Source organism: Lactuca sativa, chromosome 5, assembly GCF_002870075.4.
Source record: "Lactuca sativa cultivar Salinas chromosome 5, Lsat_Salinas_v11, whole genome shotgun sequence".
Taxonomy (NCBI): Eukaryota; Viridiplantae; Streptophyta; class Magnoliopsida; order Asterales; family Asteraceae; genus Lactuca; species Lactuca sativa.
The window spans coordinates 322851173-322923261 of record NC_056627.2 but is presented as its reverse complement, the minus strand read 5'-3'; the positions used below and the strand labels follow the sequence as shown (position 1 = coordinate 322923261).

At 35.5% G+C, this 72089-nt stretch overlaps 1 protein-coding gene across 1 annotated transcript; it reads right to left on the bottom strand.

The window, feature by feature from the left end:
* Window positions 1–43334: 43334 nt before the first annotated feature.
* On the bottom strand, window positions 43335–44806 carry LOC128126130 (uncharacterized). The gene is made up of 4 exons (XM_052763866.1): window positions 44704–44806; window positions 43975–44385; window positions 43840–43889; window positions 43335–43637 (listed from the first exon to the last, which is right to left on the bottom strand). The coding sequence occupies exons 1-4, from the start codon at window positions 44804–44806 to the stop codon at window positions 43335–43337; spliced, it is 867 nt and encodes a 288-aa protein (XP_052619826.1).
* Between the last annotated feature and the right edge of the window lie 27283 nt (window positions 44807–72089).

Here is a 72089-nt window from a genome sequence, read left to right as displayed (position 1 = left end):
TAGGAGGACCAAGGAATGGTTTCTAGTCCTCGGTGGGAGTGATGACTTAAAAGTGCGAGGGTATAGAGATGCCAGTTTTCAAAGTGACAGGGACAACTACCATTCGCAGTCGGGTTGGGTCTTTACCCTAAATGGAGGAGCAGTGACTTGGAAAAGTTCCAAGCAGGAGACCGTAGCTTATTCAACGTGCGATCAAAGTACATTACAGCAAGCGAAGTGTCAAAAGAGGCAATATGGTTAAAGAACTTCATTGGAGACCTTGGAGTTGTGCCGGCCATACAGGAGCCTATGGAAATTTTCTGTGATAATGAAGGAGTTGTTGCCTTGACCAAGGAACCATGGGATCATGGTAGATCTCGACATATCGATATAAAATCTCACTTTAATCGACATCGGGTGGAAGAAGGACTCCTCGTAGTGAAGAGTGTGTCGTCAGAAGATAACCCAGCAGATCCGCTTACAAAGGGACTGAGTAGGGTTAAGCACTTGTAGCACGCTAGGAGCATCGGGCTGAAGGACGATATTAGTTTAGATTAGATAGTTTAGAAACATGTAATAGATAAATTGTAATTAACATTTGATGATTAAATAAAAGAGTATTATTTATTAGTAATGTTACTGTCTTATGTTAATTGTTTACCTATTGTTTCATTTTGCATGTTTTGACTTCCTAAATAATAAGATTATTCAAACGGTCCACAGTCGTTCATATGTTGGAAGTAGGTATGAATGAAGACTGTCATGAATTTGTGTGTAGACTGTCTAAAGTGTGTTAGACATAGCAAAAGTTTGCTACAACGTTCATGAGTGCTTATGAACTTGATTTGAGCATTGGAATAAACCCACGCTTGCTGGAATCACTTCATGGAATTAGTCACGAGTGATCACAAGACGATAATATCATATGGTCTTAAAACCTAGATATATGGCTTATTATTTGCTAATTGGTTGTGCATTGATAGTCCGTAAACGCATCAGTAACTTGATGTTATAAAACACATTGTTGTGTATGATTTGGTTAGTAGATAGTAAATGCATATAAGTCGAAGTTTATCTGTTCCTTTTATCCTAGGAGGGTAAAAGCGATATCAGGGCCCCTCGATGATTTGATTTGACTTATGTGTCGGTCCCGGTCAGGACTATATTGATGTGTTCAATTAAGTTCTATGTCAAATTAATCTGAGATCAAGAAACAAACTGCTGGACAAATAAGTATGACTATGTTCCATGTAATTGTCGGCACGATATCCAGAACAGAGGATTATACGATCCATTATCTTAAGGACAGGTTATTGATAAGATCAAGAGTTTTGAGAACTACGATTGCTAATCGGATCCAGAAGTTACATTAGCATTTATAGTTATTAGACTTATCCAAGTGGGAGACTGTTAGATTAGTGTCTAAGTCCATAACTATATTTGGTATGTACTTGACCCGATTGTGCATGGTTCTTTTGGGTTACCTTCACCAAAGCAACTTGAATGGAGGAATAATATAGAAAGAGGTAATTATGATTTATTAATATGTTATAAGAATAATATATTAAAAGAGAAATCATATTTGTTTAATTAACATTGGTCAATAATTAATTAAGAATTAGCTTTGTGATCAGAATAAGTTAATTAAACTTGAGCGGTTGAACTATAATTATGTGATAGTTGCAAAGTTGGGCAAGGAAAACCCTAATAGATAGGGTGGACGAATTCTAAGGATAAGGCCTTAGGAATTCGTCCAATGTAAGGGTTCTAGAATTATCCTTGGGCTGCTTGGTGGCTAAGTTACAAGATAAGGATAATCACTGAAACCCTAATTTCCTTACCTATATAAAGACCCCTTAGGCTAGGGATTTCGGAAAATACTTGAACCCTAGAAGTTCTAGAGCCGAAATTCTCTTCTCCTCTCTCTCTCTCTCTTTTTTTTTTCCTACAATTGCTATTGGTGTTTGTGATTCATTAGAGGCACAACACTTGACGTGTTAAAGTTCTCAAGGCTTCAAGATCTTCAATCAACAACAAGGTAAACATCTAGATTTGTTTTGCTATGTTAATTTCGATAATATACACTATATCTAAGGTTTAAAAGTCTTGGATGAATGCATGTACAATTAGAGAAACCTAGATCCAAGCATTAGGGTTTGCATGAGCACATAGGATGTTCTTTTGGCTCAAACCCATCACATGAATGGATTAAGGATCATGGTGTGGGACCCAATTGCTAATTGGGTATGTTGATCGGTATTGATGGTTCATGAAGTGGACAAGGCAACAGCTAAGGATTTCTTCAGGGAGCTTCTGCATTTGAGGTGAGTTTTCTCACCATACCAATGGGTATAAGGCACCAAGGCTGGCCCATTTTATGATAGTTGGTGTAGTTGTTGTGTAGAGTTGGGTGGTACTGTTATGCATTGATATGTGGTAGAGATAGATTTTACAGCTAGTGGTAGAGATAGCCTTCAGGGCTAATGGTAGATATAGCCTTCATGGCAGCGGTAGATATAGCCTTCAGGGCTAATGGTAGAGATAGCCTTTATGGCTAAGGGTAGAGATAGCCTTTGTGGCTAATGGTAGAGATAGCTTTATAGCTAATTGATATGTATCATGTGGTAGAGGTAGCTTTATAGCTAATTGATATGCATTATGTGGTAGAGGTAGCTTTATAGCTAATTGATATGTGTTATATGGTAGAGGTAGCTTCCATAGCTAGCATGTTATGTGGCTTGTGTGTGGGGTATGCTCTGGGGAACTCACTAAGCTCCGTGCTTACAAGTTTGTTTATGGTTTTAGGTACTTCAGATCCTAAGGGCAAGGTCAAGGCGTGATGGCGTGGCGTGCACTCTCTCACAGGCATTTTATGGGACACTCTGATATTTGGAATAACAGTTGTATTTGACTTATGTTTTGAAAACGATCATAATTGGGATTCTTAATGTATGGAAATATGTTTGACTACTCTAAAAATGAAAATTTTACTTTGAAAATTGGTTCGTTACATCGACGTCAGTATTAGCAGTAGACATGATTATCGAGAAGCGGATTTTGATGATAATCAGAAAATAGGGTTAGGATTCTTGCGTAAATTTAGGGAATCTGAAAGACCAAATTGAACCACCGAGCTGTCTTTTATAACTGGCGTAAAATTTAGTTTTGAACCAAACCCCAATAAAGAAATGCCACGTGTAAAGTATGTAACTGAAACAACATCGTCTCTATCTTGACCGTATACACATAATCAGTATTCTTATCGATCCAAGATAAAGCAACAGTAATGTCACTTCCCAAGGGTCACCTCGATATCACCAATAAAACCAAAAGTCACCAAGCTTCGATAGTTTCCAAGGACCAAACTTCGATAGTTAAGGTTGGGCCTCATTCACTTACGGGAATAATAAATGAAATCATAAGCCAGACTTTGTGAAATCTTGGTATAGGTTGGTGATACCCAAAACTTCGGGGATTTCAGTACCATTGTGTTCCAAAAGAAAAGATAGAACCAAAATAAGAAACTTTTGGATAAAGTGTGATATAAAAAAAACTTTGATATAAAGGCAGGAAGATCTCGGGCATAGATTCTCTTCCTTCTATATCAACAAAGAAATTGAAGTGCTTTTGTGGTTTCCCATGAATTACAATCGAATACTTATAGACAAGTATCGAAGGGCCTCTTTTAACAAGCTTCGAAGGAAGGTTAATTTTCAAACAAGTTCGCAACTTAACGTAAGAGCGAAACATCATAAGAAAATACTTGTGTGATCAGTGTACTCAACATCAAGTAAGCTTTGGAAAAAAATTAATTGACTAAAGATTGAAGTAAATGTACAGAAGAAAATCTCATTTCAAAAGAATTAAAGAATTGGATCTATAAGGAAGAAATGACTTGGGATAAGTACATTTCATTAAGATCATGCATAAGAAATGAAAATGAGATTTTGAACATTTGAAAAGGTACATCGAAACATGAGGTTTCATTCGTCAATTCCTTGTAAAAATCTTGAACAATAAATCGTTCACCATCAACTTCTTTAGGTCTAAGGTTTGTTGGGTCTCACTCGCATCATAGGAAAATGATTTGAGATCACAAACACATATTTTTGGCACACCTACATTCTAGTTGTTTTTTACTTGATATGTATTGGGATATGTGTCATGTCTTGTGCAATGTGTTAAACATTTTGATTGAAAAAGATTAGATAAAAGAATTCATTTTACCTCTGCGAAAAATAGGACCATGTTGCTCATAAGCATGCACAAGATACTATAATAAATCAAAAAATAAGAAAATATTTTTGGATTTTTGAATTTTTTAATTAAAAGACAAAAATAAAGAAAATATTTTTGTATTTTTTTAGAAATAAAAGACAAAAATAAAGAAAATCTTTTGTGATTTTTGAATTGTAGAGATAAAAGACAAAAATAAAGAAAATCTTTTTGGAATTTTTTTTTTGAAATTTTCTATTACAACAAGGAAAATAATACCTTCACAAGTCCTTTGATTATGATAGCGAATAGTCCTTCGATACACCTTCGCTTGTTGGCAACAATGTTGAACGATTCAAAGAAAATTTCAAAAACAAACCATATTGAAGCTCTGAATATGAACAGTAAACTCTAAATGTAGCTGTATCACTAGCGAAGTTTAATACAAACCTTAGATTTTTAAAGAAAAGAAAATTTAGTTAGAGGTTGGAACATAACAAGCTTCCATCATTCCTAATCCATTTAAGATTCTCAGAAAAGATTTTTCGTCAAGTGGTTCAGTGAAAATAGCTGCCAATTGATATGTGGTTTTAACAAAATGAACTTCGATATTGCCATCCTCAACATGATCTTTGATGAAATGGTATCGAAGTGCAATATGTTTTGTTTAGAATGATGAACTGGATTATGACAAATACGAATTGCACTTTGAGAGTCACTTGCAAAGTACAAGCAACAGCAACAACAATATACGCAACTTTCGCTGTAGATATCAAGACACTTGACTGCTTCTTCAACCTCCAATTCACAAGCCACCCATCAAGAAATTGACATCCTCTTATGGTGTTTTTCCGATCTAGTTGACAACCCCCTAAATCCACATTTGAAAATAATTGAATGAAAATCTTGTATTTGCTGGATACCATAATCCTATAGTCGGAGTGTGATGTAAATATCGAAATATATTTTTGACAGCATGTGGTTCTCTTGGGTTTGCTTGGTACCTGGCACAATTACGAACTGAAAACATAATATTAGGTCAACTTGCAATTAAATACAATAATGAACTAATCATGTTTTGATATGTCTCCAAATCAACGGTTGGCTTATCCATCGAAGGAATTAAGTGAGTACCACATGCCATGGGAACCTCCGCATCTAAAAATTTTGTCATACCAAAGCGCTCAAGCAAGTTCCTTGTGTAATTTTCTTGATTTAAAAATATTCCTTCTTTGCTTTGGCTAATGTTCAGTCCCAAAAAAGTAATTAATGTTACCCATCATACTCATCTCAAATTGACTTTTCATTAATTCTTCAAATTCCTTTGACAATGAAGGGTCAGTAGAACCAAAAATTATAAAATCAACATAAATTTGAACAAGCATAAGCTGATCCCCAACTTTCTTTCAAAATAATGTGGGATCAACTTATCCTTGCTTAAATTTAGCAATCTTCAAAAAATTGGTTAAAGATGCATACCAAACATGTGGTGCTTGTTTTAACTCATAAAAAAACTTTGTCAAGGATATAACAATGATTACGAAACTTATCATTCACAAATCCAGGTGGTTGCTCAATATAGACAGTCTCTTTGAGTATACCATTGAGGAAAGCACACTTCACATCCATTTGGTACACATCGAAGTTCTTATGAGCTGCATAAGCAAGAAAAATGTGAACTACTTCAAATCTTGCGACAGGAGCAAAGGTTTCATTGTAATCAATTCCTTCTTGTTGAAAATAACCTTTCACAACTAATCTTGCCTTATTGTGAACCATGTTAGCTTCTATACCAACTTTATTTTTGAAAAACCATTTTAAACCAACCACAGAAACATTTTCTAGTTTAGAAATTAACCTCCAAACTTTGTTTCTTTCAAATTCAGCCACTTCATTTTGCATTGCAACATCCCAATCAAGATGTTCTAATGTAGTCTTGACTGTTTTCGGTTAAATTATAGAGATAAAAACATTGAACATGAAAAATTCTTGATGAACATTAAGTGCTTCATTTCTTGCTATAACATGTGCTCTTCTTAACACACCATAATTAGGGTTACCAATAATTTGTTCTTTGGGATGATCAGGAGTCCATTTCTCCATAGGATGAAATGATGGATCAAAATCCAAATGAGCATCCTCAAATATTTCTTTAGCCTCTAAAAATTCTTTTGCAACATATAAAGTATCATTAATGTCATCATTTTCATTACATGGACATCCATTATTATCTTCAATATGTGTTTGACTTGGCTCCCCCTAAACAAATGCATTCTTTATGTGATGCTCCACCCCAACACCAGTATTCGAAGCTAATACCTCTCCCTTGACTTGAGGTTGTGTTGTCAAGTGTTCCCCCTCAACTTAACCAGATGTCAAAGTTTGACTCTCTTCGACATTAGCTCTTGGTGTCGAAAATAGTTATATGTGTGTCCATTAGTAATAATTGAGTCATCAGAATGCTTCAATACTTCAAATACTAAATGTCCTTCGATATTAAACTCAACATCAATTGCTCTGTCAGAAATACCAAAAAGAAGATAAAAGTCATTATCAAAAGTACACATTTGTTCAGATTCCTCATTAGAATCAGAAAGTATCAGTTTCTGGGGAAATTCATGGTCAACTCTTTTAACATAGTAATCATCGAATGTTAAATTGAAAGTTTCTTCAACACGTCACATTCGTTTATTCATCACCCTATATGACACAAAGTTTTTATAATATCCAAAAAAAGATTCTTTCATCAGCCTTTGTCTGAAACTTCGAAAGATTATCTTTTATATTCATGATAAAGCACCTGCAACCAAAAACATAGAAAAACTTTACATTAGGTTTCCTTCTGTTAATGATTTCATAAGGTGTGATGTTAAATATTCGATTAATGAAAGAACGATTTTATGTGAAACGAATGGTAGAAATTGTTTCTGCCCAAAAATATTGAGGTAAATTTGCATAAGTGAGCATTGTTCTAGTAGCTTCATACAAAAATCGATTTCTCCTTCCGATAACATCATTTTGTTGTCGTATGTAAAGAGACGAAAATTTATGAGACGTTCCAAGATTCATCAAGAATGAATCGAGAACTTGTTTCTTGAATTTCGTTCCAGTATCGCTTTTGATGTGTCAAACATTCTTCTTCAAACTCATTTCAATAATTTTCATGAAATCAATCATCACTTGAGCAGTTTCATATTTCTGTCTAAGAAAATCAACCCAATTTGAAATGCGAAAAATCATCTATTATGACAAGTATGTACTTCTTCCCATTGATGGACTTAATAGTCAAAGGTCCATACAAGTCAATGTGTAGAAGTTCCAATGGTTCAAAGATATTCGATTCGATGACAATAGGATGACCTTGTCAATGTTGTGTGCCTTGCTTACAAGTTGCGCACAAAGAATCATTATCAATTTTAGAACAGGTAAACCTCGAACAAGATCATTTGTAACAAGTTTATTCAAATTATTGAAATTAAGAAGTAAGAAAGCCTTTGATGCAAAAGCCAACTGAGATCCGAAGTGGCCTTCGATAGTAAACAAACATAAGGTATGCCAACTATTGGTTTTATGTCAAGAATGAACATATCGCCTTTCCTCTTAAACTTTAATAAAACTTCCTTCATTTCTTTGTTTGAAATCACACTTCCTTCTTCAACAAGGAGAACTTGATTCCCAGTACCAACGATAAGTTGAGATATGCTTATAAGGTTGTGTTTCAAACCTTCGACATACATGACTCTATTCACAGTAAACTTCCCATTCGTCACCTTCCCATATCCTTTCACTTTGCACTTTTGATTATTACCAAACTTCACAACTCCAACATTTTCTAACTTCTTAAAATATCTTAGGTTCTCTTTCCTTCCAGTCATGTGATGCGAGCATCCACTTTCAACGTACCAGTTTTCATCATATTGCTCATCACATAGAACCTGCAATCATTCAGAGAGATTTAGGTCCCCAAGGCTTTTTGGGTCATTGGAGATTAGTGTGAAATTTTGTGTGTAGTGTCGAATTAAAAATCCAACTACGAACTTTTGTGTTGATTTTGTTAATTAAATCAACTTCATCAATTTTGGAATACAAATAAAATATTCAATATTGAAGCATCAACTTTGATTTTCTCGTTTTCAACCTTTCTTTCATAAAAATCAACTTTTTTTTATCTGTTTTAACTTCTTTCCATTGTGATGACTTCGACAATGATTCTTGTAATGAAGTACTTCCACCCATTGATTCATTCAAATACTTCTCATAAGCCTGATTGACTTGTGCTTGAGAATACTTATTTGATTGAAATTTCTTTCCTTTATTTTCAAACCAATGATTGAAAATTTTCATTTCGTTTTTGCCTTTGACAAATGAAACTTTTGATTTATACAAAGAAGATGGATTTGGAAATCATGGACCATCAGGTTTGAATGTTACATGAAACTTTCCTCAACATTTTGGTTTGAATAAAAACCCTTTATTTGTCACTTTCAAATTATCTTCTTTCAATTATTCATTAAATTTTGGATCAACTTTATCCTCATTTCCTTTTGTAACAAAAATTTATTTGGAAATTCTTTATTAAATTATAGATAAAGGACCGAGTTTTGTTCAAGAAAATGTTTTCCTTTTTCTTTCAAAATCTTTGTGTATTCCATTGAATCCTCAAATACTTGAGCTTCAACAACTCGTGGAATTTTTTTTTTCACTTGAATCATCATCATTGTCACTTTCATTATTTGTTATGTATTCGACAACAACAAACTCTTGAGAATCATCAATTTTGGTTGTCGAAGATGAATCACTGTTTAGATTCAATTTTGAATCATCATTTTCTTCGATTTTGGCTAACAAAGTGATTTTCATGGCCAACAATTTACGAAAGGGAGTAATTTTCGGTGATGTTCCTTACAAATATCTAACGAATGATAAAGACGAGTAAGTTTTCGATACAACCTTTTAGTTGTGTTACGATATATGTTTCTTTGTTTAACTAGAAAACTATTATCTATTCTCAAAGAGCCTCTATCTATCATGATATTTGTAAGTTTGAAGTCTAAGCTCTCTATCCTAGCCTTCTTCTCTTCCAAACTATTCCTAGCTTCATAAAGCAAAGCTTTATTTTTCTCTAGTTCGCTACTCATAGAAATCAACATATCATTCAAGTAAGAATATGTATCATCAAAATCAGAAAAAATAGCATTGTAATAATTTAACGGAACATTAAGAGAGAAAAGAAGATCATGTACCTTCTTAGTCATGGGAGATTTCGAAGTTGTTGACACAAAACATCTTACCTCAATCAACTCTTCTTAATCTTCACTTTCTTCTCCATTATCCTCCATAAATTCTTCCTAATCATTATCCTTCTCTGAATGATCACCAATATGCTTTATGAACATAACCCATGAGTTGGATAAAGCATATCCTCGTCGTCAAAACCAAAAGACCAAATCTGATAAGTTTCATCTTCATCATTTGAATTCTTCGCCACCAGGGAGAGATTCTTTGACATTGCACGAAGCTCCTCAATCTTCATTGCATAGTAGGCTTCACCTTTTACATTCTCCCTCTTCTCCTATTACTTTCTTAACATGCAATCCCTTGCAAGATGGTTTTTCCCATTACAGTAAGTGTAGTAATAATCGGAATCCCCTATTAATTTCTTCTCAACTTTCTTCTCTTCTTTCTTTTCTTCCACCTTTTCAACATTCTTATGACCAACACCAGAATTCGACAATGACTTCTTAACTGAGTTGTTATTAAAGTTTCCACAAATTGGCTTCTTATAGAATTTCTTGACCCTATTATTTGAATACTAGGCAACATCTTTGTCATCTGAATTCATCAAGAAACATTCTTCATTCTCATCAGCTTCACCTTCAGAATAAGCTTCCTTCCTAGTGGTTTTCGAGACAAGTGCCAAAGGACCTCCAAAGTTTATTTTTCTATTTTCCTCTGCAATCTCTTTCACCTCAGACTCGTGAGCTTTAAGAATGTTGTAAAGATTCGACTGTGAGTAAGTTTCAAAGTTCTCTTGAGTCTTTACCATCAGATAGATATTTTTCCATCCCTTCTACAATCCAAGTATGAAAGTAATGTTGAACTCGAGAGTGGTATAGACGACATTGTACCTGGTGAACTTGTAAATGAGCTCCTTGAATCGATCGTAATAATCTTCTTTAGATTCATTCTCTTTTTTAAGCCAACTACCTCTGATAAGCATGGAGTCATTGAGCTTTTCTTAGTCTTCTCATTTCCTTGGAATTTTTCCTTGAGTGTGTTCCATATTTCTTGTTCAATCTTGCAGCCACAAATATGGTTGTACACGACCGGTGGCAGAGCTCCACATAAATCATGAATGCATCTCTTGTCACTAGCCTTTTGTTTTTTCCCCTTGAGCAATCATATCTTCAGTAGCACCAGCCATTCCTACATCTTGAAGACGATCAACACGATAAGGACCAACACTAATCGATTTCGAGAGATCCCCATCGATTACATTGAGGTAATCTTCCATACGATCTGCCCACTGAACGTAGTATTCAAGTAGCAACATTGTAACATCCATAAAATTTTGAAAATTTTAAAACTTTTACATAACTCCAAACCATCATTTATTACATATTGTTTTCAAATTTGATTTCACATCAGAGTTTTTCCCAGAAATCATAACATGAAATACGAGGAGGTGCACGATCAAGCCTTCGCCTTTCCGCAATCGTCTGAAGTACCTGAAACACAACAAAAAACTATAAATCCAGAGCTTAGTGAGCGTTCCCCAAATACCACCACATACACATAACCAACAACAACATGCACATATGAGCCTTTAGCCTGACTGGACTGCCTCGCGGGGCCTTCAGCCTATCTGGACCACTCACGAACCTTCGGCATGACTGGACCGCCTCACAGGGCCTATAGCCTATCCGGACCGCTCACCGGGCCTTCGGCCTGACTGGACCGCATTGCAGGCCTACAGTCTATTCGGGCCGCCCTAGGTTTGTTAGCCTTCAGCACAAAGCATGATCGCCTCAACCAAACCACACACACACATGTCGACATATACATAACTCATAAACACATAATCAATCAACAGGCAAGCACAGATCATACAGATGAATAAGCATAACATCCTAAGATAACCTGGATAACAATCCAAAAGGGTCGGAATTGGTGCCTTCGACCCATAAGTACAATGAGGAAAACTCACCTCACAAGTAACACTGACTGATAAGATCCAACTCTCAAATCTCAGCTCCTGACTCGAATGCCTACAACCAACAAGTAGCCATCCCTATCAAAACCCCGAAATACCCAAATGCCCTCAAGGCCAAACTTGGTCAAAGACAAAGTCAACGGTCAAGGTCAAAAGTTCATGTTAACCCAACTCGTCGAGTGCACCTAACCACTCATCGAGTTCCTTCAGTACTCGATAAATCGGGAAAACCCTAGCCAACTCGTCGAGTTGGCTGGACAACTCGACGAGTTTTCCCCCTGTTAAACACATTCGGATGATTCTCGATTTCAGGGACGCTAAGGCTCAGATCTGAACTCCAAATGTGTCTTAAAGGATAAAATTTCCAACTTTATCCTTTGGGACTGCCCCAAATGCTTAAAATCTCTTATCCAAGGCTTGAAAACTCATGCTTAACCATTAAGCCCAAAACCCTAGAGATTTGGAACCCATCCTTTCTAGAAGAGGTTCCAACCTCAAAAACGTCCCAAAGATTGATGCTTTATAGACATGCATGTCCAATGCATGTCTTGAAGCCAAAATGGGCCAAAAAGGGGAAAATATGCCCTAAAATCCATGCATGGCATCAAAGCTTGACAAAAAGTCAGATCTAACCCACTATGAGGTCATCTTGCCCTAGAGATTCATAAAGTTGCAAACTTTATGAAGTCCATGCATGCAACAACCAAGAACAAGGAGGAGAAAGGGCAAAACTTAAGATCTAGCTACATATATGGATAAAAATCGGATCTTGAATACTCAAAACAATCCACAAGAGTGCCAAGCTGGAGACTAAAGGCTTTGCTTGCTAGATCCTTGATTCCTTCACACACTCCTCTCCTTCTTTGCTTCAAAATGCCACAGTAACTAACAATATGAGAGGAAATGAAGATTAGGGCTCACAAGGTCGATATTAGGGTTTGGAGGCTAATAAGAGATCAACCTTAAAGACTTAAGGAGATTATATAGGGTGCGAACCCTAAAATTTAGGGTTTCTCATCCATCCGCCAACTCATCGAGTTCTTCCTTACCAACTCGTTGAGTTGGTCTAAAAAGGTCTACGGCCCAAAAGCTTTCAACACGGCGAGTTGAGGCCATCAACTCGGCGAGTTCCAAGGGGATTTAGCCTTGCATGAAATAAATCATATATCTGGAAGTCGGGATGTTACAAACATCGGAATCGTTGTGGAAGATCCAAGCAGATTAGCAAAGTTCATCATTGTTTACACATTCAAATTCGCCATTGAATCAAGTTGAAAAGAGGATAAACTTCAAAAGAAAGAAATTGGATACAAACGATTAATTAACGATCACTAAATCGTTAAATCATAGGGATTAATTGAAGAATTATGTTTTCACTTGCTGAAAGATTGAATTGGAACAAGTGATTCTATTAAATGAAAAGACGAACGAGATTCTTCAATCGATGTGTCAATTCATGCTCTAATACCAATTGCAAAGTCGTATTTAATCAATCTTAAAAGAAATCACAATACAAATGAACACACGATGTAAATAAGATATTGTTTGATCAGCTCGATTTATCTGGATTGGTCCAAGTACAAATATAGAGAGAGAAAGTACAGTGCGCACAATGGAAAAAGCTACAAAAGACTTATGTACGTACTCTATTTATAGAGTACTTGACGGATACAAAAAAACATTTTAGGACTTCGACATTAATAGTGAATATATAAATATGCATGATACAACACATACATTATCGAAGTCATGTTGACCTTGTTGACCTTTGATAGTGATATAACATTCGCTAGTAAAACAACTACCTAAGCTTCCATATATCAGAACAAATATGAATTTACAAACTTTGAATTTTTTATATATTATATAAATGACTATTTATAATGCTGAAAAAATATTAATTTTGATATATATATATATATATATATATATATATATATATATATATATATATATATATATATATATAGAGAGAGAGAGAGAGAGAGAGAGAGAGAGAGAGAGAGAGAGAGAGAGAGAGAGAGAGAGAGAGAGAGAGAGAGAGAGAGAGAGAGAGAGGAATAAGAATTTTCAGAGTGATGTATTACTTTTAAAAAGTGCTGCCAAACACTTGTTCAGTAAGTTTGTTTCATCTGTTGTCTGGCTTTCCCTCATTTAAAAATATGTATTTGTCTAACAACGAAAATCTCATAATTAAAATAACATAACTTTATATCCAACATAAACTTATGCCAAATCTCATATACACAAACATACAAAAACAAGAGTTAATTTTTAACTTTTGCATTATTTAATTACCCATGTTTTACTTTTGTAATATAACTAAAAATAATATGGTACACTTATATAATTGTAAAGAAACCTTTACTGTAATAAAGTGGTAACAAAACGAATAAAGTGATCATGTTTCGACTGCAACACACAACAAAGTTTTGTTTCTCATAAAAAAAAATATTGTTTATATTATTTTTTGTTAATTAAATAAGATGAGACACCCGTATAATACACGAATTTATTAAAAATAAAAGTTTAGTATAAATTTGTAAGCATTCATATTTTTTAAAATAATGTTTTTATATAAATACAAAAGATATAATGAATAAAATAAGTAATTCCATATATACACTAATAACAAAACCAATGTCATATTTTATTTTAAAGAATGATCTACTTTCAATATATAATATTTTACATATATAAACCATCCGAAAATAACGGATGCAATTCTAAAATTTAATAGAATTGTCTACTTTATATATATATATATATATATATATATATATATATATATATATATATATATATATTAAGAATGATCTACTTACATATATAATACTATACATATATAAAGCCTCGGAAAATAACAGATAGATAACATTTATTCTAAAATTTAATAGAATTGTCTACTTTATATATATATATATATATATATATATATATATATATATATATATATATATATATATATATATATATAGAGAGAGAGAGAGAGAGAGAGAGTCAGGTTCATGTAAGACAATTATATTTTGTGAGATGGGAGATGCAATCCTAGCGATTCATTTTGTAGATAAAAAAACATTTTTAAAATACAAAAATTTTGAAAATATTTTTTTAAAATATTATTTTCATCATTTTTTATCCAAAATAAATAAATAAAATTATATTTTTTTTGAAACATCTGTGAAATATTCTATAGAATATTAGAATATTTTACATATCTAATAAATTTAGTAGAATACTAGAATATTTTACAGTGAAATATCCTATTAGAATATTTCACGTATTTTTCAAAAAAATGGTATTTTATTTTATTTTATTAAGGTAAATAAAATGACGAAAATAATAATTAAAAAAAGATTTTTTGGATTTTTCATTTTATTTTGCATTTCAAATTTATTTTTAGATTGCGTCTTACGGTTTCACAAAATTAAGATTGTCTCAAACGAACTTAAACCTATATATATAAACTTTTAGGAAAATGTGGATTTTAAATTAAAAAAAAAAGATAGAAAACACAAAAAAATACCAAGTAGAAAAAGAAAAAAAAATGTAAATATCAAAAAATGATAGGTGTCAAAATCAATAAAACATGACATTTAACAAAAATAATTTTGATTTATTATATTAGATATGATAATATATTTTCTTGATAAAGTTATAATATTATTTTAAACAGTTTATTGTTTTTTACTGTAAATGAAATATTAGGTCCATGATTCGGAAACACTACATGCAAATGGTGAATCTAGAAAAAATGTCATGGATACCACACACGGTTTTAAAAAATTTGCACTACGCCAAAAATATAGGTACTCCACGAGACTACATGTTATCAATTCCTTAGCAGTTAGCACTATTTTTCTTTTCGATTGGAAGGAGTGAAATTTGATCCACTTATCCCCCTGGAGCACGACGTAAGCTTTGTGGATTCAATCCCTTTAAAATGTATTATATTGTGTTAATGATGATGAAAGTTTAATATTGTGTTAATGATGATGAAAGTTTAATGGTTGGGATACAAAATTCTAAATAAAAGTGAGTTCCAAATATATTTCTTGTGTTTACTAATTTATTTTTTACGTGATGTACACTTTATTATTTGTATAAATACATTATATATTAAATTTTCTAGACAAAAAAAAAAAATAACACTTGCTTTTTATTAATGGATTGGCTAAAAAACATCTCATTTTACCATATAGACATCCTAATTAAGTTTTGAAATATTTTTACCCGTTAAAATTGTATTGTTTTCCAAAAAAATAATTATAAATAATTAATTATAAGTTAACTTTTTATAAAAATGTCTAAGGGATGTTTTATTAATTATTTTGCAATTTTACATATTTGTCCACTAAGATGGCGGTTCCCAATTTAAAATAAATAAATAAAAGTTTCACTTAAAAATATGATGTGTTCAACAATAATTTTTTAAAATATTTTAGAAGCTTTTAAAAAAAACTAGAATTTAAAGAAATTTTTTTGTTTTGAATTACAAGTTGAAAACTTTTATTTTAAATAAAAACTAATAATTTAAAAGCTATTTGAGTAGCTAAGGGATAAGAGATTTTACTTTTTAGTTTTTATATAAGTTTATATACTTAGAAGTTTCAGTTTCCTAGTTTGCTCAACACTTTTAAAAAATAAAATAAACAACTACAATATTAAGTTTGCAACTACCAAAATTAGAATTTTATGTTATTCTAAACAAGTTTTATGATAATTTAAAGTTCATTCAATATAACTATTGTTATTTTTTTAACAATATTTATATTATTTTAAGTTATCTATTCTTGAACATCAATCTAATACCTCATAATCTACACCTTAAATCTTAATACCAAGTAAAACTTAAAATCTCAACCTTTTGAGATAATGCATATATCATTCTACTAAACCAAAAACATTTTGGTATTATTTTTAATTTATACAATTGATTTTATAAACATAATATAAATATCATGCATGATCAAAACACAAGGTTCTAAATAACGTCAGGTGTAATTTAGCGACAATATCAAAACTCAAGTTTTTACGAAAAGATGTTTGTAACGCGTAACTTAAGACGACATATATATATATATATATATATATATATATATATATATATATATATATATATATATATATATATATATATATATATATATATATTCATTTTTATATAATATTGTATGTGACTTAAGACGATATTTTATTAAAATATGACGTCAACGACAAACCTTGGAACCATAACAAAGTTATGATGAACTTTCTAGAACCTTGTCAAAAAAATATAATGTTGTAATCGAATATTGGTTACCTCGTTAACATGAATTTTTTATTTATATAAAAAATTTGTAATTTTTTACCGGCTTTTATAATAATATTTTTTTTTTCTTCTCTTTTACCAATTTCTATACAAATTTACCAGTTTACATATTTTATTCTTAAAAATACAATTATATATTTCGTTAAAAATCCGCGTATAAAAATATGACCAAAGATCGTTATATAAACAAACCCTATAAGTATAATATGAAATGCTATATTTCTAATGGTTGGAGCACTTCAAAAGTGTAGTGATAAAATCCAATTGAGGGGAAAATTACTTTATTCTTTTACATAGAAATGATTTGCTTTGTAAGAGAATAATTTATATTGAGATATGAAGATTCGGCTTTTTCATCCCTTTATTGGAAGAATTTATTCGGTGTAATAATGCATCAACCATATTCATGGGACTAGTCAAAGATTAAAAGAAAAAAACATTTCACAAATTACCATATATGAAGATTAAACTAACTCGATACATCGAAATTAATTTCAAACAAGAAATAAACAAACTCTTAAGAGACTGAGGTAGCAAAATCGACAAGTCAAAAGGGTTGAATACATATCAAAATAGATAAAAACAACATTCTTATTGTCTCACGTTGTTAGAAGTCCGTTGAAATGTGTACAAATCGATTACAAAACATACAATTTTGTTTGTGCTTATAAAAAAATGCATGTCTTCGGGTATAACGTTGATAGAAAAATAATGGGGATAAAACTTTTGAGAATTAACTATTATTCAACAAGTCTCACTTAGGATCGTTTGATAGTCATTGACTGAGTAAAAACTTCTGATTGAATCCATATCTAACTGAAACTATATTGTTTGATTATTTTTTTGATTGACTGCGGTAAATGATAAAAAATTTATCATATTATCCTTATGTTGTCTCTTATGCTCGACAAAATTATTATAAAAAATACAAACTGCCACATAAACTCTAAATTAACAATAAATCATTTAAAATTAAAATACAAATTGTCATACAAAATACAAATACAAATTGTCATGCATACAAATTTAATGTTAAACATCTTGCTCAACTATTTAAAAAATTATTAATATTATTAAACTTTTAAAACAAAATAATCGCGTGTTTTCAAAATAAAAAAAATACATTTGCCTCCACTCGCCATTCTTCCTTTGTCATATGAAACATGTTTGTTTTAGGATAATAAATATTCTTAGTTTTGTTTTTGAATTTTCAATTAAACTGCATACTTGCTTTTTAAATAGTGATAACCATATTTCATTTGTTTTTGTCAACTCAAAGTCATGTTCATTTTTTAGTTTTTCGGTTACAACATTCCATGAGGTTTCTTTCAGACCACTATCCTTCCGACCGTTACTTGTTAGTTCTTGTATACATGCTTCAAGAAAAATCTTTTGTTCGCAGTATTCGAAGACCAACTAGCTCTACCTCTTTTTTTTTTGTCATGTCTAAGGAATATAAGAATGATAAAAATGTTTTGTTGCATAGCAAGATCAAGAAACAAGCATACACATAAAGGGTTGGTTTGGAATAGACACAAATATACACATATATACACAAATATACATAAATTATGTACTCATTTTTTCCCGCTTAACACAATTTAACAAACCATATACTTATTTTTCACACAAATATACACGATAAACACAAAACAAATTTTTAGCACGATTTAACACATGCATACACACAACATATTAGAATTTCATTTAACCAAAAATTCATTAACACAAACACACATACAGAAAACAGATTTCAACCAAAAGTTCATTAACACAAACTCACATAAACACAAGAGATTTATCATTGAATTAACACAAACACACATATACATAAACATAAAACATGAATAACTAAAATACACACATATTTTATGAGTTCATGGATCATTAGGGCAGAATGGAGGAAGCGTAGTCGGACGAATTGTAACAACCGAAAAGTACAACCAATTTTTAACTTTTTCAAAAACATCTTGATTCTATTAAATCTTTACAAAAAGATTTTCAATACAAAACATTTAACGTGTTCCCAGAATCACAATACTACAAAATCACGAGGAGCGGTACGATCACGCCTTCGCCTTGCCACAGTCTCCTGAAGAACCTGAAAAACATGAAACCACAACTGTAAGCTCGAAAGCTTAGTGAGATATCCCCAAAATACCAACCACAAATACCATACACGCATAACATGCCATAACATATCCGATCACAGAACAGCCATGCACTTCGGGTCTACTGTGTGACTGGTCCGCCGCACCGGCCTACAGTCCACCTGGTCCACCCTCCGAGTCTATCCACATACATCGAGTATGCAGTGTGATTGGTCCGCCCGTTCCCGGGCCTTCAATCCACCTGGTCCACTCTCTGAGTCTACAGTATGACTGGTCCGCCCGCACCGGGCCTTCAGTCTCTCTGGTCCACTCTCCGAGCCTTCGGCACGTCTGGTCCGCCCTTTCGGGGCCTACAGCCTATCCGGGCCGCTCGCTAGGCCTTCGGGACAACCGGTCCGCCCTGGGTATCTTGGCCTACCGCACACAGCAGGACCCGCCTCAACCCAACTCCAGTCCAAACAACCATGTGCACATATACATACAATCATATAGCAATTCACAATCAACAAGCAGATCAAACAGATCACATAGCATATCATCCCCCTAACCAGGATACCGACCTAACAGGTCACTAGCATAGCATCACCCTATCTCTCAGGATACCGATCTCAAAAAGGTCTCTATATACCATCCTAGCTTTCAGGATGCAAACATAACATAGCAACAACATAACAACAACTACCCGGATCTCAATCCGATAAGGGCCGGCCTTGGTGCCTTAGACCCTGTTGATATAGTGAGGATAACTCACCTCGAAACTGCCGACTGAACAGATAACCCGAACTGCTCCGATCACTGATACGATCTCTACCACTGGACAACCGCCAATGCACTGAACTCAAAACAACAATCAACAATTACCAAAATGCCCCTGGAAACCACTGGTCAACCCTTGGTCAAAGACAAGGTCAAGGTCAACCCATGACTGACCCTACTCGCCGAGTCAACCCTATGACTCGCCGAGTTCCCATAATCAAAACTTCACTCAATCCGCGACCTAACTCGCCGAGTCACCCCGAGACTCGTCGAGTTCAACAACTCTGAGTCTACTCGCACACAACTCACCGAGTCATCCCTTGACTCACCGATTCTCGACTCGACCAGAAAATATTGGGACTCTTCGACAAGACTCGCCGAGCCCAAGAACAGACTCGCCGAGTCTAAGGCTATCTTCAACCTACTCGCCGAGTTGTTCGTACAACTCGCCGAGTTCCAGGCCATCTTCAAGCAACTCGTCGAGTCCACCCATGTGACTCGCCGAGTACCACCGGTCTGAATCCATAGAAAAGCACTCCAGGCCATGCAATTGCTCCAAAACATAGATCTAGCCTCCTACAACTCATCCATCACGTAAAGTGGCAAACTTTACGTGAATCCAAAGAGATCTATGCATTTTGCACATTAGGGCTAAGGTTTGGGACAAGATAACTTCATCCAACACTCAACACAGGGACTTTCATGCATTCTAACTCTTCTCCATCCCAGATCTGAGGTAGCAACCTCAGATCTAGCCTCTAAACTCCAATACATCCAAAGGATATGATCTCAACACCCCAAAAATGAAGAATCTAGACAATAGCAGCTCAAACAATGGAAAGATACCTCAAAAGGAAGCTCCAGGAGAAGATTATCCCGAATCCTTGCAAAGCCCTTTGATCCAAGCCTCTTCTCCTTTGGAATTTCTTCAACAACCACCTCTTCAAGCTCCAAATTGCTCAACAATGGTGCTTCTCCATGATTTTAGGGTTTCTGGAACTCAAGGGGGAACAAAGAGGCTGGGAGGAAAACATAATGATCTTTATATAGGGCTCAACCCCGAGAATTAGGGTTTTCTCCACTCAGCGCCTACTCGCCGAGTCCATCTTACTGACTCGCCCAGTCGGCTACTTAACACGCGACCCAATCGCGACTCTACTCGCCGATTCCACCCATGGACTCGCCGAGTCACTCTTTCCCAATTTACTCTTTTAGCCCTTCTACTCTACTCTTGATATTTCGGGATGTTACACGAATAATAGAGAAACACAAACAGATTACGTGAAGACGAAGCTGAGTCGGTGGTCGCGTAGCCGGAGGAAGACGTCAAAGGAAGGATGGTCGGAGGCTATAGAGGAAATATCATGGATGCACACTTTTTTTTCTCCGTTTCTGTTTACTATGAAGTAAGTGATTATATTGTGGTAGTATTGGAATTGCTTGTAATGTTTCCGGTCCTTCAGTTTGGAAGATGGGACCGAATCTCTAGTTTTTATGGACCGAATCCTTCATTAGGACCAAGTCCAACATTTTCTAACCCAAATCGAACATGTCAATTTAGATTTTTTAGACCTAGTCCATCTTTGGACCCAATTAGAAGCCATTTCAAACACACCCTTAGATGTTTTTTGAATGTATAAAAATCATTTTTTGTTGATTTGCTAGAGGAAAAACTCTCATTTATTTATTTGCATCTATCTATTATTTTCAGTTTGGGTTATGAGGTCTTTAGTTTATGGAGGTATGTTGTTTTCAAAAAGTAAATCTCTTATTAATTAGTGTAACTTTAAGTAAGAAAAAAGTGTAATTCAACGATCATCAATAAAATCTCTTTTTAGGTCCTACATGTTAATTATAATTGTTAGGATTTCATGGTTATGAATTGTCATACTATAAGCTTTGAGTATACGCTTGCATTTGACAAACCATACATAATTGTATTAAATTTGAGAACTATTAAAGAAATGATGCTTACGAGAAGTGGTTATTGTTCTCAACATGATGAGACAAGATTCAATCCAGATGCCTTATAATGGAAGTAGGTCACCCTATACTCACAATAAGGCAATTCATGTAACGTCCTAATTTTTAGAATAATTTTTTTCATTTTAAAAATAGGATAAACATCCATTTTCATAAATATATATCCATGACAAAACCATAATTTGTTATCAAAGCTATACAGAAAAACAACACGTAATCTTGAATCATGAAACTGTTGATGTGTGTGTATAGTCCCTCAATCGCCTTCTCAAGATCTAATAAAAGTACTTGAAAAACATTAATCAACAACTCTAAGCACAAAACTTAGTGAGTTTCCTAAAATTTCACATATAGCACCTCACAACCAAACATATATAACAAATATGAGTTATCAACAACCCAATGGTCTATCAACAACCTTGAATTATCAACAACTCTAGCAGCTATGGGTTATCAGCAACCCTATGGACGATTAGTAGCCCTAAGTTATCAACAACTCTAACAATTATAGGTTATCAACAAACCTATGGGTTATCAGCAACCTTATGGGCTATCAACAACTTTAACAGTTATAATACAAGAAATACAGTGAGAATACTCACGTGAGGTAAACAACAACCTCAAAAACATAACAACTAACATAAGGTACCTAATGTCAAACTGAGACCAGTCCTTAGTCAAATATTGAATTCTACCAAAGTTTGACCAACAGTCAAACTGGCCAAAAAGTCAACAATCAACGGTCAAAGTTGACAGTTAAACATCATTGACCACAACTCAACAGCCAAATCCCTTGACCGTATCATGGTCACTAAAGGACAAAACATTTGGGAATAAGTTCCAAACAAACGTACATCAAAATCCAGAAACCACATCATGCTCCCTAAACAACCACACGGTTGCTCTGTTGCAGCAGGTCCAAGAAGACTTAATCCATTAAGTCCAATCTTCCAACTTTCATATATGAATTCGTATAATGTCAAATGAATAAAGTGTCCAACTTTATCCATTAGGAGGCTCCAAACAAGCAAGATCTAAAGCCCTAAATCATAAGATGTCTAAAATTCACTTTTCTTCATACATGAAGTAAAGAGAGCTCTTGCATGCACTCTCTACTTCACCAAATGACCATATATAAACCCAAACATCAATTAAAATCTCAAGAGTACTCCAAAATCTATGGAACACGCCTCAAAGGGACCAAAACTCACTAAAATGGACCATAACATTAAATAATCATAGATCTAATGAAGAAACACAATAAAGTTTGGAACTTTTTTACTCACGAGGTTCTAGAAGTAGTATGAGAGTTGAATACTTCGTTTTCAAGACTTCAAACATCAAAATTTCTTGATACCATCACTCTAAAACACCAGATGGGCATCAAAATGGATGAGATGAGAGAGGATAATGTTAATCTATGAAAAAAGAGGCTATGGTTTGCTCCCAAAGATCCCTTGATGTGATTGAGGGTGTAAATGACCTAAAACATGGAGTTGAAGTCTTTAAATATGGGGGAAAACCATAATTTTGTAGGCTTGGGCTACACAGCTCACCATGTCGTGGTATCAATCTTGCCACGTCGTGGTTACGGGCTTTCCAATATTTCGTTCCAACTTTAAATAATCACAACTTCTTCATTCCAAAATTTTTTTAGTTATATTTATATGCACGTAAAGGTATTAATAAACCCTACAATCTTTTCCAATTGTCTCTACCTTAAAACATACCAAACTAAATTCATTAATTCATGTAAAGTGTAACGCCCTATTCCGAATCGTTTCCTAATGCGGGGTGGTGATCGAAGATCGGGTATCATCAGGCTTAGGGCCTTTGAGGAAAAGATATTTAGACCTATTTGGGTGTGATTAATGTAACTGAGATGATCCAGGATTTCAGTTTGTGTTTTGAGGCCAATGGGTATATCGGTAAAGTGTCAGTTCGGGCTTTTATAGAAATTGGATTTTTGTTCAGAAATTTTTAAGGCAAGTATGATTTGATAGAATTGTAGATCTTCTCGTTACCTTTTCGTGGATATAAGGATCATCAAAACGGACTTATAACAAAGAAGTTATGGCCTTCATAAGTTTAGTGATTTTAGGGTTTAATCGGGTACGCAGGGCGTACCCAAGTGTATGCATGGCATACTAGTGAGAAGTCCAGTACATGGGGTGTACATAGGTGTATGATGGGTGTACTAAGCTTATGCCTCACGGGTATTCTTTGGAGTACGATGGGCGTACCAAAATTACACATGGCGTAGTCTAGTCAGACCCACACCCTAGTTTAAGGTTGTGGACCCTATTTAAGCTCCTGAACTCACCACCAAACCTTATTATCTTCAACCTTCATCTCTATAAACTTTATAAACGAAACCCTAGCCCCCATGTGAGTGGTTTTTGAGCTTTTGGTGGTATTTCATGCATTTTGGTGATCTTTAAAGAAGAAGGAGCTTCTTGGGAAAGTGTGGGATTGCTTGGAGCTTTTGGATCCAACCTTTGTGCACCTTGATCTATCTTTTGGAGGTATAAAGTTTCTATCATAATGAATTTAGGTGTTAGATCTAGTTTAAGGAGTATTTTGGGTTCATTTTGGTCCTTAGAGTCATCCTTGTGAGTATGGGCTACTCCAAGAGTTTTGTATGCTGGATCTTGACATTTGGGAGGCCCCTTATTCATAAAAATGTCATCTTGATGAGTTGTATTGGACCATTCATGAGTTTGGGTGCTTATTGTGGGTTATATTAAGGTTTTGGTCCCATTAAGCCATGAAAAGGGAGTAAAGTTGCCATCTTTACGTGTAAGAGATCTCATTAGGGTCATATCTGAGTTTGGAAGTCATTGTTTTAACCATTAAGAGCTTAATGTTGATTTTTGAGTCTCTGTCGAGTACGTTGGGTGTATGTGGAGGTAGGTTCAACATAATGTTGAATTCTGCATCGATCTCTTGTACACTATGCTTCGAGGGTGAGTACGCGCGGCGTACTCCCCAGTGTGTCTTTTTGGGCCTTTTATGGTTTGGGCCTTGTTGGGCCATTGGATTTCTGACTTTGGGCCACGGATAGACTAAGAGTTTTCATGGAAGTAGGTTCATGATGGTTTTGGGGCCCAATCAGGTTATTGGGCCATAATGGGCTTTTGTTGCTATTTATTTGGGCTTTGGTTTTGGGCCAAGTAAGAAAAGGGTAAAATTGTCATTTACCCTTTAGGAAGTTGGATGTTGGAGTGGGACTTGGATTTTGGGTTATCAGGTTGATTATTGATTAATACTTGTATTATTGTTAGTTAGCGTGAGGTTATCCGATTCAGCGACCCGAGCAGTCATTTGATTATCAACGGATTCAGGTGAGTTTGCTTACTGTGTTTAACGGGTCGAATGCACCAATTGTGGCCCATGGTTTATTATGTTAGGATGCTAGATGTCTGCGTGATTCTTGCATGTGTAGCATTGGTATGTATGCCGAGCGGGGCTCAATATCGGGTGAGGCATGATGATTGTATTGTATGTTGTTATCTTTGTGATTATCGCATTTGTTAGTACGATTATGTGTTCATATGCTTATATGTGTATCGGGCGGGTTTCGATGTCAGGCAGAGCCTGATGATTGACAGATCTGTAAACCGAGTAGGGCTCGATGTCGGGCGGGGCCCAAGGTTGGGAGGGACTCGATGTTGGGCGAGGGACCAATATGTGAGTATTATGTATGGTATGTGGTATTTTGGGGAACTCACTAAACTTTTTGCTTATGGTTTTTATGGTTATGGTTTCAGGTGGTTCTGGTTCGGAAGAGAAGGTTCCGACTTGATCGCAGTGCATCCACCCATGTTTCCGCATTATGATGATTTTGGGATTGTACTCTGATACCTGTTTTCTTATAAAGTTCTTTTGAATATTTAGAAAAAGAATATTGAATGTTGACTTAAAGATAATTAATATTTTGGTCGAATTTTAAATGAAGTTTTTACCTCATAATTTTGAGACGTTACAAGTTGGTATCAGAGCCTTGGTTTGAGGGATTCAGGCACACTCTCGGGTATGTCTGAACTCAAGTTGAGGAATTGATAATATTTTGAAAGAAAATGAGTTTTTAAAAAAGATTTTGAAAAAGAGAATAAATTTCTAAAAGGATTTTATAAAAACAAAGGGGTGTGATGCGTGCAATCGACTGAGCTCAAGTAAGTGATTCCCAGAATACCCATACATGATGATATGTTATATGATATGGATGTTTGCATGCTAGGATAAGGCTAGGGATAATTTCAGATATTTAATGATAGATTGACCTGATATGTGATGCTTTGTAGCCTAGGAAGCATTGGATGTTATGCTAGATTGGGAATATCTTTTGGTTTTTAGTAATTGTTGGGTGTACGAGGAGTATGTTGGTTGTACAAGGGTTGGTTTTGAAACCCTAATTTTCGTATTTGTACCCTGTAAAAGCTTTATGTTAGCCCTTTTCCCTCATTTATAAGTCAACCTCCACACTCTAAAAACCCTAAATCAACCTTGTAGCCTCTTGGAGGTGTTCTTGAGCTATTAGGAGGCTTTGATGCTCATTTTTGCCCTTGTGAGGGAAAGAAGAGAAGATTGAAGTTGTTTTGCTTGGTTGGAAAGATTTGGATCCAAAATCATCACCTTGTGGAGAAGCTTTTTGAGGTATCAAGTTTGCATCTTGGTTTGTGTATGATTAAATCTCTTCATGGCTAGTTTATTATGATTTTGGTCTTCTTTTTGAGATTATGGATGAGTTAGGTTGTTTAAGGGTTCATACTTTCAGATCTAAGTTTGTTTTTGGTATCCTTGAGCATAAAAGTGCAAGCTTTATGTGTATTATGGAGTCATGCATGCATTAAGTCGACCATTAAGTCCCTTTTAAGCTTAAGAGCTTCTTTTAGCCATGTATGAACGTAAAGTTGGCAACTTTACATGGTATTCAGCTCAAGGAGATCATATCTATGTTTTGGAAGCTTTGTATTAATGGATTAACTGAAAATCGAGTTTGGGCTGAATAAGGGTGAGTATGATGGGCGTACAAGCAGGTACGCACAGCATACAAGCCTCTAAGTGAGTATGTTGTGCCTACATGCATGTACGCCCCACATACTCGGTATGAATGAGCTTTGTGTGTTTGGGCTTCGGTTTGGGCTATCTTTTGGGCTTTAATTACTTAGGGCTTTGTTGGGGCATTTATAAAAACGTGTTTGGACTGGGGAAATATTAATGGGTCATTTGAACTCGATTTAGTTCATTTTGTGAAAAACTGAGATATGATTCCGAAAAGAATCATTAAAAATCAAAAAAGAAAGAAGAATAAGATTCTATCCAATATTAGACCTTGAAACAGAACCTTGTAGGGTAAGGCCCAAGTAAGGGTATGGGCCCAATTTGGAAAATTGGGCCATAAGTGGGCTTTAGATAATTATTGGTTTGTGGGCTTTGATGATGGAGAGTTTGGGCCTTAGTCTTGGACCAAAATAGGTGAGGGGTAAAATGGTCTTTTTACCCCATATATGGATTATTTGGATTTGATTTGGAACCCAATTGTTAATTGGGTGTTATTTGTTTGATAGCATGGGGATTCTAGCGGATCAGCAGTTAGAGATTTTATTCGTGGGTTCAGCTGTCGAGGTGATTCTCCTCACTGTTCTATGGGTCGAAGGCACCGATGCTGGTCCATTTGGTTTGTGTATTGTAGAAAGACCAGGGGTGGCCCTTGGAAATCTGTATGAAAGACCAATAGGCGGCTCCTGGCAATCTGTATGCAAGACCAGAGTCTGAACTCTGGCAGTTAATTAGTTAAGTAGTTGGAGATTGTATGTTAGTTGTCTTTGTGATGCTTGCATGGAAGACCGGGATATGGCTCATGGAACTTGTCTATAAGACCCAGGGTTGTGGCCCCTGGCTTGGCAAGGAAATACCATGATATGGCTCGTGGCATAATGGTAAGACTATGGTTGGCACGTAACACCTCCTATTGTATGCATGATATGGCTAGCTTGTATGTTATGTATGGTATGTGGTATTTGGGGAACTCACTAATATTTGTTCTTAAAGTTTGTGGTTTGTGGTTTTAGGTGCTTCTGGTTCGAAAGGGAAGGGTTCGGCTTGATCGCAACGCATACACCCGTTTTTTCCGCAATTTATGATTTTGGGATTATACTCTGATGAATATTCTATTTTGAAATACTTTTAAATGTTTGACTAAAGGATAAATGAATGTTTATATATATTAAAAATGAAAATTTTACCCTATGATTTTTGGGTCGTTACATTTTACTTAAGGGGTCATATATATTCCTTATTTTTAGGGTACTTACAGTTGCTCTCTTAGCAACCTGTCTACTTATCGCTTTTATTATTATTTTCTATTTGGGATTTTTAGATTTACTTTTGGCAACATACTTTTGGATGCTTTCCTTGCAAATCACTGATTATAACATGTTGTCGTTGCTTCCCTAGCAACTTACCGTTGCTTTCCTAGAAACTTACTAATCATAGCATGTTGTCGTTGCTTTACTAGCAACTTACTAATCATAGCATGTTGCGTTGCTTTCTTAGCAACTTACTGTTGATTTCCTAGAAACTTACTAGTCATCCCAAGGAAGTTCCTTCTTCATTGTCATAAATTTTGACTCCTAAAGGCTTTTATTATTTTAGGGAATCTAGAGGGTCAAAATTGTCAAAAAGGAGAAGTCTTGCTTATGCGCATGAGGCTCATGATTCGCACGTCGCGCATAGACAACAGATCAACATTAAAGTCGATTTTGGCTTCATTTGAACATTCCTTCTATCTTTATCTTCTTTGTCGCTATTAGGGTCCACACGCAGGACACATACTTGGCCCTCCTGCTTCCTTTCGTTGATTTCTTCATTTTCGTTCGATCCCTCTACTACCAGCTAACCCCTATGCTTAATCCTAACCTAAATTATGGGCTGAATTTCGAGTTCTTACAGGATTTTATCATTTTACAAATTTTAGTTATATTTTGTGAAATTGATGAGTAATATAACATCATATACTACCAATTTTACTTCCTATATGCTCAATTTTGGGTATAATTCATCTATTAATTCTCATTTTTAGTTTTTACAATTTTGAATATTTAGAACTAAAATCAGAATTTAATGTTGTTTTGGATGAAATGAGAAACCTATACGTGTTCTAGAGGACTAGCCAAACATCCCTAAATGGTTTTTAGGTTGGAAATTGGACAAAACAACGGGTTGCCATGCCAGCTGTTCTTCGTGTTCTTGGGGCGTGCCACACAGATATGTGTGTGCGCGGCATGCTCCTACATGCAGCGTGCATCTACCTTATCTTAATCCCCCTTTTAAGTTATCTTAACTTATTACTAATTTTCTCTTTTCATTTTTTTTGCATATATGTCGAGAGGAGGTCGACAGGCTGTGGGTCAGTTACCTCCTAAATGTCCAACACATCCTTTCCTACAGTTCCCTGATGACCTTCCTGATCGAAGCACTTTAATTTCTCGCCTTATCGACCTTATGTCCAAGAAGGTCAGCATTCCTCAGACTCTTTCTGGGAATGTGGCGGATAGTACTGGTTTGGCGGCTCGTCTGGCACCATTTCTCATCTGGACACTGCGGGATGATAACGGTCTCGAGCTTTTCATCTGCCACGGATGGCTGCGGGTCATTGGGATTCAGGAGGCGATCTACCAGGAGCTCTGTTGGGAGTTCTTTTCGACAGTCATCATCAACAATGAGTCGAGGCTCTAGGCTGATCGATCGGTGTTTTCTTTTCGCCTGGGAGGCGTATCCTGCTCTTGTAACCTTATAGAGTCGGGGAGACTTCTAGGGATTTACACTGCTGAGGAGACTCTGAGTCCTCATTTTATGCATTCTTAGATAGTTGTATCACTTCTCCTCCGTAAGAGTATGACTACATGTAGGTTTGGGCCCATGCTCGGCGGATTTATGTCTCACGGTTGGCCAAGGAGAGCGCCTTCCTTTCTCCTATTTATCAGTTGCCTTACCGATTGGGCGCATCAACCATTTTTCACATATAAGAGTGTGACAAGGTTCCTTTTGGCGACCTTTTCTACATGTGATGCCTCACTCAGACGGAGGTTTGTCTTCATTTCCCTTTCGCCCATGCTCTCTACTTATCTGGCATGGCTCTAAGTACTACGTCCTCGAGCAGAATTTGCGAGGGTCACTGGGTTACTAGGTTGGCCATATACTATGGGGTTGACACTAGTGGGATGGTTACTATATCTATCCGAGAGTTGAGTACTACTGCTCTAGAAAAGATGCAGGTTTTGTATAGGGAGGCGGGACAGCCTTGGAGGATACCAGAGGATGGCATCGTTGAGCCGATTTAGCAAGTAGAGCCGGAGGTCATTCCTGGGCCTGCCTTTGGGAGGCGTCGGAGACCTAGGCACACGGAACCTAATTGTCCAGAGCCTACTCTTGATGACATGATGCGGGGTCTTGCCGCTGCATAGGAGGAGCGTTGTAGGATGATGGGTTTGCTTGTCGCGGTGATGTGGCATCTGGGGATGAACCATATGCCCTTCCCTAGAGTGGATCCTATTGTACCACCGCCTTCTCAGCCATGCAACACTGGTCACGATGGTGTCGGTACTTCAAGAACACGTCCCGAAGATACTGATGATGGTGATGACAACGATGCCGATGACAAGGAGACCGAGACGGAGTCGGAGAGTAGTGAGGAGTAGGTTTGTGGGTTTAATTTGTATTTTCATGATATATTCTGACATATTTTACTTGGTTTGGGGATTTTATTTATATATTTATGGTTTTTATGTTTTATTTGTCTATCACAATTCAGTTGTTGTATTGGTTCAGTCAAGACTAAGCATAGTTGATCAGGCTACGGTTAGGAGTGACTCAACTTCTTCACACTGAATTTTTCCTGGATATTTATCTTTATGTGTTGCATTTCTGTATATTTGGGATTGGCGGTTTATTATTATTTTGTACTTCTAGACTATGTATGGTTCGACTAGGTAGGAAAATTCGATGGGCACGACCATTTTGGCATATAGTTGTTCTGAAATCTAGCAACCCAATATGACAGTTCCAATCTAGTCACCTTTCCAATACATAATCTATCGGTAGAAAGTTTTATAGTATAATTTTTTTATAGGTTTGAGGACAAAGCCAATCGGAGTATATGACCTAGGCCATAGTCGTAATTCCTAAATAAATACTAAGTCGTTGTTCCTAAGGAAATACTAATTCGCTATAGCAAAAACATATGCTCTAATACCATCTATGTCACACCCCTTGCCCGACCTTTACCGGAAACACCGAGCAGTGTGACGGTATAACGAGAGCCAATATTACTAACATGAGAATACATGCATTTTGAAATTCCACATAATGTTGGTAAGTGCACGAGGTTTTATTTTTGAATTTTTATAAGAATCCTTTTCTTTGAGAAAACATTTCTTAATTATTAACCTAGCTTTCTATCTTTTTAGGATATCTAACGATCCTAACGTATTTTAATTAGGATATCTTTTATTAATCCTAATTTACTATCTTTTTATCTAATGATCCTAACGTATATATTTTAAATATGATATCTTTTATTAATCATAATTTACTATCTTTTTGGGATATCTAACGATCCGAACGTATTTTAATTAGGATATCTTTTATTAATCTTAATTTACTATCTTTCTATCTAACGATCCTAACGTATTTAAAATAAGATATCTTTTATTAATAATAATCTACTATCTTTTTAGGATATCTAACGATCCTAACGTATTTTAATTAAGATATATTTTATTAATCCTAATTTACTATATTTTTAGGATATCCAACGCTCCTAACGTATTATAATTAGGATACTTTTTATTAATCCTAAATTACTATATTTTTAGCATATCTAATGATCCTAACATATTTCAAATACCGTTCCAGGCATCCCTAATCGTAATTTAACTCTAAGGCAATTTTTAATGTATTATTGTGAGCCCCTATAATCGATGTTATGACCGTAAATGTACCCTAAACCACGACACTTCACCGGACATCGAATAGTAACTTTTACAAGAGGTATCCTGTCAAGATTGTAGCTAGCAATCATAGGTGGGGTTGTCATGGCCCCGTATAGATCTATACATAACATCCTAGCTCTCGCAAGACTAACGATTATAAGCATTGGGGATATTCCGAATTTAATCAAGGCGGTAGCTCGGCGGTCGATTGGCGATAAGCGATTAATCAGACTCGACGATGATTAATCGGGGACCCAAAATTATTAATAAAGTTATTTAAAAAATCAATATTTCCTAAAAAATTAAGTATTTGGATATTATAAACTCTAGACATAGATCATAGATATTATTGGGCATTATAACCTCTAGACATAAGATCGTAGCTTAAAACTAGGAATAGTATCTACAATTATACTACCCTAAGGCATCTAGCTTATTATAAAATGATTTGACATTTATAAAACAAATATTTTTATAAAACCATTTGATAAGCATGTATTCCTCCCCCTGAAAACGTTTTAAATAGTAAAATAAGGGTCGTGAACTCACTCTAGTAGCGTATCGAGAAGCACCCGAACTGTTGCACCCAGAGTCTCTTGCCATCGAGAGGCTATCAAAGTATCAAGAGAGAGAGAGAGAGAGAGAGAGAGAGAGAGAGAGTTTAGACATTTGTTTGAGATGAAAAACCAGTAATCAATCACCTCTATTTATAGTATTTCAAGACCTTTAATATATTTATGTTGTAATGTAAGTTTCAATATGAATGATGACATCCTCGAATTTTAATATAACTAAATAACTTTTGTTATCTCAATATGTTTTATATAATTGAGAATTTTCGGATCTCCATTATTAAAGCGTAAATAAAAGTTTTGATCGATTTTGAAAAATGGAGGACGTGACACTAAATTTTCCAACTTTACCCCTTAAGACACTCCAATCAAGCAAAATCTAAATTTAAAATTTCAAAAAGTTCAAGAATGCATCTTTTTCGACTTAATCTATTTAATCTAAGCCTTCTACTTTCATATTTGAATCAACATGATGTTTAAATGGATAAAATTTCCAACATTATCCATTATAAAGCTACAAACATCCAAGATCTAAAACCTTAAGTTGAGAAATGACCAAAAAACTATCTTTCTTTATGCATGGAGTAAAGAGAAATCTTGCCTTTACTCTTTACTCCACCAAATAAGCATATAACATCCCAAACTTCAATCAAAATTCCAAGAGTTCTTCCAAAAAATGGAATAAGCAACAAAGGGACCAAAACTTACTAATATAAACCAAAAACCCAAAAATTCTTACATCTATGGAGGAAACATAATAAATCTTGAAACCTTACAGTTTACCAAGCTCCAAAGGTGTTAAGAAGGCTGAAATATTCAAGGTCCATGCTTCCTTGCCCAAGCTTTCATGCGTCATCACCCAAGAACATTATAGGAGCAAAAAGGAGCACCAAAATGAATTTAGGAGAGAGGATGAGCTCCAAACACTTTAATGGAGGCTAGGGTTTCATTAGAGGTGTTCAACAAGAGGTAGAGTCTGAATATGATGAACTATAGGGTTAACGGCCTTTAAATACTACAAAAAAAATCCTTAAAACATGCAACCCATTTGGAAGGAGGCTCCTCGCGTTCATTAAAGGGTGCTCCGTGCTTCTTAGATACATTGCATATTTTACAGTTTCAAACTTCAGCTTCAAACAATCGTAACTTCTTCGTTCTGAACCTGATTTTAGTGATCTTTAAATGAACGCGAAGTTCTTGACAATCTTCACAATTCTGTCTAATTACTTTTGACTTAAAGCTTATCGAACTTAATTTATTAATACATGAAAAAAGTCATAAATATCACTTTTTCTCATTTTACCCCTTTATAGCTCCAATACATAATACATTGGCTTCAATCACTTCAACCAATATTATTAACATATAATAAGGTCCAAAATTTACCTTCCCGAAACCGGATGTTACAAATTATTGTCGTGAGGATTTAAGGTGGACAAGATAACATAGCCCGAGAAAACTTAGTCTAGATTTTTGGAATGGTTCTTGTCTGATTTGTTTCTTTTGGTTGGAACAAATTTTCAAATATTTATCTTATTTTCTAGGTATGTGGAATCACATTATCATCCAGTGTTGTGTCGGTAGCAGTCTAGACCGCGGTGGGGTTTGCGTGTTATTGAGTTGTATGGCTCGTGTTATGGTTGGAAAGTGCTGGGGGGGATTTTGAATAGGTTCCTGTAGGTTAGTAAGATTGTGGTTGTGTGCCTATAGGCCCAGTATGGTTCTGTTCATGAGTCTTAATGCCCGTGGTTGGATGATGGCAAGAATGGTGTGGAACCGTTAGGTTATGTTCCCCATGATTATATCGTGTCATGACGTATTGTGAACCATTAACGTTACAAATTAAGTGGATGAGACATTTGGGTCTTGGTTCGTTAGTCTTTTAGCATAACTATGAGCTAGATCAGTAGGGTGTTGCTATCGGTGGCTCAGTGATCGACATGTTTGTATCGGGTATTTGTAGGGTATAAACTTAACTGAAAAGTCATGGTTGCTCTTGAACTGTTCCTTGTGATCTTATTCCTAGTGGATCATTTTTCGTTTTTTTAGAATGGTTTCATGTGAGTTAAGTTACCAGTGATTAATTTTGTTATAGGTCTCTAGGATGATTTGTCAAATGGTTGTACACCTAAGCTGTTATGGGAGTTTGGATGCCATGTGATATTTTTTGATTGACCGTTGCTATGCTCGTAGGAGTGGTGGGTTAGTGATGATTTGTCAAGAAGTCAAGTGTGTTTTTGAGGTCTTTTGGGTAAAATTTATGGATTTGGATTGGATAAAGTTCACAATTAGGATGTTTTGAGTGTTTGTTCTGCATGGTTTAGTGGTTTTCCTAGTCAGGGACTAGGGGTAGGTATGTCGAATGGATGACCATAAGTATTAGGTATCATTTATGGGGCTTAAATTGATGGGTTCTCGGTTTTGTGAGTATATTGATGGAAACAATTTGTAGTTCCAGTTTTGAGAGTTTCCCAGTTTAAATGTTTTTCGCAATGAGTTGGGCCTTACAGATGCGTAGAGAGATGTAGTAGTTGTAGTTGAGTGTTTTCAAATGGTTGGGTTGTTGGTTGGCATCAGTTGGGTTCTAGGTGGTCTCTCGAATTTTCGTTATGGATCTTTTAATTTTTAGAAGTGGTTGGAGGAAGCATATGGATTGTATTGGTCTTGTTTGCAGAAATTCTAACCGATTTGGATTTCGAGGACAGAATCAAGTTTAAGTGGGAGAGTTATAACACCTAGTTTCGTGATGTTTCTAATTTTGGGATAGAGGACCGTAATATGATCGAGTAAGGTCTTGGGCTTCAACAGATTAAAGTTTAGACCTTAATGGATGTTAATAATGTTGGTTAAGTGATTTAAGCCTTGAATTGTGCTTTGGAGCCAAAAAGGGTAAAATGGGGAAAAGTGATATTTTGGGCTCTTTACGTGTATTAATGAATTAAGTTCGGTATTCATTAAGTAAAAAGTAACAATATATAATTGTGGGGCTTCTTAATACCTTTGCATGCATATAAAGATCACTAAAAATGGATTTGGAACAAAGAAATTAATTTTTTTTTTGAAGTTGGAATGGAATTTGGGAAAGCCCTTAACCACGACGCGGTAAACCTGTTACCACGGAGTGGTGAGTTGTGTAACCCAAACCCATAAAATTTAGGCTTTTCTCTGTATTTAAGGGAATGGTTTCATGTTATGGGGTCATTTTGTAGCCTCCATCATATCAAGAACTCCATGGGAGCAAACCATAGCCTCCCTTTTCATAGATTCAGTTCCTTCTCTCTCATCTGATCCTTTTTATGGTGTTTTTTGGGCTTTTGAGTGTGTTATCCTTCAAATACTTGGTTTTGAAGCTTTTTAACTGAAGGCGGACTCTATGCTGAAGGCCAAAAGAGACAGTCCATCTTTATATTGAAGGCCCAAAGGGAGGTCCAACCATGTGGTGTAGGCCTTGTGTGAATGCATTGTATGTGTATTGTTGTGTGACGTATTTTATTAAACTCACTGAACGAAGACGTGACTCTACACATCCATCACCATTTTAATGATTTTAGATTTCTCGATACATTTCTATATAACTCTGATTTTGAACTAACATTTACAAACAAACAGTTCTGCCTTGAATATATCTTATGAAAATGTGTGATTATTCTAGTTTAAAAACGAAAAATTTATTCCAATAAAATTGGGACGTTACAATATCAAAAGTTTATGTTGTACTAATATAAATTAACTATACTTGTATTATGAAACCAAAATTGAAACATGTTTTTACCTTTAATTCAAAACCACATAATTATATTTTAAAATTAAATAGCAACATACTATTATTTTTACAATTGCATATTTATTTTATAACAATAAATAATACTTTTTTGATAAAAATAAATATATTAGTTTAAGAAAAATAAACATAAATTTTGAATATTGCATCACGTAAAAATAAAAAAGCAAGGTTTTAAAAACCGTTCGACGGTAGCTCGACGATCGACTGGTGTTAAGAGATTAATTGGTCTTGGCGGGGATTAATCGTGAATTAATCGAGGACCATAGATTATTAATAAAATATTAAAATTAATCAAATATTAATATATTTAAAAAAACAAGTACTTCAAAATTAGAAAATAAGAAATTTTGTAATTTGAAAATACGAAAATATGAAAATTTGAACATTTTGGTATAATATTTGTAATTTTGAAAAATTGAAAATTTTGGAGTAATAAAAGTTGATTTTTTGATTTTTTTTTTAATTTTAAATTTTAAAATTTTTGACTTTTTTGGCTTTTTTTTTTTTTTGGCTTTTTTGACTTTTTTTTTACTTTTGTTGACCGATTAATCCTGCCAAGACTGATTAATCCCGTCAAACCCAATTAATCCTAAATTTCCGATTAATACCCTAATTCTCGACGGTTGGAGAACGTCAAACGATTAGCCACGATTAATCCCGATTTCTGCAACCATGTAAAAAAGTAATAAATGATGTTTTTTATGTCAATTTTTTAGATAAAAAATAGAAAACAAAAATATGTAATGATGTATTGTAGTTTAAAATATTTAGATAAAATTTAAACAACAAAAAATATTTATATATTAAATAAAATATATTTGCATGATAATTAAAATTAGTAAGTTTTTTTATATAAGTATTACATTTACTATGTTTTAGTTTTTTTTTTGCCTTTTTATTTGATTTATGGTAATTAAAACAAGATTAAATACACTTATTCTGAAGTTCACAAATGGTCCTTAGACAAAATTTTACAAATGATCCTTCGAAGAAGTTTCACAAAATGTATGAAATTGTCCATATCCAAAATTCCCCCAACTTAATGGCTCCATCAAAAAGACCACTGAAGTGCAAGGTTTCCTCCAAAGTAACCATTCATGCAAAAAGAAAAAAAGGTTTCATAATGACTGTTTTGGGGACAAAATCAAAACCACAAGGACCATTCATGTAACATCCTTATTCCTGCTTGAAGATCAAGATTTTATTTTGGTGCATAGAAGAAAGAATCAAGTGTAGATCCATCAAGGTTTCTTCATTTCTGTACCTTTATGATTTTAAAGCTTCAAACTTTCCTTTTAGTTTGCTAGATCTTGCTTATTGTCATTTTATGCACCTTTGGTCCGTTTTTGGTGGTGAGCTTGGAGTTCATATGACTCCAACTTCTTTTGAACACTTAGGATTGTTTATAGATTGTTTATAGATCTTTTGGACTTTGAATGTTGGTACCATGTGCATATCCTCTAAGCCATGCAAGTTGTGCTGGCATTTTAGGTCATTTTAGAGCATAAAGTTTAGATCTTGCTTGATTAGAGAGTCTTAATGAATAAAGTTGGAAACTTTATCCTTTAAGATATTGTTAAGGACTAGATATGTAAGTTTAGGGTTTTAACTTAATAGATTAAGTCATTTCACCTTGTGAAGAAGGTATGGACACGGTGTGTCTTTCCTTGCCACGACACTCTTTTAGGGTTTTCTGAGACGCGTTTGTTTTTAGCCTGAGATCCTGATTAATTTGTCTTTTAGTGGGCACAGGGTACCTGTTTGACCATTTTTTGACTTTGTGATTTTTTGGATAAATTTGAACTTAGGTCAAACTTTAGGGTGTATGACATTAACTAATGTGTGACCGTTTATTAATGTCTAGGTAGCTTGTGAGACCAACCTTCACATTTTTAGCGAGCTATAGAGATTATATCTTGTAGCGAGTTGATGCCGGTCTAGCTTTGTGTTGAAGGTCAAGATACCAGGGGTGGACCAACTTTATGCTAAAGACGAGGAATGGACCAACTTTATGCTGAAGGTTAAAGGAGGAGGGCCAACGTTGGTCTGAAGGACAATGTTTGTATTCTTTCATGTATTTTGTGTTGTATGGAATTTTTGAAAACTCACTAAGCTTTGCCTTACAGTTTTGGATTAAAGGTTTTTAAGTGCTTTTGAGGATCGTGGGAAGGCGAATGCAAGATTATACACATTTATCAACAACTTGTATGGATTTTTGAAAACTCACTAAGCTTTGACTTAAAGGTTTTTAGGTGCTTCTGAGGATCGTGGGAAGGCGAATGCAAGATTGTACACATTTATCAACAACTATCTTGTTTGAGATTCCACATTGTTATGATACTCTGAATTTTGGGTTTATGTTTTTGGAACAATGGTTTTATGGATGATTGGTTTTATGAAAATGGATTTTATCTTATTTTAAAAATTAAAAAATTTACTTTGAAAATTAGGACGTTACAATTTATGAAATGTTGTCTTTTTTATAATTCAAAATTAGTTAAAATAAAATAAAAAAAGGTATAAAGGTCTTTTTATATGGGTAATTGACCACCTATGATTGATATTGAAACGACGAGGACCTTCTATGAGACTGAAAAAAATTAGAGACTAAATTCAATATTAGGGAAAATGGCTTGCGAGGGTAATTACCTTTTCATATTGTTCACCTTTAGGTAACTTCAATTTTTTGTACACATTTGACCGTTTAACTTGTTAAATGTGTTCACATATCATCATTGTCACTTACTATAGCAGGTGACAATAGTAATATATGAACACATTTAACAAGTTAAATGGTCAAATGTGTACAAAACAAGAAAGTTGCATAAATGTGAATAATTTTTTTTTACAAATTTCTTAAGAATTTTTATAATTTCTTACAACATTTTTATGATATTTTTTTCCTATAGTTTTTTTAATACAATGTTTTAAACATTGCTTATAATTTTTTTTATAACTTTTTTTATACTTTTATATAATTTTAATATTAGTGCTTTTAAACCAAATATTTTATAAATGTTTTAGGTTTTTCTTACAAGTTTTTAACTTTTTTTTTTTACATTTTTATATAATTTTCTTATAACTTTCATACATTTATTTCAAAACTTTCTTTTACAACATTTTAAAGTGTTTCACAAATATGTATAACAATTTAATATATTCTTATAGCATTTTAAAATACTTTCATTAAATACTAGTTCAAAACATTTTATTAAAAAAATTAAAAGTTTATAAACTTCTAATTAAAAAGTATTAAAAAGTTGGAACAATTTTAAAACATTTACATTATATAGATTTTTTTTTCTATTTTTTTATTTGCTAAGTAATATTTTCTTTTTATTTTTTTAAAATACCCTCCATACTTATTTTTACATATTTAATTTATTTAATTTTATTGTTAGATATTATTTACTTTAAAAATATTGTATATGCTTAAAAAAAAATACAATAGACTATATAAAATATTTCACAAAACAAAAACATTATTAATTAAAAAGTGAAGTTTAAAATTGATCAATATTTAATTAATATCTAGAAAGTTATGGATATTTTCAAAATAACATTTGAAATAAATAATACAAAAAAATATGAAAAATAAAATCGCTATTAAAAGTGAGAAACATGACTTATCAGAGTAATTAACTTTTCGTTTTGTTTATATTTAAGCAACTTTCATTTTTTGTACACGTTTAACCATTTAACTTGTTAATTTGTTCACATATTACCATTGTCATCTGCTATAGCCGGTTACAATGACAATATGTGAACACATATAACAAGTTAAATGGTCAAATGTATACAAAATAAAGAAGTTACCTAAATGTAAATAAAACGATAAAGATGATTACTCTCGTAACTTATTTCCCCTTAATATTATGAAAAAATCACAAAGACCATTTATGATTATTTGTCTTTCATTAATAAAAAAATATATAAAAAAACATAATATACTTTTGGGAAATTAAGTAATATAACCATAGTTTAATATGTATTTAAAGAAAAATAACCAAAAAATGTTTTTAGCAAAATAACCACTTGATCCGGAATAAGTATTTTGGACCAAGAAAAAACATTTTTTTTAACAAAAAAGTACATTTCAGACTTAATTTTGGATTCCAGACTGAAATTTCGGATTTCAAAAAAAAAAATTGGAATCTTAAGAAATTGTTCGAAATCCGATGAACCATTTCGAATTTTAAAAAATTCGTTTTTTTACTTAAAGTTAACAAAAAATTAAACAAACATAATAAATATGAAGTATATATATGATATTAATTCATAAAATTATTTTTTATTGAAAAACGTTAACATCAAACAATTCGAAATGAAAATTTCAGACATAGGTGAAGATATTCTTTCAAAAAAAAAGGGAAAAAAATAACTCCAGAGACTATCATTCTTCTTTATTTCTGCTGCTACGATGGTCATCTCTCTCTCTCTCTCTCTCTCTCTCTCTCTTCTACTGTTATGAACCACCTGTCGGACCATCCAAATCACCACCGATGACGAAGATCTAAACATCTCGCCGCCACGACGGAGATCTATATTTGCTAGTTGTTCGACAAGAAAAAGAGAGAGAAAGAGGGTGAAAACAGATCTGAAAACTTAGGGTTTCATAAAACTAGAAGGGTGGCGACGCTAGGGCTTTTGCTATGTAGACACCTCGTCAGAGAAGAAGAGAGACAAGCGGTTTGATGGTTCCGATGCCTGAAACTAGAGTTTTATCGAGCCACAGACGTCATCGATCGCCGATGACGAACAGATCGAAGGCGTCGTCAGATGAGAAGATAAAAGACAAAGGCGATGATGGTTCCGACGAAAAACGAATAGAAAGAGGGAGAGATTGAGTCCGGTTTCCGACAGATCTACGTCGTCCTTAGGAGGGTTTCTTGTTCGCTGGAAAACGATTTCTCAGATTTTGCAATTGATTTCTCGATTTCTAGCAAACCCGACTCAGTTCATCTATCTTCTCAGTTCGTCCTTCGCCCTTCGCCCATTTCTCAGATCTATGACACCAGAAACCCTAGCCTCAAATATCGAAACCCATTTCGTCGGAAGCCTCCATCGCCGGTGGTGGTGGCTGGTGGTGAAGGAGATGAGCAACTTTTTGTGTGAAACGAGAGAGAGAGAGAGAGAGAGAGAGAGAGAGAGAGAGAGAGCTTTTTATTCTCTTTTTTCCGTTATAAAAAATTATAAAAATAAACTAACAAAGGAAATTTTTCTTTTTTATTTTCCTTTTAATTAGAAAAAATATTTAAATAATAAAAAAACTGAAAAAGGAAAAAAGCAAGGGCAAATTCGTCATTATGAAAAAGTTCATAGCAAATTGGATCAAACTCGCAACAAAATGAAAAGTTTGGACCTTTGGTGCTTGTCCAAACATTTTTTGACCAAAGTGACAATTTTGAGCAAACCACAGAGACCATTTGTGCAGTTTAGGCTATGTTTGGCGGACTAGCTAAAAAGCTAGATGTTAGCTGAAAAGCTAGTTGTTAAATAAAAAACTAGCTGATAGCTGAAAAGCTAGCTGATAAAAAATAACGTTTGGTAAAACTAGCTGAAATATATAAAATTACATAAAAGGACATGTAAGAATATGTGTTTCTATAATTAATTAAGGGGTGTATTTGGAAAATTTTAAAAAAGCTCCTAAAAAGCTAGTCTAAGTAGCTTTTCAAAAAGCTAGCTTATCAGCTACTTTTTGGCTTACCAAACCCGACAACATAAAAAAGCTCGAAAAATAAGCTAGCTTATCAGCTAGCTGTGGCGCGCCAAACACAGCTTTAGTCTTGTATTAATTAGGTGCCTCAACTAAATGTTTTATAAATAATCCACTTGTAAAAACTTAATAAAATTTGTATAAATTTTTTATGAGAAATTAAACATTCTTTTATTTTTATTTATCTTATTACCTATATGAAATAATGTTAAAGTATTTTTAATTTTTTTTTAATGATATTTATCATCATTTCATATAGATAGGAGGATAAATAAAATGGAAAGATAAAAAGATTTCTCATTTTCTTTCAATGTTCGAAAAATAAAACTACGATCCAACCAGGCCGTTAGGCGGTTATCGGTAATACTGTTTGGGCACCAATTCTCACGTATGCGTGACTTGGTTACAGCTTATGACTATTATAGTCTATGACAATGATAACTTTGGTCCCTCTATTTTTATGAAATTACAACTTCCTGCTTAGTTTATGTAGTACCAAAGTGGACCTTTCACATAAAGGAAGTCATGTGCTCTTTATCCTACATATGCGATAATTCAAACATTAATTAGAAAAAAGTGCATAGCTACCATGTATATATACGTGTGTACTGTGTAGGTATGACTTTCATGTACTTATATAACTTGTTCTATCTTTTGTCTCGTTTTTTTATTTATATGCATTGATGAATTTCAATCAATTTTCATGCTTTAAAGTCGGATCTATCAACCGAATTAATAAGTGAATCAATAAAGACACAATATTAGAAACTAACTGCGATCATGATAAATACAAAGAAAGCTATGACTTTTGGCACTGGTAAGTATCAATCTTCACTCATCACTTTGTATGCATTTATGAACTTCGATGACCTTCTAATGAATTAAAAAGTTATATATAAAAACCCAAAATAACAAATTTGTTATTTGGAAATTTGCTCAAAATTATATTATTGACTGACTCACAAACATCTGTAGTGATTTATTTGATGACATATCACTTAAAATTCGAATGTACAGTTTTAAGGCCGTTGTAAAAAAATAATTAATCAACCCAAGGAAAATATTAGACGAAATTACTAACTAGTTAACATTAAGAGCACAGTTAATTTATAATTCTCTATTTTATCTCATTGTGTATAGTATATGGCTCCTTTGTAATATGTTTACCTATATATTGACATCTATACATGCAACTCTAATTAACGGGGTTTCCACATAATCTATCATGGTATCAAACCATTATACCCCACGACTCATCTCCTTGATTCACCCTAGATTTATCTTCTGTTTACTTTTTTCGATCAACCCCACTATAGGGTAAATCCAACTCCTCCGGTGGCCTCCATCAGTTCTTGGTGCGTTCCTCCTCACAGCTACCGTCATGGTTCTAAATAACGCAAGGCGTGACTTGACGACATACCCAAGCCTCAAGCTTTGAGAAACATGATGAGGTCATGACGTTTTTCAAGGCATGACAAGGCAGCAAAATTTTATATGTGTATATATTTTTACCATTATCAAATAATATAAAAAAACCATATATTAACAAAAAAAACTCCAATGTTTTCACATGTCAATATACATGTTTATCTAACATATATATATAGTCATCGATTGACAATCATACTAAGAGTTTACAAAAGTGTCAATTTTCAAGACATCCGTGAACATTGCAAAAGCATGTTACATCCTTAGATTAGTAACCGTCTTCATTTATATCCACAAAACCTTCTTCATCAGAATTAAATTCAAAATCTTCTTCACATTCCACTTGTTCTTCATCCGACACAAAATCATCATCATGGAGTTCTCTAGCCTGTTGGTTTGCATTATCAATTGCTTCTCCACCAACCTCCAAACCCTCACTTTCTTCCATTTCCTCATCGTCATCATTAATAGCAACAATCCACGATTGTGCCTTACTAGTATCAAGAGAACGCAATACATCTCTATTTTGGTTCTTATTTCTTTCCCATTTGTTGATGAGTTTGGAATTAAACTAAACAAATACAAGATTGTGCAATCTTTGACTATCAAGCACATTTCTATTCTTTGTGTGTATCTGATTAAAAAAGTCACAATAAACTTAGATAATAATAAAATTACTTATTATGTAACAAATTATTACTTACCCCTTCAAAAGTACTCCAATTTCTTTCACAACCGGAGGAGCTAGTGGTTAATTAGAGGATCTTTATAACCATCTTTTGCAAAGTCGGAGTTGCATTTCCATAAGTCATCCACCAAGTACCTAACAAATAAAAAGAAACATGAAGCTGTTTTTTGTCTTGTTTTACAAGTATTTTCTATGCACTTTTAGAAGTTTTATAACATACATGGATCATAAGAACTGCTATTTTCGGAACACCCATTTGCTGCCAATATTCTTCCAAAATCTCCTTTTTCCTTGTACTTTGGGAGCTCCATATTTATCACCTGATCTTGCTTGTCAATGTCATCACGAAAAAACCTTTCAAAACATATGAAAATTGCATCTAAAACCATGACATTATCGTTTATGCTTTGATCTTTATAGAAATTATAAGGATTTAACAAGTAAGCTGTCATGTGTAGTGGACTATCAAGCCAACCTTTTGCTCTTGTCTCAATAATTTCTATGATAGAACGATAGTTAATCTCCACATTTTTAAAAGCCATTTTTATAGCTTCTTTGGCTTGCTGAAGTTCTGCATACAAGAAGGCCATTGATGCCTTTTCATCTCCATCAGCTAGTCGACGGAGTTTGACTAACAAGGAGAAAAACTTTAAGCATAAGTTTACCCCATTCCAAAAAGATTGACTTATCACAATTGCATAAGCTTATGTTCCATTTTTTCTGGACCATTTTGATTGTGTCTATTCATGACTAGTAAACATATGTTTTAACTTTTCCGGCTTCTCTATCAAACTTTGCAACGTAAGAAATGTTGTAGCAAACCTAGTAACTCCCGGCCTCACGATGTCCTTACACTTTGTAAACTTTCGCATTAATGCCAATGTCCAATGATGTGCATAAATGAAAATAGTTAAATTTTTTTCCTTAGCAATCCATTATTTGAATTTACCTTCTTTACCAATTGCTTCAAGCATAAGATCGATTATGTGAGCAGCACAAGAAGCCCAAAACATGTTTGGCCACTTCTCTATCAGCAATTTAGCAGCCGCCATATTATTGGCAGCATTGTCTGTCACAACCTGTATCACGTTTTGTGCCCCAACATCTTCAATACACTTGCTTAGCTAGAGTATATTCGGACTCGGTGTCATCATTGCCCTCCATAGGCTCCGCCTCAAAAGCCACAATCATCTCTGGTGTGTCAGTAGGGTCAGAAGCACAATGTATTGCATGCTTTTCTATTGGTATAGAAGTTGCACTCCATGATCCTATGGCCGCCATACTCTTAGGCAAACCTGCATAAGACATAAAACAAGAAAGATGTGAAGATCAATTAAATACAATATAATATCCAGTTATAAGTATGTAATAGATAGTACTCATAACTCCTGAGTCTCCCTACTATGTCGTAAGTAACGAATAATGGTTCCTAAGCTAGAAATCCTCGAGTGTAGATATAGGTAAGCTAGAAGAAATCAGACATAGAAGCCTCTAGAAATAAATCTCTGGGTATATAATCCTTATCTATGCATCCAATCCAGAAGTCCTCGGCGTTTAGATTACCAACCACTGTATCCGAGTTTGGTCGTGCGTCGATCGAACCATAATAAAACTTAGTTGTGCATTCTAAGTCTAGTTATGGTACGAATGATGTACTATACCAACTCTAAACATGGCTTTGACCTAAATTTCTGAGTTGTGATTTCATGGATTTGTGTTGGTGGGTAGTAGATATATTTTTCTGAGCATATTATATTGTTCTATATCTTTAAATCTTTGTAGGGTTGTGTATATTTTAATAATTTTTAGTGTTTTGTACTCCAAGGCTTTCAAGTAAGGATCAGTCGGGTGAGAAGTACCAGAGGGTAGGACCATTTCAGCATATAGTCGTTCTGGAATCCAGCAACCCAAGTGATAGTTCAAACTAGACATCTCTCCCATAAGTAGTCAATAAGTAGTGTAAACAATATTAATACTTTTTAATTCTTTAGGCTTAAAGGGTTAAACCTAATTAGAGTGTAGCCCTATATTATAGTTGTATTTCCTAAGGAATTACTAGTTCTCTATAATCAAAAGCTCTAATACTAATTTGTCACACCCCCATTTGGCGGTGGAAACATCGGGCTATGGGACGTTAGAATATTGGATTTCAGGCCACAAACATACATTCAATAATGCAATGATATATTAAAAATTGTTTCTATTTACTTATTAAACAAAATATATTACAAAGCCACTCGAGGTACAAATAGGTAACAAAAGCAAAGTACAATAGTAAAGCACATAAACTTTGAGCTGTATCACCGGGGTTACCTCCCTCTTCATTCTAGTTCCTTCTCCTAAGAATACATTTGGTTTTTTAAAGGCCAACATAATGTTGGGGACTCAACGGGTTTTATTTTTATAAAACGTTGTGTGGTTATTTTAGTTACCTTATGTATCCTAAACTCACTTCCTCGACTTTGTGTGTACTTGTCACACCCCAAAACCAAGAACGGCGGAAACGTTCCGGGATGGAGGACGTCATGTGAAGTATTATAACAGTGTAAAGTAGTAAACAAGCAACAACATCATCCATTGCATTAAAATTAAAGTTTTAATACATGTGTGTTCTTTCATAATGTACAACAATAAAATGAATAATCAAAATAAGACGAGTCTTGACTGTGCTCCGTCTTCTCAAAACCCGGCCACCGTACCTGTCTAACTGGTGACCTGAGAATACAAGTTATTTTGAAAGCGAGTATCAGCCTAAAGCTGGTGAATTCATAAGTATTTAAGTGTCATTGTCTTGTTTTGGAAAACTGTTATGAATGTCTGGAAAATCTTTAAATGTAACAATTGATATAAGTTTGAAAACCCTAGAAAATCCCTTATTTCCTACTAGTATGAAATGTAGTCTTCTACCAAGACCCAAATGTTTTGTTATGAAAATGATGGTCTTTCCTTCTTTTTGACTATTACAAACAGTACTTAGTCTAACTCATCATTTATGTGGATGTATCACAAAATAAAGTAAAATAGGAAAAAGGTATGATAGTCTTCTACCAAGACCTGAATGTTCTGTAAGTAAAATGATAGTTTTTCCTTTCTATTGACTAGTACTAAAAGTATTTAGTCTAACTCTTTGTTTATGTGAATGTATCACAAAATAAAGTAAATAGGAAAATGTACTAATGTAAGTGTTATCCTTTGGTACTAGGACTAACACGACATCGCGGTAAGCGAAATGTATAACCTAATGAACATCTGAAGACTGTCCAATTGTCCTCTATAGCAGCAGCAGGGCGGAGGAAAGGTTAATCCCGTAAACGTCTTCCTAATATAAGTATTAACCGTAGACCTTCGTAGATGGTCATCAACCTCTGTAGCAAACAGTAGGCTCGAGGAATGGTTAGTCCCGTAGCTGACTCCTAATATAAGTAGTATCCGTAGGCATCCGTAGATTTTCATCACCCACTGGTGCTAACAGCTGGGCTCCGGAATGGTTAGTCCCGTCTAGACATCCCCTTGAACTGGGATGGGCCGGAAAATTTACATAAAAGGTACGAATAAATCTTCCTCGTAACTCTAGGTATAAGTATCCATGTAAGTGAATACAGGAAAAATGTATCTATGTAAACGTAGTCATGTATCATGTAAGCCTAGGTAAATTTACTCATGTATCATGTAAGCATATGTAAGTGTACTCATGTATCAGGTAATGTACTGGTATAAACTCATGAATGAACTGACTCTTGTGTGATTCCTTGTAATAGGAATAATGTTTTGTATCATCTAACTATCCCTGTGATAGTTAACTGAAAGGTAATTGGTTGTTCAAGTAGGTTTATACACTCTTGCTACACAAGAGTGTGGGAAACTGAATGAAGGATGAAAACTATAATCTCAAAACATTTATATGAACATAAGTGTATAAGTATAGTTTTGTTCAAGAAGGTAAAAATAATGTTTTTGTAAGATATCTAAGAGTTTTGAACAATAATTAAGAGTGACTTGATGCCATTTTAAATAAACATTTCAAAACTAATACTTTTGTTATCAAGGTATTTTAAGATAGAAAACCATTTCATGTATCACATTTTGAAGTATATGAAATCTACTGGATGAAAACACAGTTATAAAATACATAAGAGTGATTTAATAACATACTCTTTTCTACTTGTATTCCCCCCCCCCCCCCTCCCCCCATTAAAGCATTTAAAAACATTTAAAACATTGATTTAGGGGTATGAACTCACCTGTTGTGAGTGGTTCTAACGGGTACGCGTTTATGGATGAGAAGTTCCACGAATAAAGTCCCGAGACACAATAAGTCCTAAATGACATATAAGGACATGTATTGACATGAATATAGTGTTTATAACATTTATATGAAAGGAAACACCTTCCGGGACTAGGTAACACCTTGACCAAGTGTTGGAATCACATGTGATTCAACATAGGAAGGTATAAAGGCACTCACATGAGTTTACTACCATGATTTCACGGCCCAAGGGAGTTTACGGCCGTAAACTCATGGCTACTCATGTGGGAATGCAAGTTTGAAGGCTAGGGAATGATTTAGGGACATTAGCTCTAATTTAGGATGAATAAAACCCACTTTCTTTGAAGTTATAAGGAGTTCACGGCCCAAATGAGTTTACTATCGTAAACTCATGGCCATTTATGTTTATGAGGGTCCTAAAGGTCATAAGGAAGCAATCTAATTTCAACCCTAAGCCTTTGGAAGTGTTTGTGGCATCAAAACACCCTTAACTTGAGTTCACGGCCCATGGACCATTTGGTCATGTGTTTGCGGCCGTAAACACTCATGGGTGTTGATATTTTTATTGTTTTGGGTCCTAGACACATCAAGGTAAGGTGTTATGTTTGTCTCTTGGCTTAATGAAGGTCTTTAGGGCATTTTGGCACCCTAATATGGAGTTCTCGGCCCAAGAACTTACTTGGCCGTGAACTCACTTTCAACCCTTGATTTTATTTGTTTTGGATGTCTAAACATGTCATGGGTAGTCTCAAGGTTCATTTCCAAGGTTTGGAGGGACATTGGGCACACTTTGGCCCTTAAAAAGGAGTTTACTCCCCAAGGTGTTCTTGGGCGGTAAACTCACATATCTTAGTGTTTTGAGGTTGTTTTTTTGTCCCTAAACTTATTTATGTACAAGTCCAAACTAGTTTCATGGCTTAAGGAAGGACTAGGCACCATTTGGCTCTTGAAAAGGAGTTTACTCCCCAAGATGTTCTTGGGCGGTAAACTCATAGATCTTGCTGTTCTGTCGTGATTTTGATGTTATTAAGCACAATCTAAGCTATATAATACAACTAGATTGAAGTACTCACGATTTGGGATAAAAACCCGAAGATCCGTGAGAGAGAAAATGGCTTTTCTCTAGTTGGAAATGTAACTAATGAATGAATATGGCTCAGATTTCTATTTATAGTCCTGAGATTTTTGGCAGAAAATATTTTATTCCCGGAATGAACTCTAATATAATAGAGTATTGGAATAATAGTGTTGCACAAAACCCAAGTGCATCCACTCTCCTAATATCTCCTTAAGTGTTAAACCTGGAATACTCAAACTTATACCCAAAGTCTGGAATTTCTCTGTAAGTGTTCTAACTTCTATTGGCTTGATATGGTTTGTTCAGAATGGAAATTTTGGGTTGTCACAGTACTATCACTACTTTCTTAGGTTGTTTCCTAGTATTAGTCTAATAGAGTTGGTTTTAGTTTAAAGTTACAATGAGTTCCTATAATCGAGCTATCACTGCTGAGTGTTCCCCAAAAACCATGATGCTTCATCGGACGTCGTAAATATGTTTAGAAAGTTATGCTATCTTCGACTTGCCATTAGGTTGTAGCTAGAAACCATAGGTGGGAGTTTCAGTCACGTATAGATCTATACATATCTCTCCCACTCACTTAAGATTTAACGATCATAGGCTCGGGGCTAGCTGAAAATCTTTCAGCATGTTGATGAATCATGTCTCATCTAACTCTTGTTGTGGGGGCGTCCTCTAGTCAATCGTGTTGTTATTCCTTGTTGTATTTATACGAGTTACTTATTATATATTATTTGTCTTATACATACATATATATACACACACACACATACATATATATATATATATATATATATATATATATATATATATATATATATATATATATATATAATTAGTGTGTTTTGCATAGCCAAGTATTTGGGCAGAACAATCCCTAGGTACTAAGCTTATCTAAAAGGGTGGCCATAATAACGACATGAGTATCGACATTTCCTAGAAACTAGCCAACATAAGAACTAGATCTGAGATTTTCTATCAGTTCGAATCAGTATAACAACTAGGCACAATATTAACTTTAAAAGTTGGGCAGATTATCTATCAGACGTAATATCATCCTAATGTTATGAGCATACTTATCTAACTAAACTTATACAATTAGTAATAACTATGTTATAGTTGCATTTTAACATGTATTCCCCCCGAAATGGTTTGGAAAATGGCGTCGTGAACTCACCTGTGAGTTATGATACCATTGTTGTAGGGTGGAAATGGAAGTATGAACTTCGAGAGGCGCTTGCGGGTAGTGGCACACTGATCGATATAGTGTGTGTGTGTGTGAGAGAGAGAGAGAGAGAGTTCGAGTGGTGTGGAAATGAGGTTGACAAAGCCAACTATTTATAGCCAATTTTGGCGTGCACGCCACTCAATATGCGTCGGGCCTTTGAGCATGAGCCACAGGGGGTGTCACGTGTCGTCCTTGTTCCATGTCACCTCGTATCCAAGCGCACTGCGTGCAAGCACGCGTGACGGTAAAAATTAAAAGTTTGAACTTCCATCACTCTCGAATACGAACTCCATTTTCAACGAACTTTATATTCGTGTAGGTCTATGTAACACTCGTGTTTCTAGCCTAGGCATTTATATTGAGGTGATAGTCTAGGTTAATCTTTGTAACTCATTTTGAAGAAATGAAAAGGAATTATGTGAATATTATGTGAATTGTGTGTTTTATGCTTAATTATTAGCGTTTAATTAATTAAGAATAAAAATAAGCGTCAAAATTAAAGTGTAATATAAGTCCGATATCTTTACATAAATTTGTAGTGGCCGAAACAAGGATTTCGGGGATATAAAGAATACCAAAATCCGAGTTATAACGAAGAAGTTATGACATGTCGAAGTTTCGCGACAAAACCGACACGGTGCTGAATGTCGTAAAAAGTGAGTTTTTGATAAACTACTTTTTAGCCTTAGTAATCTAAACAAAAGTCATAGTATTCTTCAAACCGAGAAGTTCGATAAAAAGAAGACCCAAATTTGACTTCATATGAGGAAGTTATGATTTTTCGAAGTTTCAACTTAGCAGTAGACAGCTAAAAACTCGAATTTTAGATCGAGCGATTTTTAGCCGACAAAACCTAAACGAGAATCGAAGGTCTCGTCATTATAGCACAACGGTAAAAAGTCTGACGAAAACGGAAGTCGGATGAAGAAGTTATGAATTTTTAACGGATTTCCTGTCCCGATCTATTAAAAATAATAATATAAAACTTAAAGTCAAAATTAGCCGATGAAGTCTAAATGGAAGTTGTAGAGCGTAATTTTAGCTACGCGTGCATATAAAGAACGTCAAAAACGGAGCTCGTATGCGAAAGTTATGGATTTTAGAAGTTTTGTCGCGAAAAACGAGAAAAATCCCCAAAACCGAGGAATTTCGCACACGTGGACTTCGGCCACGTGTCCTCGCTTCGCATACGCCACGTGTCCTGCTGAGTCACCTGAGCTGCTGAGTCATCCGAGCACATGGCCTTATCCGAATTGGTCCATTGAGAAGGCGACACGTACCCTCTTGCACGAGACCGAGCCCTCGCAGCATGCCACGAACCCTTTACTTCGGACCCTAGACCTCGGTCCAATCATAAGTTGCCACCAAGCCCCTCGCAGGTGTGAGCCATGCGCAACCACGTGCGAGCCTTCCCTGCGAGCCCTCGGATCTGCGAGGCGTGGCTTCCTCTCAGCTGTCCGATCAGAAGCTCTCCCCTATAAATACAAGGGTGCGAGACCTTCCGGGTATACTTTGGAAAATTGTCAATTTTAACCCCTAAACCCATATTTCTTTCATCTTAACGTCCCGCGAAGCCCCGATATCGATTGTAAACCCCGGAATACTCCACAAAGTGCCCGTGAAGCCCGAAAAATTTATCTTTTCGGTTTCGAAGCCCAACTTTTGCAAAGCCCGGTTTCTCAATAAAACTCCCGGTTTTATTAGAAACGATCGTTTTAGGAAACAAATTGATGCCCGATTATCACCAAATCAAGTGAGTGTATAGTCATCTTCATCTTACACCTAGATATGAAGTATTTTATATGAAATACGTGCTACGTGTAATTATATTAATTGTTTAACTGAGGTGACTGTTGAGTTGATGTTTTATACATGTTTTAAACTGTATAAGTATTTTTGTCTACAAATATGTTGGGTAGAACATGGGTAGATAGTGATGTGTGATAAAATAAAATTGATGAGAGGCCTCGACGTGTTTTGAGATCCAGTCATCTAGCGGAGTTTGGATGACGACCACAGACTTTCTAGACAGTCCAGTGGGAAACATTAGCAGGTCCGCAACATGTAGGTGTTAATGAACTGAGAGTGCTCATTCGCTGTACTCCATCCCCCTCATGGTTGCCTTTAGGACATGTATGGCTGAGGAAACCCCTTAGTAGTAGTGTCCATCCCGATGATATTCTTAGGCTAGGTCCCTTGTGATAAGTGTTTAGGGACGTAAAGTGAGGATAACGGGAACGGGTAATCAGGGTTATTGTTGATTGATGAACTTAGTAAGTTTATTATTATTGTGGGTTGAAAACCCTATATGCTCACCAGGCTCCCAAGCCTGACCCACTCAGCTTTTTATGTAACAGGTAGTGGACCCCGACCATAGTCGGAGGACTACGAGAGATTTTTGGATTATAGGCCAGTAGTTGTAAATAACTGTTGAAAGGCGTATAATGTCTTGTTTATGCTTTTAATCTGTATCGGAACATGACATCCTGAGGTTCATATATATATATATATATATATATATATATATATATATATATATATATATATATATATATATATATATATATATATGGAAAATATATACCTTCTTAATGAAGGGTTTTGATAAACTTTTATCATATGTTGTTTGGGGACCAATTCTGCAACATCTTTTAAAAAGATTTCTCTGATTTTATTTTAAAAAGCATAAATTAAATAGGTCTTTTCTGGCCGAGAAATTAGGGGATGTCACAGTCTAGATGTACTCTATAACTTTCCTTTTGGTTGTTTTGGCTAGTTCTGACTTTCGTTTTTTGTCTAGTCTTTAGTACCGTTATGAATTTATAAAGATCATAACTCTCTCATATGGTATTCGTTTTAGGCATTCTTCGTCTCAGAATTACTACTTTGAGTAGTACTACGATTGTCTTGTTGGTGACTTTTTCCAAAAGTCAACCATTCTCCTGGTATTTTTCTTCGTTGCAAATTGTTACGTATGGTAGATATTTATTTACTAGAAAAGTCACATCTCACTCATACGAAGTCGGATTTCTGTGAAATTTATATTTTTGGGGTCGTGGTAGCTTATATAATGTAAATTGCTAACCCGCTCTCAAAGTGACGTGACTTTTCGTGCACTTATTTTTGAGCCTAAAGGTTGACGTAATTATGGATGAAAATTTGAATATATTGAAATATAGTGGATGGTTACAAGATTGTCATTATTACATTTTTGTGTTTTATCGTTAAATACTAATGGCGGTTGATGACATCTTTTCTAGGTTGTCATAGGTACTCTCCTAGACCTCATCATACGGCCGATAATGACGAAAACAAAGCAAAACGAATTTATAGTGTTAGCCACACTATCTACTCAACAACTAGTTCCTTTTGAACTTTGCAACTCTTCATGATCCAAATATGAATCCTATGCTTCTAGTAGTACGGGACCATACAACCCTCCACACTTATACTCGTCCCAAGAGTTGTCTTGTAGTTTCCAAAACACTTTTCAACACTACTCCTGATGACCATGAAACATATATGTATGTGTCCCCCCACGAGCACATACAATAGATATTCCTATACTCTACTAGGATTTTTAGTCTCTACCGACACCCTACCTCATAAAGCATATGCCCTATCAAAAACATATTATACTTCCTAGACTCTCCTTCTAGGATTCCTCCCACTTAACCCTACTATTAGTTGATGAAGAACTCCTATCAATATTAACAAATTATCGGAAAAACACAATTACATGCCACTAAAATCAAACAGCCTACCGACTAAAAGATCCGACACTACAATGGTTTGACTTAAACGAGAGTTGTGCAATAGTGCCAAATCAGGCAATCTAAAAATATTTAATTATGGGAGCATGCAACATAACGTATTTGTCAAATAACTAATTAATATCAGTATAGCTTTTAAGCAGCAAATAAAAAAGCAAAACCCAAGGCTATAAAACATAATAAGTATCAGGAAATCCTTACCAAAAATTCATGAAACGATCCCTAGCCTACATACTAGCTTGTATTTCTAATAGTTCATATTCCAACAAACATAACCATTATAGATATTTTGGGAATCACTTTCATTTTTGAGCTCTGGTTGACGGCCCGCATCGCATTCCTTTTTTTTCTAAAAAGATTTGTTAATTACGTAGATCCTTAATTTGAGTTTGGAATCACACGAGCATTCATCCAATTCTATCAAACCATGGCTTTGATACTAACTTGTACTGTCCCGATTTTTAATATAAAATTTTCATTTTTATTTATTCGAGTACATCATAGTATAATTACATTATGCGGAAAACATGATGCGAATACGCGTGTGTATAATCAAGCCTTTACCTTTTCACAAATCAATGAAGTACCTAAAAATATTTATAATCAACTGGGTAAGCACGAAGCTTAGTGAGTTCCCTAAAATACCATATACAACATTACATATACATGTGTACAAACAATGGCTCACAACCTTTTTGCCGATCCACCAACTGGCTCATGACCTTTCATCGATCCACCAATAATATGTACATTTTAGACTTACAGCATATGTGCCATTTCATCTTCAACACTCGGGTTTATAGGCTCCCGACTTGTCAACGTTTCGCTATCAATCCCTAACTTAACCGTAACGAATACTTTATTACAATAGCAGTTGCGCATATAGAGACTACACTTTCTTCTCTACTCATATAAGGACCTTAGAGGCTTTACTCTTTACTCTACTAGTTTCAAGTACACTATCATTAGGAATATAGAGACTATCCTGCTAGCTCTTATATCCTAACATACATGGATATATATTGTAATACATAGTACAATGAGATAACTCATCTGGACAATTACTCAGACGATCGACAACCATCCTTCTGACAATCCAACTGGTAGGTAACGTGTCTATTACATATTAACCTATAATATTATAACTCATTAACATCTATGACAATCTGGTAGAAGATAGATCCTTCACTAATTCCAAAATCTACTTTCATGGCTATCAAATAAGGATCGGCTAGGCAAGACAGTTGGGAGGCATGGCCATTTTGGCATATAGTTTTTATGAAATCCAACAACCAAGCCAACATGCCCAATTTAGACACCTCTCCCATAAGTAGACAAATTATTATATTTAATTGAAATTAATGACTAATATGATACTTATGGGTTTCTAATAATGGTTATAAACATAATTATAAGTTACCCTAAAAGCCTAGTAAGCATAGCTTAACTCACAAAGATTTCTAATGAAAAAAAACCCAAAAGATCGCAAGCTAACTTCGAACTAAAAGCTTCTATTTCACTAGGTTCTTTGATGCTCCAGAGCATCACTAAAGTGAAGTTTCCCAGACTCTCAAAAAGCCTCATAAATCGGACTAGAGAAAGAATAGAGAGAGAAGATTTGGTTTAAGAAAGAATGAGACCCCAAACTACAATTTATTGAAGTTATAAGGGGCGCGTCATGCCTATGGGCCACGCTAATCCATTCGACGGTTGCCACGTTTCAAAAAGCAGATGGTCCACACCGACCTTCTAGAAGACATGTGCCTCGTCCATGCGCGCACATACAAATTTTTGTTTTTTCTAAAAACCGTATCTCTCTCATACAAACTATTTTTCAAATTTTTTTTTTATGTCCAAACATAGCTATAGACGAGTACTACAACTTTCATTTAGACTCTGTTGGTTAATTCTCACTCCATTTTTTATCCATATTTTTACAAAGGCTCAGACTATAAAGTCTGTGCGAAAATCATAACTCCTTCATACAAACTTCGTTCTGCATTATCTCAATATCGATGGATTCGGTTTTATGAGATCTTCAACTCTCATGTACATTGTTTTGGATAATAATCAACTGATTTTAATTTTGATTTTATGTCGCGCACTATTGTATCGGTACTTCGAAAAATAGTAACTTCCTCATACGAAGTTAGATTTTGACATTGTTTATATGCATGCTCTCGCTTTTATGACTACTACAACTTTTTTTGGATTACTTAAGCTAATAAACAACCTATCTTCGGTTCAACTTTTTAGACATGCTTTGTCGTATAGGTCTGAATGCGAAACTTCGATGAATCATAACTTCTTCATATAAAGTCAGATTCAAGCATTCTATATATATCTACCGAAATCGTATTGACATCTTTTACACGTTTATTTTGGCTAAACAGTAATACATATATCTACTTTGAATCTTATAAACAAACGGATTATATTGAGTTCTATTGTAGAGTGAAAATGGGGTGTTACAAATGTGTATATCATTTGTTCTCATAGGATGATTTGGGTACCATTTGAGAATGGAAACTACTTATACATTTATGAGGAAAGATGTATTAATGACATAAAGGTAATATCTTATAGGTTTTCTACATCTAAACGCATGATTACACGCAATGGAAACAAACAATATTTCTTATGTGTTCATGCAACTTAGAAGATCTAAGTTTCATGCTATTAATGCTACTACTATAAGAAATAAGAAAAAGCATATACCTCTATGGAAACTAATGATCTTCTTGATTGAGACATTGTTCTTGCCACCTTTCATGGATGATAAGACCCAAATTAGAGTCCCTCTATGGTTCACACCCAAGAATACCAAAGAGAAAAACAAAATAAAACTAGGAGAAAAACAAGTTCAGAATTTCTACAAACCCTAGGAGGGTTAAGAAATTCGATCACCTTAAAGAGAAGAGGGAAAGAGCCGAATTTTTCAAAGGGAATGAGTAAATAGGGTTTGATCCCTAGCACCCTTTTTATAGGTTTTAGTTACTTTGAAAGCAAGTCCAAAACCTTGGATAAGCCCTAAATTTTGTCCACCCCTATCCCTTTGGGTTTTTTAATATTCCAATTAATTAGCATTCAAGCCCTTGAATTAATTAATTCCATAATATTTTCCATCTAATTTATGATGCCATGAAAAATTAATAAACTATTTTTCTAAATTCTTTTTCTTTTTTATTTGCTCAATCGGATATTGAGGGAAACCCAAAAGGATCCTGCTTTTATTAGAAATATTACCAAAAATTAATGACCTTGGACACTTTTTCCAACAATATTTACGCTTAAAGCATATCATTATCGGGGTTATGTAGACTGATTGACGAAAAGTGCTTATTTTCTTAATGTTCATGACTCTTATTCAATGGAACAACATGCAAAGTTTTACATTGTTAAGTTTATTTTGTGAGATGGTGTACTGATGAAAAGAGTCTATGATCTTGATTCTTAGTTCACTTCCAAGTTTTGGACGAGTATTCGACAGGAGTTATGAATACAGATTGTCCTTAGTACTGTATATCATCCCCACACCGATGGCCAAATCTAGTGTACAATTCAAACATTAGGATGTTTTGAGGGAATGTATACTTAATTTTTGTAACATCCATAAAATTCATGTAAATTTCAAACTTTTAAAACAACCCATAAATCATCATTGTTTACAAAATAGTTTTCAAAACATGTTTAATATCAGAGTTTTCCCAAAATCATAAAACAAAAAACAAGGAGGTGCACGATCACGCCTTCGCCTTCCTGCAATCCTCTGAGGTACCTGAAACATAATCCAAAATAGTAAGTCCAAAGCTTAGTGAGTTCCCCCAAAATACCAACACACAACAAATAGTACATATACAATAACAACATGCACTGGGTCTACAACTAATAGATCGGATTACCCTGAGCCCACATCATAAGTTTGGCTAGCCCTCAGGCCACAACTTATGTCTGACTTTTCTCCCCGACCAAATCAGTCCTCAAACTGAATACCACTAAGCCCTCAGTACGAATCTGGAATGCCCTTCCCGACCTTTATCTCGTGTCTGGAATGCTCATGAGCCCTCAGTATGACTCTGACATTCCCTCCCTGACCCTCAGCTCATATCTAGCTTGCTCTAGGGTTTGTTGGCTACCCCACAGAGCAATGCAACATCAATCCGACCCATATAATATGTCGACATATAACAGATAATAACATATACAAATAATCAGACAGTATCATAGGTAGTCCTACAGATCTACCAGACTAACATGTCAGAACTAGCATACATGTCTATTCCATACTCAGCATATCAATAAATACAAATTTATCAACCAATGAGCCGGCCTTGGTGCCTTCGACTCGTAAGTACAGTGAGGAAAACTCACCTCATAAAGTAGACAGAATTGATAAGGCTAGACTCTGAATCTCAACTCTCTACACAATACATATATCCACTAAGTGACTAATTCCATCAAAACCCCGACATACCAAAAATGCCCTCAAAGTCAAACATGGTCAAACTCAAAGTCAACTGGTCAAACCCACCAAACCAATTGAGTCAACTCAACAAGGGCTGACTCATGCGAGTATGTGGGGCGTAACCCATAGATACGCTAAGCGTACACAAAGCCTAGCTCGCATTGACCAGCTTGCGGGATGGCTAAACGAGTACACAAAGCGTACTCCTACCTAGGCGGGGCATGACCTCGCAAACCTCAAATCGCCATTAAGTGCTTAATGTCTTAACCACTTAAGCCCATACTTCAGATCTATGATCCAAATGCACCCTAGAGTCATAAAGTCTCCAACCTTATGACTTTTCACGTCAATAAAGTCCTTAACACAAGGTCTTAATCCATTAAGACCTTTTACAAGATGCATGAAACAATTCTAGCCATTGGGACCTCATTTTTATTGCTTAGGACCCTTCCTAGGGTTTAGAAGGACAACTCAAAATGACAATAACCAAACAAGCATAGAATGTGACCTTTAGGACAAGGAAAGCCACATAAAACTCCAAAAAATGGGATCTAACAATTAGGACATCAAGGTATAGACTTTATACCTTCTGGAGCTTCACAAAAGGACAAAGATCCCATATCCATAAGCTTGATTCCACTTCAAGATCTCTTGATGCAACTTCTGCTTCCTCTAACACACCAAAAACACACTCTTGGGCTCAAAACACACTCTAAGGGGCTAGGGTTTTGCAAGGACGTCTTAAAGGACGTGGAGGCTGAAAAAGTGGAGAGAAATGAGTCATAAGGATGCTTAAATACCACTCAAACCCTAAAATTTAGGGTTTCTTTCAGACATTAGTACGCCCAGCGTACATAAGCGTACGCCCAACGTACCCTCATGTACGCTTAGCGTACTACCCCTGCCCAAAATTACAATATTGCCACTAGGGCTTCAAGGCACCTTCTCTTGGACTTAGGCTCCAAAATGTCATATAATAAAATTACAGGGATGAAATTAGAAGTACCTGAACCTCAGGGTGTTACAATTTTAGTGGAAGTTGCTATATCTACTTTCCTTTGGATGGAGTTTTAGTATAATAATGTTTACCTTTCATCGATTGGAATGGCTATATTTGAGGCTTTGTAAAGACGTAAGTATTATACGCCTCCTTGTTGGCAAGAAATGGGTAAACATATTTTAGTGGGTCATGGGTTGATCCAAATTACTCATAATAAGATATGATTTATACAAGAAAGAATGAAAATGTCATAATATTGGAAAATGTCATATACCGATAAATAAAGGCAAGCAATTGAGTTCTTTGTGGTTGATATGTTCATTTTAAAAGTATCGCCTTGGAAAGAAGTTTTGACATTCCGTAAGCAAGGTAAAATAAGACCTTTTGTTGGGCCCTTCAAGATACTTTTGTGAGTGGCAAATCAAGCTTATCATTTGGAGCTACTAGAGGAAATCACCAAAATTCATGATGTTTTTCATGTGAATTATCCATGTAAGTGTCTTGGTAAACATGATGAGACGGTTCCCTTGGTAGAGGTAAAGCTTGATAAATGGTTGAGATACACTAAGGAACCATAAGTGATCTTGGACAAAAGAAATGTGAAGCTTCGAAGTAAGATTGTAGACTTGGTGTTTGTTAAATGGAAGCATCACTGAGGTCCAGACTGGATTTGGAACTGGTGTGATAAAAAAATGAAACCGAATAACCGTACCAAACTAAATGATGTTTGGTTTATTTGGTTTGGGTTTTTTTCGGTTTTTGGTTAATTTAGTTCGGTTAACCGAATGAGGATACCTTATTTGATTTGGTTTTGGCTAAATTTTTATTATTTTGGTTAAACTGAAAAAACCGAATAAGCTATTTAATTAACATATATTTTATAGTTTATAGCTATAAACTAACAATTTTTATAGATTAGTTGCTAAAAAAGGTTTTCATACCTCATTATTTAATTAATAACCACAATAAATGTTTAATTGTTTTATTTTTGTATTAAAAACAATGACTTATTAATCAAATGTCAATTAACCAACGATCTTTTCTTTCCTTTTCATACGTGACTAATGCTATATTAATCTACATATACACCTTGTTTGACTGCATTCACACTTCAAGATAACACGTCGTGAAATACCGAATATAATTTGTTATGTATTCGTGTTTTTCATTTGGTAAAAGTTTAGTAAGTTTTTTTTAGTTTAATATTTATTTTTACATGAACATTTTTATTTGGTTTAACCGGTAACACAAACCAAATAAAGCAAAACCAATTAAACTGAATCTTATTTGGTTTGTTTATGGTTAGTTTTACATTATAAAAAAATCAATAAAACCGAACAAATTAAACTGAAAACAAAAAAAAATCAACCAAATAACACCCCTGCTTGTGAGAACAATGAAGAAATTAAAGCCAATTATCCAGAACTCTTCAAGTGACAATAATTCCGAGGATGAAATATTCAAGAGGAGAAGGTTTGTAACTTACATATTTCTATATCAACTTAAATTACCTACAAATGATATGTTGCATTCTTTGTAACAGTAAATGTATAGTGATTTATGGGGTAAAAGAGCCCAAAACTAGTTTAAATGGTTTGAACATTGAAGTAAAAGTTGGAACACGTTAAAATAAGTTTATGTAAGGTTTTAAAGTTGTTAAAGGTAAATAAAACAAAGTGCAGTGCTCTATGGGCATAAATGTGTAAAGTTTAGTGCGTAAATGGAAAATATAGGTCCAAACTGAAATTTGAAAGGTTGAACGCATCTTAATATAGTTATGTGAGGTGTTGGAAGTAGTGGTAGCTAAGTACGTTACATTTTAGGCCAAAGCATTACAAAGTATAATGACTAAATATGAAAGAATATGAACACATGTTTTTATGAGGTGAGTGTTAGAAAGATATAGTTTTAGGCTAAGAGGTGTTCACCAAATCACATAAACCGCTCAAACTGCCAACACCGCATAATGCAGTTCAAATCTTTCGCGGTGCAGTTTCTGTTCATAACTTGGTTAAACCCGTACTATGTCGTGTGCTTTGCAGTTTTGAAATACAAAATCATAGTTATAACCGCACCGTACTATATATATTGGATTAGGTGTCTAAGGCAATAACTAAATTAGCATGTACTTGAAATTATTACCAAAGTCCTTTTGGGTTGTCCTCAAATCTAGTAATTGAATATGATGACTTTTAGAGAGAGAGACTGGTTTATTGATTTATTATATGATTAATAAATAGAAATAAATGAATTTATTAATATGTTATAAAAATAATATATTAACTGGAAATGGTATATTTTGATTAAGAACTAATCAGAAATTAATTAGAATTAATTTTGGGATTAATTTGGATTAATTAAAAGTGTAAGGGCCTAAGTTGTAATTGTTCAATAGTTGAACAAAATGGATTCTAGAACCCACCATAAAGGTGGATGGTTTTAAATCATTCTAGGGTTTCTAGAATGTCCCTTAGAGATAAACAGGAAGTAAGATAACTACCTAATTATATATAATAGTATTATATTCCAATTAGGGTTATCAGGGTTTCCTAGTTCAGCTATAAATAGGATCATTCACTTGCAATTTCGGCTACACTCTTTTGATCAAGAAGCTAGCTGAAATTGACCTATTCTCCTCCCTCCTCAAAGTGTTCTATAGTTGCTATGGTTTGGGTGTGAAACATTAGAGGCGCGAGATTTCTGGTGCTAGCTTCCAAGTGACTACAAGAGAAATTGGATTTGATTTTTTTACTATAACAAATCAAAGGTATGTAAATTTCCGTTATATGAAAGACATAGATCCTTTAGGTTGCATGTGCCTTAATATGATTAATTGTCAATTGTTTTTCTGCTTAGAACATTGTTGTTGTAACCTACGATTTCCATCAATATATGTGTGTGTGTATATATATATATATATATATATATATATATATATATATATATATATATATATATATATATAGAGGTTCATATGTGGATGAACATCTATTATGCAGACGTGCGGGCAACGCTATTCTATGTGAATGACTAAGAGATCTTGTTGTTTGGTAATCTGAATACGTTCAACCACACATACATATTATCATTATCACACATTGCCACTAATTAAATCTCTATAATGCTAACATGGTACTTTTATGATTCACATTCTGTCAAAAAGTGTTTTTGATAATCGTATTCTATAAGAATGAGAATGAGTGAAAAACGATGCGTGAGAACAAAACTGAATAGAAATTAGTGAAAACGCATGAAAATGACGATATTTATGTGAGGTTGAATGTATTCACATTACCAAACAACCTTAGTCATTCTCATGGAGTAGCAATGTCCGCACACGCCCGTATTAGATGTCATCTACATTTTAACCTAGCCATATATATATATATATATATATATATATATATATATATATATATATATATATATATATATATATATATATATATATAACAATTTTCACAATTACTTACCGAAAAAGTTTAGCACAATTAATCTGTTCCAAGATGCAAACCTCTTCTCACCATTTTTACTACAAATAAAATGGTCATCATTAAATAAAGTTGGAGAAATTATATCCTCCTACCTTTTTTTCCTACTTATCCTCCTACCTACGTGAAATGGTGACAAATGTTGTATTTTGATAAAATTAATAACATTATAAGTCGTTTGTCGTTATTTCACATGGGTTGGAGAATAAATAGAAATAAAAGTAGGAGGATATTTAATTTCTCTTAATAAAATGTATAGAATTGTTAAAGCTAAAGTTTATATGGACGAAATTTGTTGTCTTTTTCACGTCTAAATAAAATCAAATTAGAACAAAGAATAGCAACCAACTTTGTATACACGCTAAACTAAACTTATTCTATGGTTTAAGGTTATTTTCGGTAATTTCTAACTTGGATGACATGTTTAAAACTAGCACAAAGTTATTTATTATATATATATATATATATATATATATATATATATATATATATATATATATATATATATATATATATATAACCCTCTTTATTTAAGGTTATTGTCATTGTTACCTTGTGAACTATCTATTTTGGTCTAATTTGATCATTCATCTTTTTTTGTATTACAAGTTTTAAAATATCATATTAATATTAACGAAAAAGTCATCTTTGGAGTGAAGAAGGGTATAACCTGTTAAAATTGTGACGTGTCACAACACATGGCCTTTTGGTGAACTAGAACATCATAACACAACCTTTTTGTTTTAATTACATATTCTCATTTATCTCAAATTTATTAATATTAATATTAACATGGATGTTTGTTTTAAACAACAAACTAATCTACTCCTAAACTACTCCTATTTCCAAATTTGTCTTCAACGAGACTTGAACCCTCGACCTCAATGAAAGAAAACAACGTCTGATACCGCTAGGCTAGAAGCTTTTTGGTAACATGGATGTTAATATTATGATTAGTAGTAGTAATCTATTTAATTTAAATTTAAGGACAAATTCACCTCCTACCACCAACTCTTCGACCACGAGGCAAAACCGCCGCCTAATCCCAACTGTTCCAAACCCTAATCTTTCGTCATCTCGTTTATCCTTGGAAGACATAAACCTTTGACATAAAAATTAACCCACTTCATGAACTTGAAACTGCATTCCAAAAGAAGTTTAACCTTCCAAAAATATTCTTTCTTCTCTTGTAAGAATTCAAGCACTTGTTCTAACGCCAATTTTGCAAACCCAAATTCTTCCCCGGTTATATATGTGCCAAGTACGAATATGTGGAAATATGTGATTACAATATATTATATAAGCATACATACTAGGAAACGAAGGAGGACTTGAATATATTTTTGTATAACAACACAACAACAAATTGGTTATATCACATAATACCATACATAACAACATACTTTCAACATTGGAATCACTAAGGAACTTCAACATAGAAAGAAATTAATTTAAAAAAAATCATAGTCAAGATCATACAGGGTCGAATACCAATTAACTTCACACCCAAACATAATACTTGGCACCAAGATCCTCCTTTTATATCCCAGAATGTGCCAAAGTCCTATACTCACCCCCTGACTTTAATTGGGCATCAATTATAACAACTCCTCCGATTGTTTCACTCAGCCCCCATAGGATTTAGGAATTGATACCCATAACGTACTACAATACAATAAAAACCATAAGACCAATCAAAGAGATACTTAAGAACTAACATGAATCATTATCCATATAAACTCACATATTGTTTAATCTATTTGGTTAATCAAACCGAAAACCTTGATCCAACTTTGACTTTCCAAAGTACAAACACTTTTCACAAGCTCCCAACGTGTTTTATATAACTCTTGGAGTACACATAACAAATATCATTATTAAACATTATCATTTACCTTATATAAACTCTTCCTAATTTGACAATTACACTTAAAAATCCTATGTACAACTCTATTTTCAAGTCATATTTTACCCCACTTAACCTCAAAATCATATACTAGAATAAAAATAAAACTTGTAGTGCTCTTCACTAGATTTCAAATTCTTCTGACCTAGTATTTTTGTTATTTTCTATGATTTTCTATGATTTTTAAAAATACAACAACTATAGACTGTCAAAATTTAGTTTGACAACATTGTACCTGTAACATCCCGAAATTCAGATAAAGTTATTTCACCCATCTCTTTTGTCAAATTGTCAAGTTTAGCCCTTGAGTGGAAATTGTAGCAAATGAGTACATTGGGCGTACTGGAGAGTACGTTGTGCGTACTCATGCGCTTAATTTGGACGCGGACTCGCCTAGGTACTCTAGGCGTACCGAGGGTTACGTTGGGCGTAGCGGGCCCAGATGCAAACCCTAATATTTGGCTTGAGCACTATATAAGGAATGCTAAGGCTTTATCCTCGGCTACCAAATCAGAGAGTGAAACCCTAAGACAACATTTCCTTCGTCCTAAAGCTTGTGTGTGAGTGTTTTGAGCTAAAAGTGCCTTTGTGTGTTAGTGAAGAAGAAGGAGAGGAGCTTGTGGAGGCTAGGGCTTGAAGCGCAAGTTTGGATTTGAGTTCTTCAGAGGGAGGAGCTTCATCTAGAGGTATAAAGCTCAAAACTTTCCTCTTTATTTTGGTTTGGTGTTGCATGGACCAATTCTAGGGTTAAAAGTCCCAGAGGTGGAGACTTTATGAGTATAAGGGACTCCATGGACCTAGATCTGTCCCATTTCAGTGATATATGTGTTGTAGGTCCATAAAAATCCCAACTTGATCGTTGTTATGGGGTCATGATGAGTTATGAGCTTTTCTAGGGTTGGAAATTGCATGTTATGGGTGTTGGTGACTATTACAGCTATGCAAAGGCTTAAAGTCACCAACTTTATGGATTAAGAGGCTTAGGGATGGCCAGATCTGGAAGTTGGGCGTTTGTCTTAACTGTTTAAGACCCCAAAAGCTAAGGAGTATGAAACTGGGAGTTACGCGGGGCGTAATCCTAGTACGCGCGACGTAAGGGGTCGTGTTCCCCGTTTCTGTGAGGTCGCCAGGTACGCCCAGCGTATAGGTTTGGTACGCGCAGGATAACCCGGAGAGTTGAATTTTTTTTACTTTTAGGGTTTGGTCAACTTTAGGGTCTTTGAGCCATGAGAGGGGTAAAATGGTCTTTTACCCTTCTGAGAGTGTTAAGGGAGGGAATAGTCCAGCCTTGAGAGTTGTATTGATTAGAGTGCTTATTCCATGTGATTAGGCGAAGGCTAGACCAGATTTTACCGAGTTCAAGATTACCGAGTTACCCAAGGTGAGTCCTCTCACTATACTTTACCAAAGAGTGGTAATTAGAGCTATGTGACAGAGTATCTTGTATGCTTTTTGTATGATGTGATTTCTATGTGATTTGTGCTATGTATGATTCAGAGTTACAGAGTTATGACCGAAAGGTCCACAGAGTTAGGACCAGAGGGTCTACAGAGATATGGGACTAGAGGGTCCCACTGAGACACATTGACCAGAGGGTCATACAGAGTCATAGCCTCGAGTGGCTAATATGTGTTGTATATGGTATTTTGGGGAACTCAATAAGCATTTATGGTTACAGTGTTGTGTAATGTGTTTCAGGTACCAGTGAGGATCGCGGGAAGGCGCCGGCATGATCAGTACACACATGAGGAGTTTTTATATATTATGATATTGGGATGTGCTACTATGGATTGATATGTGATACAATCACATTTTTATAATATTTCTGAATGAAAGTATGTTTTTGAAATTGTGAAAAATTATTTGAAAATTTTGGGCGTTACAAGTTGGTATCAGAGCTTTGGTTTGAGGGATTCGGGTGCACCTTCAGGAGTATCTGAACTCAAACTGAAGATTTGAGAGATTTTTAAAATAAAATCACAAAATTTTTCTCAAAGAGTAAAAAGTTTTTGGAAGGAGTAGAGTAGAGCAGTGTGTACGATCAGCTAGCGCCCGAACGGTGATTTCCCAAATTACCCTTACATTATGAGTTATGAGATATGTTATGATATGATATGCATGCTAGAGTAGGCTAGGTATTCTTATTAGGAATAGAGTGGTCTGATTTGTGATGCCTTAGCCTAGAGGTTTTGCTGCTAGGAGATGCTTGAGAGTGAATAGATAGCAGCGAGGAGCTTATGAGAGATCCGCTAGAGAGTAGAATATGCATAGAGAGATTAGAGTACTTGGAACTTGGGATCCTAGCAGGAGGACTTGGGGTGAATATTGATGTGGTGTGGATGGTAGTATTGGGCCCATACTACCGAAGACACTGGATTAGTGTGTAGCACAAGTAAGAATCCTTAGGGTACAAGGGATCGAGTAGGAATGGGATATCAAGGGTGTGTACACTCGAGCGAGTCTCTAATATTTTCTGTTGTATTTCAGAGAGACATCATGGTTGGGACACGCCACACACCTGAGAGCAGTGGTGTTAGCGATGAGGAGATCCGCAGATTGATTCACGAGGAGGTGGCTGCTGCCATCCGAGCTGAGATACCAGAGATGTTTGGCCGTTTGGGTCTATCAAGACCACCCTGATCGAGACTTTTGATGAGCGAGACGCTGCTCTTACTGATGTTGCTGTTGTTGTGGCCACCGCAGCCATTGCTGCTACGAGGCCACAGGGGGGTGACTCATTGCTGTATCAAGAGTTCAGCAATACGAAGCCACCAGAGTTTGATGGGACGCGGGATCCGATCGCTGCGATGAGATAGATTTCTGATATTGAGGGATGCTTCTACACGTGTTCTTTTCTGGTGCATTTGAGAGTTCGGTTCGCGTTGAACCAACTTCGCTTGGGGGCAAAGGACTGGTGGAAGTTTGTGACAGCACACTTTTCTTCTGTAGAGCTTGCCGCGGTGACCTGGGAAATGTTCACCGCTATGTTTCGTAATGAGTACATTCCCCCGGTGGAAAGGGAATGTTTGGCCCAGGAGTTCTTGACCCTCAAGCAGGGTACCGAGTCTGTTACAGTGATCACATGGATGTTCCATGAGAGGGCGATGTTCTGCCCTAAGGACGTGTCTTCCGAGCAAGCACGCATAAGTAGATATTTGAGCATTTTGAGGAGAGACATCTGCGAGTTCGTGGCGAACTCGACATACCGGACATTTGCCGAGCTTCAGGAAAATGCTCGGAAGAGGGAGATTAAGCTCGAGCCTCAGGCCAGAGAGGAGGCGGAGTCTCAGGGGAGGGATCAACGACCGGCACAGTCCCAGCCGGCTGCAAAGTGGGCCAAGCCCGCCGATTCGAGATCAAGGAACCAGAAGGGCCGCACTTGTGGCAAGTGCGACAAGAGTCATGAGGGGGTGTGTAGGGCAGGGTCTTGCTACAAGTGTGGCAAGGAGGGGCACATGGGCAAGGATTTCCCCAAGGGGTTTGCAGTCTGTTTTCACTGCAACCAGACCGGACACCGGAAGGCCGAGTGTCCACAGTTGTGGGGGTCAGCACAGGGAGCATCACAGGGATCTGCCCCTGCAGCCGTACGAGCTACAAAGAGTCGGCCGGTGAAGGCCGAGGCGCCGAAGGCTCGCCGGAGAGCCTTCCAGTTGACAGCGGAGGAGGTCCGCGCAGTGCCCGATGTTGTGGCTGGTATGTATTCTTTTATCTATTTATTTTGAGTTGTGATGTTATGCTTATGTTATGATATGCGTAGGTAGATTTCTTGTGAGTTATGTACCTACTTTGGTGTTATTTGACTCGGGTGCGAGTCGGTCTTTTGTGTTGTTAGCCTTTTGTCAGCACAACAGTATCTGTCGTGAGGCATTGAGTCGACCTTTGTGAGTTTCCATAGCTGATGAGAGAGCGGTGTATGCCACTGATGTGATCCGAGGATGTGTACTCAAGATCTTCGGCATTGAGTTTCTGATTGATTTGGTCCCGATTGCGATGAGAGATGTCTGTGTCATCATGGGATGGACTTGTTGAGCAAGTTTGGAGCGGTTATCGACTGCGAGCGATAGCTGGTGACCATATGAGACCCTAGTGGGGGAGTTCTTTTGGTTTATGGCGAGGTCACCCGTTTTGGATCTGCATTTTGTTCGGCCGCCAGAGCGAGGGAAAGCCTACAGCAGGGTTGTAGCGGGTTTGTGGCTTATGTGGTGGATACGAGAGTAGGTGCAGAGAGACCGAGGTCGGTCGATGATGTCCCGATAGTGCGTGAGTTCCCAGATGTTTTCCTTGAGGAGTTATCGAGTGTGCCTCCCGAGAGGCAGGTGGAGTTCTGTATCGATTTGATTCCGGGGGCAGCGCCTATCGCCAAAGCGCCCTATCGCCTTGCGCCACCAGAGATGCAGGAGTTATCCTCACAGCTGTAGGAGCTGCTGGGGAAGGGGTTTATTCGGTCGAGTAGCTCGTCGTGGGAAGCGCCGATCCTTTTTGTCAAGAAGAAGGATGGTTCACACCTGATGTGCATTGATTACCGGGAGTTGAACAAGCTGACGGTCAAGAACTGTTACCCCTTACCGAGGATCGACGATTTGTTCGATCAGTTGCAGGGAGCATCATGGTTCTCCAATATTGATTTGAGGTCTGGATATCATCAGATGAGGGTGCGCGATGAGGATATCCAGAAGACAGCGTTCAAGACTCGTTATGGGCATTACGAGTTCGTGGCGATGCCTTTCGGACTCACCAATGCACTGGTGGCGTTCATGGATTTCATGAACAGGGTGTGCAGGCCGAGGTTGGATCGTTCAGTGATCGTGTTCATTGATGATATATTGGTGCATTCGAGATCCAGAGAGCAACATGAGGAGCATTTGAGGGAGATCCTTGGAGTTCTGAGATCGGAAAGGCTTTACGGCAAATTCTCCAAGTACGATTTCTGGTTATGAGAGGTCCAATCCCTAGGACACCTCGTCAACCAGAATGGGATATTGGTCGATCCGGCCAAGATTGAGGCGGTGATGAGTTGGGAGGTGCCGAGATCCCCTTCAAAGATTAGGAGTTTTCTGGGGTTGGCCGGTTATTATCGGAGATTTATCAAGGATTTCTCCGGGATTGCTTTTCCTCTCACCAAACTGACCCGGAAGGGCGTGGCTTTTAGTTGGGGCCCGGAGAAGCAGGCCTCATTCGAGACACTTCGCCAGAGATTTTGCGAAGCCCCAGTGTTAGCCCTTCTGGAGGGGATGGAGGATTTTTTGGTATATTGTGATGCGTCGATATCGGGAGTGGGTGGGGTGCTGATGCAGAAAGGGCATATGATAGCATACGCATCGAGGTAGCTGAAGCCTCATGAGACGAGGTATCCTACTCACGATCTGGAGTTGGGGGCTGTGGTGTTCGCCCTCAAGATCTGGCGTCACTATTTGTATGGGGTTCGGTGTACCATATACACGGACCACAAGAGCTTGAAGTATCTGATGGATCAGCCCAACCTGAACATGCGCTAGAGGAGATGGTTGGACGTGGTAAAGGATTGTGAGTGTGAGATCCTGTACCACCCGGGCAAGGCTAACAAGGTAGCGGGTGCCTTGACTCGTAGGGCAGAGAGTGCCCCGATACGGGATGTTTGTATAAGGTTGACAGTGATGACTCCGGTGTTGGACACCATTTGGGAGGCCCAGGTAGAGGCCGTGAGACTGGAGAACTGCAAGAGAGAGCGATTGATCGGGCAAGTATCTGAGTTAATTGCCGATAGCCGAGGGCTTATGACCTTCCAGGGTCGGATTTGGGTGCCATTTGAGGGCAGGGCACGTACCATTTTGATGGAGGAGGTGCACAGGTCGAGGTTTTCAATCCATCCCGGGGCCACTAAGATGTATTTGGACCTAAAGAGAGACTATTGGTGGCCCTGTATGAAGAGGGATATGGCGTGGTTTGTAGAAAGGTGCTTAACCTGTCGCAAGGTTAAGGTCGAGCACCAGTGTCCACATGGAAAGTTGCAGCCACTTGAGGTTCCCTAGTGGAATTGGGAACAGATTTCCATGGATTTTATCACCAAATTTCTGAGGACTGCGAGAGGTGTCGATGCAATTTGGGTGATCGTTGACCGGCTGACAAAGAGCGCTCATTTGCTTGCTATCAAGGAGAGCTCTTCCGCAGAGAGGATAGCGGAGGTGTATGTGAAGGAGGTGGTATCGCAGCATGGTGTACCGATCTCGATTGTGTCAGATCGAGATGTGTGTTTCACTTCCTGGTTTTGGAAGAATTTCCATGAGGAGTTGGGTACTAGGCAGCATTTCAGTACTGCTTACCACCCACAGACGGACGGACAGAGTGAGCGGAAAATTCAGATGCTCGAGGACATGCTTCGGGCATGTGTGTTGGACTTCGGAGGGAGTTCGGACACGTATTTTCCATTGGCTGAGTTTTTGATATTGTCATATTTAGTCTTATTTTTAGGCAATATTTAAGTACATTTTTATTAAAAAGTTGGTAATTTGTTTAGAATAATGGTACTTATGAGCTTAAATGTTATTTACAGCCAAAAAGAAGACATTTTGAAGAAAAGGGGACTGAAAGTGTTAAAGAAAGAAACTTTGGGAATTAAAAGAGTAAAAGTGAAGTAAATCTGGAAAAAAGGTTATTCACGACGTAAGACTTAAAGGATTCACGACGTGAATCGTTGGTTCTAGAAGATATGTACGCGGGTGAAGGAATCCTTGACGGGCACGGTTATCTACAACTCACGACGTGAATTGCTTACTATTCACGACGTGAATTTATGGATATCAGCAACTATATAAATCCTTGACAATTACGAATAGATAGAGCTTTTGGCAGAAGAAAGGAATTCCAGAAGACGATTTAGAATGAAAGAAAGGTTCTGGAAGAGGGTTTTCAACACCAAAAGAAGTAAAGGTTTATTTTTAGTTAAATAAGAACATGTCTTTCATTAGTTTTAGCTGTGTTGATTTATCTGCTATGATGAGCAGCTGAATCTAGCTACTCTTGTTTAGCTAGATGAAGCTTTAAACTTATGAATAGTTATATGCTTATGGATTAAGTTTAGTTGGTAAAATTTGTTTGTGTTTGATTTATATAACCTAGCATGCTACTGTTTATTTATCTAATTGCTTGAT

What these genes read in the sequence shown, in the direction of transcription:
- LOC128126130 (XM_052763866.1), bottom strand. Translation starts at nt 44,806, where the DNA reads ATGGCGGCTGCTAAATTGCTGATAGAGAAGTGGCCAAACATGTTTTGG. An exon ending in TGAAGCAATTGGTAAAGAAG is followed by an intron (nt 44,386 to 44,703) that starts GTAAATTCAAAT and finishes TCTCCTTGTTAG; the next exon opens with TCAAACTCCGTCGACTAGCT. An exon ending in TAGCAGTTCTTATGATCCAT is followed by an intron (nt 43,890 to 43,974) that starts GTATGTTATAAA and finishes TTTATTTGTTAG; the next exon opens with GTACTTGGTGGATGACTTAT.